Genomic DNA, 72,089 nt, shown 5'->3' on the forward strand with positions numbered 1-72,089 from the left:
TGGAAGGTTGAGACAACCGCTCGGAATTCGCCGAGCGCCGGTCGTCCCAAGATGACGTTGTAGGACGAGGGAGAATCAACCACCACGAAGTTTATTGTCCTGGTCCTCCTGAGCGGCTCCTCTCCCAGTGAGGTAGCCAGCCGGATCTGTCCGACCGGCTGAACTTCGTTGCCTGTAAACCCGTAGAGCGGGGTCGTCATGGGCAGCAGCTCGGCACGATCAATTTGTAACTGATCGAACGCCTTCTTGAATATGATGTTGACCGAGCTCTGATAATAAGCATTTTTATATATCATTTTGGTTCTTATACTTAATATTTTTATCATCTCGTATACTTAAATCTTGTTTTATATCATATTTTACGAGTTGATATTAATTTAGAGCCTTGTATATAATTTTTCCTATATTTTCTGATATTTTATCTAAGAATGTGCATCTTACTTGTAGGGAAGCAATTTGGAGCATCTAGGCCGTTGATCGAGATCAAGGCATCCAAGATTCATCCAACAAATGGTGCTCTAATTCAATTTGGATCAAAGGAAAAACAATCAAACCCACTCTTCAAGCCCAATTATAAAAGCCCAATTTGAACTCTATCTTTAATGAATCGGATCTAAGCTCTATTGGATACCATTTTCTTAATCCAACCCGGATCCGAACCCACTAAGAGAACCCTTCTCCTTACCTTCTCGCGATGAACAGTAGGGGAGATCCATTCGGCGTTTTCTGCGACTAGGGCATAGGCACCTCCTTCTCCTCTCTTCTTCCACTGGCCGGCGGCTCTCTTCTTATCCATCGCCGTCGGCCGGACTTCCTTCACCATCCTCTCCATCATCCCGCGGCCAACCCATTCCAACTTCTCCTGCTTAGATCCAAGCGGCGGCGATAGCAGTCTTCACCTCACCGGAGAGGGTTTCTCCGGTGAGATCCTTCACCTTCCGAGTTCTCTGTCTTTCTGGGGTTCGGACGGGCAGAGGAAGAAGAAGGCGACGCCATCCCTGCCTTTTTCCAGCAGCACTTCTTCATTGATTCTTCCGGATAGCACCTTTCACATTTCGAGCAGCACTTCATTCTTCAACAGATCTGGACAGTTTTGGATTGTTGCAGTTTCTTCACTGAATTCTTATTGACATGTTAATTTTGTGTGTTTGATTGTTTGATGCTTGTACTAAATTGATCTCCCATGTTTTAGTGCACGTACTCATGCTATTTTGATTCATGCTCGTAAGGTGTTCGACAAAATGTTTCTTCCAACAGTAGGTTTACATTTGTGCACTTTATTCCACTTAATGTTTGCTTATCTTGTCTTTTGCAATTGCTATAAGTTTTGTTCTTCGTTTGAATGCAATTAGGATTAGATTTCTTTAATGCTCTAGATTACGTTCTATGTTAATTTCTTTAGATGCTTACTTTGAGTTGTTTTTAATTTCTTTGCAATCATAGTTTAAGATAGATTAGGTTTTCTTACATGCACTGTCTTTCATTTATTAGGTTAGATTTCATTTAATGTTTCATTCTTTCATTCCTTAGTTTAATTCTATTATTAGTGAAATCGTAGCGTAGAGTGACAATGCGCTATGAAGACACTACTAATGGATAGATAGGATATCTTTTATTAATTAGGATTAGATTTCATACTTGTTTGTTTTTCATATCGTAGTTCAAAATTCAAAACCCAACCCCTCCATTTTCATGTTAAAAATTCAAAGCAATAATTGATCCTAATTTTATCATTTATCGCTACATTCTTTGGGGAGACGATCCGAGTCATTTCTATACTACTTTAGTGTAGAGGGGTTCGGTAAACATTAATTGTAATTTGACGTAAGCTCCCGTAGCACGACACTCGAGCTCACATCAAGCTCCCTGTGTCAACAAATATGCGGTGAATAGTATAATTTGCTATTACCGCTTTAATGAGCAGAGTGTCGTCGTGGGGCACTTCTACCCCTTCCAAGTCTCCGGGACCGAAAGTGATTTCCGGTCCACTTGCCCGCTCTTGGCTACAGCCGAGCCGAACGCCCGCCTTTCTGGCTCGGTTGGAGTCTCCTCCGGTCGGCCCTCCAGCAATAACGTTGATCTCGCCTCGGGAAGTATTGCTCCTGTTTTCCTCTTCCCGAGTGGACGGTCGCGACCGTTCTCTGGACGCTCGGCGATTCTCCTGTCTCGGAGAACGGTGGTGATCGGGTGTCTGTTGATGTCGCCTTTCGGTGCGGGTCCGGTCGGCTTCATGGGTCCTGTGTCTCCTGTCGATGGGAGGAGACCGTCATTCGGCTTTCCTGGGGAAGGGATTGGCCACGGAGGGAAGACTTCGACAATCCCTCGTGTTGTGCGTATCCGTCTGGTGGAAGGAGCAGAACATAGGGGTCCACCTCTTCTTTGGCTTGGGCCGAGCGGCAGCCACTTCTTGTACGTGCGATCTAGCGTGGGGGGATCGAATTGCTTCGGCTCTCGGTCCTTTGGGTGGCTGCTGAGCGGCGTGCTGTTTCCGCTCGGTATGCACAGGTGCACGCTCGGTTGGAGTTTCCTTTTTCCGAGCGGCTTGCGCTTCTTCCACATTTATGTACTCGTTTGCCCGATGCAGCATGTGATCATAATCTCGGGGTGGCTTTCGGATGAGCGACCGGAAGAAGTCCCCATCTACAAGGCCTTGTGTGAAGGCATTCATCATCGTCTCCGATGTGGCCGTTGGGATATCCATCGCCACTTGGTTGAATCGCTGGATGTAAGCTCGAAGCGATTCTCTCGGCTCTTGCTTGATGGCAAACAAGCTGACACTTGTCTTCTGATAACGCCGACTGCTGGCGAAGTGGTGGAGGAAGGCCGTTCGGAAATCCTTGAAGCTAGTGATGGATCCGTCCGGCAACCTCCGAAACCAACGTTGAGCCGATCCCGAGAGGGTAGTAAAGAAGACTCGGCACTTTACTCCATCTGTATACTGATGGAGCGTAGCCGTGTTATCAAACTTACCCAGATGATCATCCGGGTCCGTTGTTCCGTTGTACTCGCCGATCGTCGGAGGCACGTAGTGCTTGGGTAGAGGGTCTCGTAGAATAACCTCCGAGAATTGACGATTGATCCGCTCGGGAGATGAGTCCGCTCGGGGAGCTTTTCTGTCATCCCGCCTTGGCATTTCGTCTGAAGAAGAGCCTCTATCTCTTCGAGCTGGTGCGGCTTCAGGGGTGCGAAATAAGGCCCGATGGAATGCGACGGTGGCTTGAGGTGCTTCCGCTCGGCCACCAGACGCAGATGTTGCTTGTTGCTCCGGCCGTTCGGCTGATGCTTTTTGTTTTTGCTCCATAAGTTTGGTGGCCCTCATCTCGACTAGAGCATCGAGTTCTTCTGTTGAAAGCGTCACGGTGTGTTGTCGTCCGCCTCGTCCATTGTTCTGTTCGAATGCAGTGCGTTCCCACGCGCGCATTTGATCTGTTCGAACCAAGGGTCAACGAGCGGGATCGGCGCTCGCTGGTCCTCGAGGGCTCGGTGAACTGCAAGAAACCGAGGGGGTGTCCGGCGGCCCTCCGACGCTCAAGTCAGCGAGGAATAACAAGAAGGTGGTCTCAGATCAAGATGAGGACATGCGTACCTCCGGCGAAGAAATGGAGGCCTTATATGACCTCCAAGAAGCCTAGGCGCACAATCAAAGTAACCACCGCTTTGACCATGCCGGTATGGGTGCATCCGGAAGGGCCATGCCGAGATATGAATATGTCGTGAAGATGTCCATGAGGCCATGCTCGTATCAACCTTTCCATGATGTGACGGCAAGATCCTCCATCGTGCGATCTTGTATATGGCCTAATCATCGGACATGCTTTAGCTTATACCTCGCGTCCCGGCCTAGGCTCTCTCCCCTACCCTCGCCCTTATCTTGGCCGAACGGACGACCCCTTTCTTGGTCCACCGGGCAATCCGCTCGGCCCTTCGATCCTCCTGCCTTGGCGTCGGAAACCCAAACCCCTGGATGGGTTATGCCTAGCTCCGCTCGGACTTACTCAGCTGCTCGGCGTGGCCATTAATCGCTTAGTCAGCCCTTCATCGGTCTTCAAGCTAAGACCCTTCAGGAAATAGGTCCCCCATTCTTACCGCCGGATCATTATTATAAATAGAACCAGACCAACTTGGCCGATCAAACCCAGGTCTGGTTTAAATTATTAATTAATTTAAGCAGACCAAATTGATTCAATGATATCTAGATCTGGTTCAAATTATTTGTTGGTTTAACCAGTTCATTTATATTTGAATTAATTGGGGTGAGTTTGATTATAGAAGTTGGGCTGATCAAATATGACCGGATTAGTTCCGTTGTGTCAGATTTGATCAAAAAGATTAGATTTGTTCTAATGGGCCAGACTTAATCCAATGAGCAATTGGACGAATCAAATGAACCTGAGTTTAATCAATAAGTCTGAGATTGACTCAAATGAGCTTAAACAATAACAGAATATAGGTCCAATTAGATTAGTTCTAATGAGGACAATAGACTGAGTTTAACATCCGGACTCCTGATTGACCGGTCTAATGGGTTAGTCGACTTAAACTCCTGAAAATCGAGAAGATTTATTTTTCTTGATTTATAATGATGGTATGCCTGTATAAATTGAATTAAACTGGTTTTGTACTGGTTAGTCGGTTTTGTACTGACTTATTTAAATTCAATTTTTCAGATGGCACGGACAATTACCACATTGACTCGTCGCGAAGTGCGGCGAAACCAGCTCCGAGAGGAGATTCAGGAGATAGAGTATAAGTCTGCTTATGGAGTCGACGGACATGTTAGACGACTGGATAGACTATTTTGGAAACTTGAGCAAGAAGAGTTTTCAGTCCTGGATAGTTATAGGATTTGGGCATTGATGCATTCATTGCCAGAGTATCCTAGGATAATAGCAGACTATGTATGAGGGTGTCATGAAGGATAAGCACATATTCAGTACTATGTGAGGAACTACTTCACCATATGGGTGAAAAAGAGCCTGAAGAGGACCAGGAAATGCTCGAGGAAGATTCAGAAATGGATCTGATGGAGAATCCTGAAGCTGCCCCATCTGAAATTATCCCAAATAAGTCCAGGTTAATAGGGATAATGTTGGCTGCCATACTAGTGTTTATCCTAGTGGGAGCATTGCTGGCTTATCTAGTTTACTAGTGTTCTGTTTACTGTCATTATGTACGAACAGTATAAGCTCATCTAATTTTTGAGTCATGTAATAATTTCTGTCGTTATGTACGAACAGAATTAAATAATGAAAAGTTATGTTATATGTTAACAAACTTGGAAATGATTAGTTCATTTCATGACATGATTAGTTCATGTGAATATGATTTGTTCATATATCCATATGATTAGTTCATATGAAAAATGATTAGTTCATTTTCATAATGATTCGTTCATTAGATGGGATATGTATAATATGATTGATCAGTGTTGATTAGATTAGAACATACAAATGATGAGTGGAAATATTGTTATCACTTGATTTTGTAAACTAATTCTAATTTACACTGAATCAATAAATAATTACACATATATGAATTACACTGAAATAATAAATAATGTGTTTATTTATGTAAATCATGGCAACTAAAAACATCATAACTGAACTCAATAAGGGTGAGAAATTATATGGGGATAACTACAAAATATGACACCTCAAGATACAATACGTTCTTCAGGAACAAAAAGTTCTAGAGACTGTAAATCAATTCATGGAGGAACCGGTTGATGGTTCTATAGCACAACATAGGCGTGACCTTGATGCCTATAAGACATGGAAAAGGAAGGACTACATTGTTAAGAGAATATTGATTAGTTCAATGGTGGATGACCTGGTGTTTGAGTATGAGCCACTACCATCGGCTCATGCTGTCTGGGTAGCCCTTAGAGAGAAGTACAGTGGAGTCAGTCTGAGTAAGCTCCGTCAGCTAACTATCAAGTTTGATAGCTATAAAAAGCGCTCGAATGTTACCATGACCTAACATCTCAGGGAGATGGGTAACATGATTTGAGAGCTTAAGACTGCTGGTTATGCGTTGACCGATGAACAACAGGTTCAGGCAGTTATTCGTTCTCTTCCTCATTCTTGGGAAACGATGAAACAGAATCTGACCCATAGTGAGAGTATCAAGACTTTCACTGATGTCTCACGCCATGTGGAACTTGAGGCGGAGAGGATTGAATCCGCAAGGATTTCTGGTCATGCTTTTGTAGCTGAAGGTTCTGGTTCCAAGAATAAGAACAAATGGTTCGGGAAAGGAAAGGGAAAAGGAAAGGAGGCTAATGTTGTTGTTGCGAAAAACCAAATCAAGAAGAAAGGAAATAAAAATGGACAAAAACCTAGGAGCAAGTTGACTTGCTTCAACTGTGGCAAGAAGGGTCATTTTGCTTGGGAGTGTGCTGAGCCTAAAAAGGTAGATCCATTTTTGTCTTCTTTCCACGAGCAATATGTTGCAAGTGCAGTGTTGTTAGCTGATTCGTATCCTTTGTGGATTGTAGGTTCAGGAGCAACGAACCACGTAGCTCGTGATCGAGCTACATATGTGGAGTACCGTCGGGTACCAGCTAGCAACAAATGGATATATGTAGGAAATAATGCAAGAATTGAAGTCAAAGGAATTGGCACTTGCAAGCTCAACCTACGTGGTGGAGGCACCTTGTTTCTACATGATGTCCTGTATGCTTCTGAGATTCGACGGAATCTAGTTTCCATTATTTGTCTTCTTGATTTAGGTTACAATGTAAATTTTTATAGCCGTTGTGTGGAACTTCGAATTAACTCTGTATTAATTGGGCATAGTTTTGTAACAAATGGTTTTATGGTTCTTGATGTAGAACCAAAAAATAATGATGGTTATTTTTCAAACATTGCTCTTACTAGTAATGTTGATGTTAATGATGAAATTTGGCATGCTAGATTGGAACATATAGGACAAGAACGAATGAATAGATTAGCTAAGGAGGGCCTATTAGGCACTCATGCTAAGATTAACTTGTCTATATGTGAGCATTGTCTTGTAGGAAAGACGACTAGAAAATCATTTGGTAAGGCTATTAGGGCTAAATCACCATTGCAATTAATTCATTCGGATATTTGTGGTCCAATGAATATGAAGGCTAGAAATGAGAGCTCTTATTTCATTACATTTATCGATGACTTCACACGTTTTGGTCATGTGTATTTGATTTCTCACAAATCTGAAGCATTGGATTGCTTTATTCATTACTTGATGGAAGTTGAGAATCAATTGGAACGTAAGGTTAAAACCTTGTGCACTGACCGTGGAGGAGAATATTTGTCTGATCAGTTCAAGACAATATGTAATGAGAAAGGGATTATTAGACAGTTAACTATCCCTGGAACTCTACAGCAAAATGAGATTACTGAAAGAAGAAATATGACTCTTCTTGAAATAGTTAGGTCTATGATAGCGCAGACTAATTTGCCAATCTCCTATTGGGGAGATGCATTATTAGTTACGACCTATATACTTAACAAAGTGTCTTCAAAGTCAGTTCCATCTATCTCACTTGAACGTTGAACAGGCAGAAAGCCGGATATGAGTAATCTGAGACCTTGGGGGTTAGCTGTCTACGTTCATGATAAGACTCACGAATATAGAAAATTAGGACCAGAGGTAAGAAGTGTATCTTTATAAGGTATTCTGAGACTTCTAAGGGTTATGTTTTTATTGGTGAGCGACAAAATTAAACCATCTCTGAAATAGAGTCAAGAGATACTACTTTTCTATAAACTGAGTTCCCAACATGAGGTGAAGTTGATAAGACAATTCCTTTATATGAGATAGAGGAGGAGGATAGTGTTCCTTTATCAACAAATCAGGAGATGCCTGAAACTAGTCAACTGAGTGGGAGTAATTTACCACTGAATGAGTCAGTTTCTCAACAATCTAACCTTCAAAGAAGTAGTCGTCAGATTATTTCTCGGAGAAGGTTTGATATTGAGAATGAGACATTGATGGTTCTCCCAGTTGATGATGATGAACCTTGAATAGTTGAGGAAGCTTTGAGAAGCTCAGTTAGAAAAGAATAGAAAATTACAATGGATGAAGAAATGGAGTCAATGAGAAATAATCAAGTTTGGGATTTAGTCGATCTTCCTCCGGACCGAAGGGCTAAGGGCTATTGTGAATAAGTGGATTCTCAAAGTAAAGAGGAAAGCAGATGGATCGATTAATCGATACAAAACTCGATTAGTTGCAAAAGGATATACCCAAATGGAGGGTATTGACTTTGAAGAGACATTCTCCCCAATTGTGAAGTTTGTGTCAATACGTGTCATCCTAGCTATAGTAGCACAATATGACATGGAATTACATCAGATGGATGTAAAAACGACTTTCCTTAATGGTAATCTTGACGAAGAAATCTATATGGTACAACCAGAAGGTTATGTTGCTGAAGGCCAAGAGAAAAGAGTATGTAGACTTCGGAAGTCTATATATGGGCTAAAGCAAGCGTCAAGACAATGAAACATAAGATTTAATGAAATAATATTGTCTTATAGTTTCGAAATGGTCAATGAGGATCATTGTGTTTACCTAAGAAAGGAAAAAGGAAAGTTTGTCATTTTATCATTATATGTTGATGATATGCTAATAGCTGGAAGTGATATAAAGTGTGTGATAGAAGTCAAAAATTGGCTTTCATCACAATTTGACATAGATATGGGTGAAGCAGAGTACATCTTAGGAGTGAAGATCGTTAGAGACCGATCAAAGAGGCTTTTGGATTTGTCTCAAGAAGCTTATATCACTAAGATGCTGCAACACTTCAATATGTCAGATTGCAATGTTGAACAGACACCTATAGCGAAAGGTACTATCTTGAGAAAAAGTATGTATCCCAAGACTTCTGAGGAAATAGCCAAAATGAAGAAGAAACCATATGTCAGTACTATTGGTAGTTTGATGTACACTATGTTGTGTACTCGTCCTGATATAAACTATGATGTTGGCTTAGTTAGTCGTTTCCAGTTAAACCCAGGATCGAGACACTGGAAAGCGATGAAGAGGATAATTAAATACCTCAAAAGGATAACAGATTATGTATATGTTTTTCAAGGATCAAAGATGAGCCTGAGTGGCTACACAAATGCAGATTAGGCAGGAGACCTTGATGACAGAAAAACCACATCAGGCTATACCTTCTTGCTAAATGATGGCGTCATCTCATGGAATATTGATAATGAGTATTTTTGTGTATTATTTTGGCTCTTATACTTAGCATTTTATACCATTCGCATACTTTATATTGTGTTTATATCATGATTTACGAATAGGGATTCATTTTGGACTTAATTATAAATTTCCTGTAATTCATAGAATTTAATTTCATATTTTTATGTGATTTTGTAGGAAATTCAAAGAGCCATTGATTAGGGTCGAGTCGGATCGAATTTGACTTGATTTGGAGGTCAAATGAGGAAGATCAAACTGAATTAATGTGGACCATTGATCAAGATCCAGTGCGATCCTGCCCATCAGTCAGATCAAGTGATCCAACCTTTCATCATGATTTAAAGTGATCTGGACCGTTGATCGAGATCAAGACATCCAAGGGTTCATCTAAGAAGTAGAGCTCCAATTCAAATTTGATCCAAAAGCCTACTCTTCAAACCCAATCTTCGAACCCATTCTTCAAGCCCGATTATAAAAGCCCAATTTCATATTCTTATTAGATCCGGATCCGGAATTCACTCAAATCTTTCCTTACCAAACCCGAAACCCATTAAACCATTAAGAACCTTACCTCTTCACGGATGCACAGGGCCGCCTCCCACCTTCTGTGTTCGCGAATTGCAGGGCGCGGCTAGGGCATCGACTTCTCCACAGCACCTCCTTCTTCTCCGTTCTTCTCTCCGGCCGGCGGCCTCTCTTCCTCTCTTTCTCGCCGCCGGCCGGCCATCCACAGCCATACTTCTTCTCAGATTCCAGAGGCGAGCGGCAACAACAACTCGGCAAGGAACGGCGAGCTTCGGCAGCGATTCCGGCAATCCACCTCGCCGGAGGGGTTCTCCGGTGTGATCTCCACCGTCCAGCTTCTTCCTGGCAGCTCCACTGCTTGGGGTTCAGGCGGCAGAGCAAGGAGCAGCAGGCGGCGGTTCGTTCCAGTTCACAGCAGTCCACATTCATTTCCAGCCATCTTCCAGCGGAGGGGTTCTTCGGTGGAAGATCCGTTCACCATCTTCGTTGTCGCAGCTAGCAGCATTCCAGCAGATTGTGCGCTGTCCACCGGTTTTGGGGGTTCCGATCCGGGTCTTCGTGTGACGACCAAGATAGTTATTGGTAATCGGAAGGGGATATGTGAATTGTGGTTGGATTAGTTTAGAGTTTAATTCTGTTAATTTTGTTAATTTGCTTGTGTTGAAGTTCTATTGTTGAATGCTTGTATTGAATATGATTGTTCAAGTTTGAATTGCACTTACTACGTTTAATTAACTTAACGCATACAAAGTGTTCGATGAATTGCTTCAACCAAGTGTTAGGTTTATTTTGACGCATTTTAGTTCGGTTAATTTTTACTTTGTCTTGTTCTTCCAATTTAGTTAAGTTCTAGCTTTGATTTAATGCAATTAGGCTAGATTAGTTTAGACTTTCATTACATGCTTTAGGTTTCATTGCATTCTTAGTTTCGTTAATGCTTTACTTCATATTATGCCCATTGATAGATAATCTTGTATCGTAGTGTGACAATGCGATGTAGGAAAATCGTCAATGGTTAGATAGGGATTTCTTTACTTGCAATGTCATTTATTCATTAGGGTTAGTTTCATTACTTGTATTGTCGTTCATTATTTAGATTAGATTTCATTTGATGCTTTGCTATTTTTTTCCTTTATTTAATTGTGTTGATGGTGAAACCATAACGTAGAGTGACAATGCGTTGTGGATTAATTGTTAGCACCTAGTTAGATTTCATTGCAGCATTAGATTAATTTTCTATACTTGTTTTGCTTTTAATTTGTTAAATTTAGAATCAAAAACCCAAATCCCATTTTAATATTGAAAACCCCAAAAATAGAAATAACATACGATCCTAGATTACCATCCTATCGTTACTTTTGTTGGCAGACGACCCGAGTCATTCCTATGCTACATTAGTGTAGGAGGGGTTTGGTATTTCATCATTTGATGCCCAATTCGCGACAAAATTGGGCCACTATCAAATATCAAGAAGTAGGCTTATGTAGCCTTGTTGACATTGGAAGCTATGTGGCTTGCGCATCAGTTGTGCAACAATCTGTCTAGTTGAAAAAGGTTCCTAAAACATTTGAAAATTTATGAGGACAGTGGGAGTCCTGTTACAGTGTACTGTAACGGCCAAACTGAGGAACCCAAATATTACGGCAAAAGCAAGCATATAGATTAAGTATAATTTTGTAAGGGATATTGTGGACAAGAAAATGATGATTCTTGAGTACATCCCTACATGAAATATGCTTGTTGATCCTTTTACTAAGTCATTGACTAAAGAATCATTTCATGGGCATGTGAAGTCTTTGGGAATTCGAAGAATGTAACTAATTGTAAAGACATTTTGATAAATGAAAAATGTCATAATCTATTCAGTGTATATGTTTTTGTTTTGTTAAAATTAAATAAAAGTCTCGATAAGCATGTTGGCAGATTGAAATTGGTCCACTCACATGGACAATCATCTCTATTTGTTAAGTATGAATAGAGGTAAGACCGTTACTTATGGGACAACTTATGTAGCTGTGAATAGAGACATACCCATAAGTTAAGGTCGCATTGATATTTGTGTCAAGATAAGATCATTTGTGTAATGATTGGAGTAAATGCACCCACCATTTACTGAATCTGCTTGAGGCCAAATTAGAATTCATATGTTGAATTCAGGATTATACATTGGGAATGTCTAGATCGAAATCTGTACGATGTTAAATTTAGAAAAAACATGCGCTCTTTTTGGAAAAGAGAATAACATCGTAGCATGTGATTTATACCACATGTGCTATGACGACAAGAAGGGTAGTAGGAGAATGGATCCCTGCTTCTCTACTGTAACGACCACCCTTCTTAACTATACTATTACACTCTAAGGATGACCGTTACTTGACTACTAACTCTATTTAACCGGTATGATTAAAAATCACATGAAAACCCTACCGAAAAATTTCGACAGAATCTCCCTTGTACCAGTGACCATAAACCAAGATACAAGCATAGTATACATCAGCCACAGGCGGCTGGAACATTTATCAAACACCCACGCAGTTAAATAAGTATCAAACACACAAATATCTACTTACTAAACTGAACTCATCCTACATGCAATCTAAACAGAATAATCTCAAATGACATTAACTTAAAATACAACTCAAATGTTTACAATAACTAAAATGCGGAAACTAAAATTAAAACTTCTTTCCTAGTCCCAAGGCTTCCATAGTCCTGGCATCACACATCATTCGAACACCTCCTTGTCGCATTCCTTTCTATATCTTTTCCTTTCCTGTATCTGCAGTAAGAGGAAGTGCAATCTATAAGCAAAATTTGCTTAGTAAGCGTTATCTAACTCACAAAATCACGAATGTGCATGTATACGAAAAGAACTAGAAACCATATGCTCTAAAAAAAAATAAAGCATAAACATAACTGCTCATGTCAAACTAATAGCAAAGAAAAGCTAAGGAATCTACTCATGTAATTCTAATAGCTAATCATGCTACTCATCTAATAAGTAAACATGAAAACTACTCATCCACTAGATAAACATGGTAGAATAAAGAACTAAACTTGCTGATTCTAAAACAAAGTGACACTTGATTCATTTGTTCTAAAATTATTCTTTTATACTTTTATACTTATGTGAAACTTATTTTGTTTATTCAAAAACTTATACTTATAATATTTCAAAATAATAATCATCTTCTTCTTGGGCCCGACAATTGTACTTGCTATGCGCGCATCCCTAACTATACCCGAGATAGCTGGTCCCGAATCTAGTAGGGTTTACTAGGTTATCTAAATCTAGGGACCGACTATGGGAGCCCAACCCAAGGATTACTGAGAGTCCTGCATACTAGGTTATCTAAACCTAGGGACGACTATGGGAGCCCAACCCAAGGACAACTGAGAGTCGAGTACAGTGCCACTGATAAAAGTAAAATACTTATTATCTTTTAATACTTCTAATATATAATGCCTCGACATTTTCTTTAGCACCTTGTGTGTCAAAATCCCTAAAGTCTTGACTTCAGGATCTACTTAAAGCTTTGGCCTTCTTCTTTCTTTTCTTTATCTTTCTTATACTTGTTAATATCTTTCATAAAAGGATGTCTCATACAAGATTGGTCTCAAATACTTTAACAAACCAAAATTGAATACTTAAACAAACTAAAATTGAATGCTATAAAAACTGAAACTGCTGTGCTTGGGAAGCTCCAAAATTGTAGTTTAAACAGAAATAAATCTGCATACTATGCTAATCAAAATTCTGCATGTTAAGCTAACAGAACTCTGCATACTGTGCTAAACAAAACTGCACTATAAGTTTAACGAAACTGCACTTGAAACTCTAAGGAAATATGCACTATAAGTTCTAAAGAAATCTACACTGCAATGTATATTAAAAATCTGCGATGCATATTAAAAATCTGCACTAATACTTAATAAAATTTGCACTTCTATTAGCAATAGAGAACTACTCATCTAATAGTAAAAGAAAATCTGCTTGTGCCCAACTAATAACAAAATAAAAATCTACTAAAGTTTGTATCCTATGTAAGGCTTGAGCATCAAGTGTTGTCCCCAAATTTTGGATAAGTTTGGCAACGTTGAAAGATGTAGAGGAAATCAGATAATTGAAACTTCTAGTTATCAACCAAATCAGATAATTGAAACTTCTAGCTAATACATTTTCTCTACATTAGAACACACGGATATACAGATCTTGTGAGAATAGCAATTAGAATTGACATGAAATCGCAATGATGAAGCAAGCCAAAACAGTCAAGAACAAAGCAGAAGAAGATATGTTCATTACTCTATCTAGCAACAGGTTAGCGTCCTGCAGATGGAACTTTCAATGTGTCGATCTATAGCCCACAAACTATAATTCTATCATTATGCCTCATACATCTTCAAGCCGTATAAAAATTCACAGAACAAGAACTTCATGGTAGCAATCTCAAAACAATAACCTTTCTACACGATTCAAAAACAAGGAGAAGCAAAATCCGAAAACCAAAATACAATCCCCCTGTTCAGTGGCACGGTAGGAAACCAACAGAATACTCCTTATGCTTAACCCGTCCATATTCTTTCTTTGAAATCTCACGGCAGTAATCATCTAAAACACAAGATGGGTATAGAGCCACAACAAAAACCTTCACTGAATTACTAAAGCCACGGCACAACGGGAAACACACAACCTGCGGCCTATCCCAAAAACAGAACCATCTAAAGAGGTAGAGCCATCTAAAGAGAAAGGAATCCACACAAGAAGCCAACTTGAACCCGAACTACTCTATTGCAAACCATAAGAAACCAAAGCTTCACCGTTCAAATCGCAACAACACAGCCTTAGGTTTCATCCAAACTTCGGGAACAAGAAAAGGAACAAGAATTAAACTTCGAAGCTATCCTATCGCAGGTGAGTAAGCGACTTACATTGCGTTCTTAGACTCTCTACCGAAGGAGAAAAGGCTTCTAGGGTTCGGATAGCTCGAGTTTCCCGGCCTCTCCTTGCACCTATAGCTTCTTCTCGGTGAGAGGATCTCGAGAAGGCGAGGAGCTCTCAGATGAACCTTGGCCGGCCGCCGGAAAACTATGCCCTAGCCGCGACTTTGTCCTCCGCCCGAGAAGTCGTCGTCGTCGCCGCGTGAGAGAAGAAAGGGTGAGGAAGGAATTTAGGTTTTGTGATTAATCCCTAAGTTCTTCCTTTTAATACTCTAAGGTTTCTGCTAACTAGTACTACTTAAATATATTTCGATATAAGTTTAGTTAAGAAAAGTTCGGTTGGTCTGTTGGTGGGTTGCGTTCTGCTTAAGGCCCGGCTCGTGGGTTTGAATCCCGGCTGCAACCTATTTTCTTCTTATTATTTCTTACTATTAACTTCTATTACTTAAATAAAATTGTTCCTTTATTTGATCAAGTAACAACTGCTAACCCAGTTGGTTAGTTGGGTTTTGCTCGGGTCAAGGGTTGACAATTTTTGTCAAAACTTCTTTCTTTTGGTAAAAATACCAAACGACCTCCAAAAATTACATAAAAATACTCTAAAAATCTCTAGAATTTTTCTAAAACATTTCTAGATTTTAATAAGGTCTTTTAGGACTCCAAATCATGAAATTTAGGGTGTTACATCTACTATGTGAGACCCTTGAGAATATAAGTTAATCTCGATTTTACCCTAAGTGACTATTTAGTTGTCTACTTGAAGTTCTGATCAGTGTCTGTTACTTTAGCATATTTCCTATTGGCTATGGATGATTCGGTCTATGGAGCATAACTAGGAAAATGACTGATTAGAATGAATAGATTCTAGCTAAAAAGGAAGATTAAGATTCATTTACATCCGTGACATTTATTCACTGGTACCGGTTACATTTTTAGTTCAGTACATAAAATGTAATAGTGAATAATTTATTTGATTGGAGATGTTGAACATGCTCTTGACATATGGTCAATATGAGGGATTAGAGATGTTCATAATGATGTAAATAATTTAATCTGGGGTAAAAACAAGTCATTTATGTCTTTGATTCGTTCTATGGACATTTATGTCTCTGATTCGTTCTATGGAGCAGCTAAATAAGGTATGACAATCTTCTTAGCAATCGAGTGCTCACTGTGCTTATTGTCGCACGAACCATTTTCCCTAATGTATGAAATGAATGTTCTTATTTGGTCTTTGTGACTAAATTTTACTCTGGTCTTCGTGACTTGATCCTCATAAAGTCTTTGTGACTTATTTGAACTTTGTGACTAAATTTTACTCTTGTCTTCGTGACTTGATCCTCATAAAGTCTACGTGACTTATTTAGTCTTTGTGACTAATTTCGCTCTGGTCTTTGTGACATGATCACGTTGTAGTCTATGCGACTGACATGGTCTATGTGACCATATGGATTGACTTGGACGAGTGGGAGATGTTGGGCTTTACACTTGGGAGACGAAAGGGTTCGTCCCTTTTCGCTACTGCAAACGCATGTGTGCTGCAAACGCCAAGGAGATGAAGGGGCGTCATTTCCCCTTCGTCTTCCTCAACCTTCCTATAAAAGGAGCGTCCAAGTGGAGATCATCAGATAAAAGAGCGTAGCGGAGGTGAACAGAGAGCTTTGCGAGGTGATCAGCGAGCAGAGGAGAACATCTAGTGGTTAGGATTTGGCTCGTGAACTTTGAAGTGCTTTCCGATTGCCCCGTGATCGTGCTTCCGACAACGTCAGCCTCTTCATCGACCGACAATTCTTTTTCTTCGGGAGATTCATGTAAGTGATTATCGTTTTATTTATGTTTTATTTCATGTTTTCAAAACTATCAACAATGTCTAGTCCCTAGATTAAATAAATAAATAAAATATTAGTTTTTTCTCTCAAAGCGGTTGGTGGGCGAGGAGTTAGCAGGGATCCTCTGATTTTGTTTGATTCCGTTTGTCTCCATTTTAGATCAGAAATAGTGATTGAAAATAAATGAGGATCATTAAATCTCTCTAATTAGTACACTGTATCATGACTTGATCCATTAAAAGTAATTGTTGTTGTTGAAATTTTAAATTTTCTACAGTGATATTTGTTCTTTTGTTTTGTTTTAGATTCATTTATTCGAATCTCAGTTTTTGATTCGGAGGATATCGACAGAGCCGTGTTGATGATAGTCGGCATAGGAAAATTTTTTTAAAACTCTTCCTTCACACTAACTGAAATCTTAATCTAAGATTAATTTTCTTTTTTACTGTTTTGGTAGTGTAGTTTAAATTTTGAGTAAATAGAATATGATACTTTAGAGATTTTTTATTACTACGCAAGAAATGAAACTTTAGATGAAAAGGTGATTCATGATTTTAGGAATTTTAGTATTTAAGTTTGGAGTGCGAAAGATAATGATGCACAATTGAATAAGTGAATTGAATAAGGGATGATTATAGGAAGATATATTTTTAATCGGTTGATAATAAAATTTCCTATAAAAGTTTTAAAATATAAAATAAAAAAAACACTTATAAGATAATTATTTCATGATAATTTATTATTTTAAATTTTATATATTTTTCTATTTTATTAATTATATTATAATATTATTTATACTTAATCAACAAACTAGCTAGCTTTTTTTTACTATGGTGCATGGAAAGATATCAAAAAATTATCATCAAAATATCCGTAATTCGATCCTTAACTATGACTTATTTATATAAATTTTAGATTTCTAAATTATCTATTGATCCTATCTGAACGCTGAATCGATGGACGCTGGGTATGTGGCGCTCTCCGAACTGATGACGTGGATCTCCGACCGGTCGTAAGGGTCTCCGACGAACCTGCAAGGAAGTCGGCCCGGGAAAGGGTTCCCGGCGACGACCCTCCGACGCTCAAGTCAGGCAAGAGGAAAATGATAGTGGCTTCGAAGATGTGAGATCGCGTGATTGCGTACCTTTGGCGAAGTCTGGGGGCTCTTATATAGAGCTGTGGAAAGGCTTGTGCACACTTACCGAGGTGTACACGTGTCTTTTCCCATACCGTAGTATGGGCTTGCCAGAGAAGCATGCCTGACATCATACTGTTACAGTCCGAGCACCTTTCTGATGGTACAACAGAACCTCCTGCCGTAATATTTTGCGTATGGCGTGGTCGCCAAACATGCTTGTTGTCAGAATATGTTCCCCGATGTTTCCCTTGTCCTTTTGTCTCTTCTGTCCCTGCGCCGAGTGTCCGGCCGCTTGGCAGTCTCCAATTGTACGACCGGGCACAAGTCGACGGTCTTCCGACCGGGAGGATTCCCGTGTCCCCTTGCCCTTATCTTCTTTTCCCCACACCGAGTGCCCAACCGCTCGGCTAGACGACCTTGTTCACCATGAGCGTTGGAAACCCGAGACCGCGTCGGGTTCTTTGATTCCGCATAGACCTCGTTCAGCCGGTTGGTCCCCCCTCTCCGGTCGGCCGTTTGACCTTTGACCTCCACGTGGCGTTGACTCCCCTCAAAGGGGGTCCCGCGTCCGTACCGCCGGATCACTTGCCTCCCCTTCAAGTCTAGTCGAAGGAGGCGATTAGTCCGACTGACTGGACCATCAGTCACGCCGAGCGGCGTTTATATGCAACTACCCTCCGCTCGGCCCCCATGAGGGTAGCTATAACGTCAGTCAACGCCAACATTCCTCGGATCTTTTCGAAGTTTGAGCCAATCTCCATCATTAAGGCCGAGTACGCGTTCATTAAATGTGCTCCAGTAGATGCATGCCACGTGGCGATGCTGCCGTCATCGTACGGCGGCGGCGTGGTGTCCGACGAGATCGAGGCGGTTTGAAATGGATGGTGATGCGTGCTCCGGTTCTCACGACCTGCATCCGACGGTGGAGGCCGCTTGGGCTCAACCCTATAAAGTCTTCGCTTTCTCCTCCTTCTCGCCGCATTTGCGTCTTCGCGTGTCCAGAAGCTTCCTTTGGCGTTTCAGTGCTCCCGCGGCTTCGGTTCCCCTCTTTCCGGCGATTCCGTATTCCCCTTCGATCTCCATTCTTCTCTGTAAGATTCTTCTTCTTTTTTATCTTTGGTTCTTGTGTTTTCTTTGCGTTTCTTTCCCGAGTTTTGGTCCTCTGGGCGCTGTCTCGTTTGTCGTCCTCTTCTTTCTATCATCTGCCTTTCTTTGCCTTTTGTTGTTTCGTCCGTTCGGACAATGGCTAGTTCCTCTCAGCCTCAAGACTAAGCCCTTGGGCCATGGTATACTACCATGGAGTCGCGCTTCAATCGGCGCGACGCCGATATTCTGATGGACTCTTTTGAAATCCCTTCTGATTTTGAACTTATATTACCCTCCCCCTCCGCTCGGCCACACAAACCGCCGCGCGGAGCTTTCTATGTTTTCCGCGACCAGTTCATAGTCGGTCTACGCTTTCCGATCCATCCCTTCATCGTAGAAGTTTGTAATTTTTTCGGCATTCCGCTCGAAAGCCTAGTCCCCAACACCTTCAGCCTTTTATGCGGCGTCGTCGTCTTGTTCAAAATCCACAATATTCCCCTCCGACCGGAGGTCTTTTACTATTTCTATTACCCTAAACAGTCTGAGCTGGACACATACATGTTCCAGGCTCGACCCGGTTTAGTTTTCTTCAATAAACTGCCCTCTTCCAATAAACATTGGAAAGAGTTATATTTCTATCTTCGTCTCCCCGAGCGGGCCGCTTTCAGAACCCAGTGGCAGGTTGGACCGCCAATCTCCCCTGAGTTGAAGAGGTTCAAGACCCGACCGGAGTATCTTCACGCTGCCAACATGCTAGCCGGTCTGAAATTCGACATCAACAAATTCTTACCCGAAGGGGTCATGTACATTTTTGGCCTGAGTCCGATCAGGACCCCCCTTCCGAGCGGCTTCGGTAAGAATTTTACTTGTGCATTTGCTTTGATTACTAACTGATTTTCTCCTTTTTCCTTTGTAGCAGACATTGTGATGGAGTCCGTGATGGCCGAAATTTTGAAGAGGAAAGCGGCGGCGCTCGAGGCCGCAGCCGCCAAAGAGATGGAGCAACTGGGCATCACCCCGGTCGGCTCTAATGAAGGAGAGAGCGAGACGAATGCGGGTGAGTCGGTCGCTCAGGCTTCTCTCCTGGAACAGGCAGTTGGCATAACTTCCAGCCGAGGGCCTTCCGCCCGGGAGGAAGGCTCCGCTCAGGAGGAGCGCCCTCTTCGACAAAAGAGGCGCCGAGCGGAGACACCCCTTCGATCGGCGACTTCCGCAGTCCAGCCGCCCGAGTGGACCACCGCTGATTCCCGCGGCAAAGCCCCAGCGGTGGAGGCAATCTCGTCCGATCGGACCCCGTCCCAATTGGACGCGTCCGCGGACCCCCTCGAGGTCGTTCCAGTCAGTGTCCTTCCGCCTTCTCCCCGCCGAGTCCAGCGCTCGGCCATTTTGTCCCAGATGTCGGCACCGGCCTCCGATCCTTCTCCAGCTTCCGCCCAAACGACTCCTGGTCGGCACCGCACCATCAGGGTCTCCCTGCATTTACCCACCGAAGAGCTGATGCCCGAGTCCGATCGGCCCACCGCGCCCGAGCACATGATAACGATGAAGGGGTCCTTAGCCGAGATGTAGGCCGACGCTCGGGCGCGCGTCGCGATGATTCCGCTCAGCAAGCTGGCTAACAACCATATGCAACAGGCTACTGGGGTAAGCATGTTTTCTAAAGTCCTTTTTGCATTCATTCTGATTGGCTATTAACAACCTTGCTTATGTCAGAGATGGGTAGAGGAGATCGCTGTCTCCAATCGGCTCGCCATGGTGGACGAGGAGCTAAAAAGATTAAGGAGTTCGAGCGGCGCGCCTTCTCAGGGTCCTTCTTACGCCGAGCTGCAGAAAGAGCTCAAGAAGACCCAAAATCTGTTGGAGGCCGAACGGAAGAAGACGACCGACCAGGCTCACACTTTGGCCGAACTTGATCGCCAGAACAAATCACTGGATCGCAAAATAAGCCTAGCCACTGAGCGGAAGAAAATGACTATCTCCGATCTGGAGAAGAAGAATGTCGACGCTCGGGGCCTGAAGAAACGGGTTAAGGAGCTGATGGATCAGCTGGACGGCAAGAAGGCGAGCCGCTCGACCGAGGCAAATAAGCATAAGGATGAACTGAAAACTCTGCAGGAGTCCCTCGCAGCCTCCCAAGCGGCCTTCAAGGAATATCAAGAGGCTGAGCCTGGCCGAGTCGCAGCCCTGAGGCTGAATTACATCCGTTCGGACGAATTCTCGGAGAAAGTCTGCGAACGGATGTACGCTGCCTTCAAGCTTGCTATGACTACCACCACAACTTATTTGAAGTCCAAGGGTCATCTTGCCGACTCTGTCCTCATCCCGGCCCAAGACCAAGCGTCGCTCCTCGGCACCATCCCCCAGGACATTTATGATTTCCTTGAGTAGAAGTTTTTATGTAATTAGGCCGCTCGGCCAAAAACTATCCTCTTTTTGTAATTCGGCCGCTCGGCCTTAATTTCTCTAATGATATGCTATCCTTTCGTTTGCTTTTTCTTTCGCTAATCAATACGCGTGTTGTCCGCTCGGATCACCAACTACCGTTGTTCATGTTCCCGCACTTCTCCCTGTTATTCGCCTCTCATCGCACCTCTCTTGTATTCGAAAGGGATTTTTTACGAAGTATTTTGCATAGCTAGTCCGCTTGGCTGAACATATCTTGTTTCGCAAATGGGCTTTTCGCTAGATGTTCACGAAGTACTTTTGGTTACTTGGCCGATTGGCCAAACGACTCACAAGTCGACCTCTTTATTGTCTTGTTCTGGCCGGAGGGTTTATAGTCGCCGGCGCGACTCTCGATTTTTAACGTCGAAGCTCGACGGTCTTCCGGCCAGAGGGTTTATAGTCGCCGGCGAGACTCTCAATTTTTAACGTTGGAGCTCGACGGTCTTCCGACCGGAGGGTTTATAGTCGCCGGCGCGACTCTCGATTTTTAACGTCGGAGCTCGACGGTCTTTCGGTCGGAGGGTTTATAATCGCCGGCGCGACTCTCGATTTTTAACGTCGGAGCTTGACGGTCTTCCGACTGAAGGGTTTATAGTCGCCGTCGCGACTCTCAATTTTTAACATCGGAGCTCGACGGTCTTCCGACCGGAGGGTTTATAGTCGCCAGCGCGACTCTCGATTTTTAACGTCGGAGCTCGACGGTCTTCCGACCGGAGGGTTTATAGTCACCGGCGCGACTCTCGATTTTTAACGTCGGAGCTCGACGGTCTTCCGGCCGGAGGGTTTATAGTCGCCGGCGCGACTCTCGATTTTTAACGTCGGAGCTCGACGGTCTTCCGGCCGGAGGGTTTATAGTCGCCGGCGCGACTCTCGATTTTTAACGTCGGAGCTCGACGGTCTTCCGGCCGGAGGGTTTATAGTCGCCGGCGCGACTCTCGATTTTTAATGTCGGAGCTCGACGGTCTTCCGGCCGGAGGGTTTATAGTCGCCGGCGCGACTCTCGATTTTTAACGTCGGAGCTCGACGGTTTTCCGGCCGGAGGGTTTATAGTCGTCGACGCGACTCTCGATTTTTAACGTCGGGGCTCGACGGTCTTCCCGGAGGGTTTAGAATCGCCGACTCTCGATTTTTAACGTCGGAGCTCGACGGTCTTCCGGCCGGAGGGTTTATAGTCGCCGGCGCGACTCTCGATTTTTAACGTCGGAGCTCGACGGTCTTCCGACCGGAGAGTTTATAGTCGCCGGCGCGACTCTCGATTTTTAACGTCGGAGCTCGACGGTCTTCCGGCCGGAGGGTTAATAGTCGCCGCGCGACTCTCGATTTTTAACGTCGGAGCTCGACGGTCTTCCGATTCGGCTGACGATGCTCTATACTTGTGCTAATTTTCCGATTTTTTACTCCTGCATTTCAAATATACAGCCGAACGGAAAATACACAACATATATTACATTGGCGCACCTTTCACCTCGCCCGGAAAGGCTGGAGGTGGTTCCGCTCCATGGTCGATCCAGTTGTTGTCCGTCTTCATCCTCCAGATAATAGGCACCCGAGCGGAGCTTTTCGATGACTTTGAAGGGGCCCGATGAAATGGAATCGTGCTTGGCGGTGCTTCCGCTCGGCCCCCTGACGCTGACGTCGCTTGTTGCTCCATCCGCTCGGCTTGCGTCTTCTGTTTCTGTTGTTCCACAAGCTTAGCTGCTCTTGCCTCGATCAGAGCGTCGAGCTCCTCCGTGGAGAGCATCACCGTGTGCGGTCGTCCAGCTTCGTCCATTGCTTCTGTTCGGATGCAGGTGTGTTCCCACAGACGGCGCCAATTTGATCCTGTCCGAACGCTAAATCGATGGACGCTGGGCACGTGGTGCTCTCCGAACTGATGACGTGGTTCTCTGGCCGACCGTAAGGGTCTCCGGCGAACCTGCAAGGAAGTTGGGCCGGGAAGGGGTTCCCGGCGACGACCCTCCGACGCTCAAGTCAGGCAAGAGAAAAATAATAGTGGCTTCGAAGATGTGAGATCACGTGATTGCGTACCTTTGGCGAAGTCTGGGGGCTCTTATATAGAGCTGTGGAAAGGCTTGTGCACACTTACCAAGGTGTACACGTGTCTTTTCTCATACCGTAGTATGGGCTTGCCAGAGAAGCATGCCTGATACCATACTGCTACAGTCCGAGCACATTTCTGATGGGACGGCAGAACCTCCTGCCGTAATATTCTGCGTATGGCGTGGTCGCCAAACATGCCTGTTGTCAGAATATGTTTCCCGATGTTTCCCTTGTCCTTTTGTCTCTTCTGTCCTTGCGCCGAGTGTCCGACCGCTTGGCAGTCTCCAATCGTACGACTGGGCACAAGTCGACGGTCTTCTGACCATAAGGATTCCCGTGTCCCCTTGCCCTTATCTTCTTTTCCCCACGCCGAGTGCCCAGCCACTCGGCTAGACGACCTTGTTCATCATGAGCGTCGGAGACCCGAGACCGCGTCGGGTTCTTTGATTCCGCATAGACCTCGTTCGGTCCCCCCTCTTCGGTCGGCCGTTTGACCTTTGACCTCCACGTGACGTTGACTACCCTTAAAGGGGGTCTCGCGTCCGTACCGCCGGATCATCTATTATATATGCTTCCTAATTTAATCTGACGGTCGACTGAAAATTTTTATAAGACTATACGATTATTTAGGATTTAATATTATTAGTTTAATAATATTTTTATTATAAATCTTTATAGACGGTGTTTTCAATTTTTCAGAAAATTCAAAATTTGAATATCAAAATGACAATTCATATTATTTTAATTTTTTTTATTTTTTTTAAATGAAGATCTTCCATTGGATCTTAAAGCATCCACAATACTATTAATGCTTAAAGTGTTAATGTCAATATCTGCCAATGTCTAGGGCCGAAGTCAAAGGAGGGTGATGACGATGGTTCCTCCCCTCTAAAGTTTTAAATATAAAAAACATATAATATATAAGAATAGAAGGGGAAAGAGAGATGAATAAGGGGGTGCTTGATTCATATAAGGGAATGTGAATGAGATTGAGATTGATAGAAGTGGGGAATGGGAATAGGGGGTTTCCCATTACCCTCCTTTTGCTAGGGAATGGTTCATTTCCATGTTTGGAGTAATGAATCCGTGGGACCCACCACTAATCCTCCCAACCAAACATTCACTTTCAATCATTTTTCCATTCCCCACTCTTATTCCCTCCAACCAAGCACCCCCTAAGAGATAATGATATGATCATCTCCACTAACATAAATATATACATTTCATGTCAAAGACATGAAATTCTAGATTTTACGGCAATTTATCAAAGGGCGCACTTGAAAATCTGAATTTACCAAAAGGCGTACACTACTTTGGTATTTACCAAAGAGCGCACTTTTTTAAAAGCATTTCCTATTTTACCCTCCTGATAATTTGACTTTTTCTATTGTTTTCCTTTTCTTCATTATATTTCTCTCACTTCTCTCTCTCCTCTGTCGGCAGAATATAGGAATAACATTAGTCAATCTTTAATCATATTTTAATACATTTGAAGAAGCCAAAATAAATAATGGATACCATATTTGGACTCCTTGCAATTTTAGAAATCCACAGGAACTGAAATGGGTGCAATCGGAACTTTCTAGGTCGATTAGTGGGTTTCGGTCAAAACCCACTGATGGACCTAGAGAGCTCCGATTGCACTCATTTCAGTTTCTATGGATTTCTAAAATTACAAGGAGTTCAAATATGTTGTACATTATTTATTTTGGCTTTTTATAGATGTTAAGAATCAAAATCAAAGAATCGGCATAAAAGCCCACGTTGGGCCTGAATCATTCCATATCAGGCCCACGTTGGGCCTGATTTGAGTTCATATCAGGCCCAATGTGGGTTTTTTTGCCGATTTTTTGATTTTTCTTGTTAATATCTATAAAAAGCCAAAATAAATAATGGACACCATATTTGAACTCCTTGCAATTTTAGAAATCCATAGAAACTGAAATGGGTGCAATCGGAGCTCTCTAGGTCTATCAGTGGGTTTTGACCGAAACCCACTAATCGATCTAGAAAGCTCCGATTGCACCCATTTCAGTTTCTATAAATTTCTAAAATTACAAGGAGTGAAAATATGGTGTCAATTATTATTCTTGGCACTCCTAGTGGTGGACCAGAGGTTTTGAAAAACCCTAAATCTCTCTTTCTTTTTCTTTCCTTTTTTTTTTTGTTTAGGCATGATATGAAGAGATATCATGCCCACATTGGGCCTGATATCTCTTCATATCAGGCCCAATGTGGGCCTGATATCTCCCCATATCAGGCCCAATGTGGGTCTGATATGGGAGATATCGGGCCAAGTAACAAAAAAAATAAAAAAATAAAAAAAAAATAAAGAGAGATTTAGGATTTTCAAAACCTCTGGCCCTCCACTAGGAGTGCCAAAAATAATAATGGACACCATATTTTAACTCCTTGTAATTTTAGAAATTCATAGAAATTGAAATGGGTACAATCGGAGCTTTCTAGGTTGATCAGTGAGTTTCGGTCAAAACCCACTGATGGACCTAGAGAGCTCCGATTGTACCTATTTCAGTTTCTATGGATTTCTAAAATTACAAGGAGTTCAAATATAGTGTTCATTATTTATTTTAGCTTTTTTATAGATGTTAACAAGCAAAATCAAAGAATCGACATAAAAGCCCACGTTGGCCCTGATATCATTCCATATCAGGCCCATGTTGGGCCTGATTTGAGTCTATATCAGGCCCAATGTGGGCTTTTTTGTCGATTCTTTGATTTTTACTTGTTAACATATATAAAAAGCCAAAATAAATAATGGACACCATATTTGAACTCCTTGCAATTTTAGAAATCCATAGAAACTGAAATGGGTGCAATCGGAGCTCTTTAGGTCCATCAGTGGGTTTTGACCGAAACCTACTGATCGATCTAGAAAGCTCCGATTGCACCTATTTCAGTTTCTATGAATTTTTAAAATTACAAGGAGTGAAAATATGGTGTCCATTATTATTTTTGGCACTCCTAGTGGTAGACCAGAGGTTTTGAAAAACCCTAAATCTCTCTTTCTTTTTTTTTTTCCTTTTTTTTTTGTTTAGGCTTGATATGAAGAGATATTATGCCCACGTTGGGCCTGATATGAGATATATCAGGCCTATTAACAACAAAAAAATAAAAAAATAAAAAGAAATAAAGAGAGATTTAGGATTTTCAAAACATCTGGTCCACCACTAGGAGTGCCAAAAATAATAATGGACATCATATTTTCACTCCTTGTAATTTTAGAAATTCATAAAAACTGAAATGGGTGCAATCGGAGCTTTCTAGATCGATCAGTGAGTTTCGGTTAAAACTCACAGATGGACCTAGAGAGCTCCGATTGCACCCATTTCAGTTTCAATGGATTTTTAAAATTGCAAGAAGTTCAAATATGGTGTCCATTATTTATTTTGACTTTTTATATATGTTAACAAGCAAAAATCAAAGAATCGGCAAAAAAGCCTACATTGAGCCTGATATAGACTCAAATCAGGCCCAACGTGGGCTTTTATGTCGATTCTTTGATTTTGCTTGTTAACATCTATAAAAAAGCCAAAATAAATAATGGACACCATATTTGAATTCCTTGCAATTTTAGAAATCCTTAGAAACTGAAATGGGTGCAATCGTAGCTCTCTAGGTCCATGAGTGGGTTTTGACCGAAACCCACTGATCGACCTAGAAAGCTCCGATTGTACCCATTTCAGTTTCTATGAATTTATAAAATTACAAGGAGTTAAAATATTGTGTCCATTATTATTTTTGGCACTCCTAGTGGTGGACCAGAGGTTTTGAAAACCCTAAATCTCTCTTTATTTCTTTATTTTTTTATATTTTTATTTTTTGTTGTTACTTGGCCTGATATCTCCCATATCAAGCCCACATTGGGCCTGATATGGGGAGATATCAGGCCCACATTGGGCCTGATATGAAGAGATATCAGGCCCAACGTAGGCATGATATCTCTTCATATCATGCCTAAACAAAAAAAAAAGGAAAAAAAAGAAAGAGAGATTTAGGGTGCGTTTAGTTTGCACCGTTTTCATTTCCATTTTCTAGAAAACGCGCGTTTTCTAGAAAACAGAAAACGATTTTTTGTCATTCTCTGTTTTTCTAGAAAACGATAGCCAATTTTTTAGAAAATGCGAGCGGAAAACGCAAACCAAACACCATTTTCCAGAAAACGCGCGTTTTCCAGAAAATGAAAATGGAAAACGCGCGTACCAAACGCCCCCTTAGGGTTTTTCAAAACCTCTGGTCCACCACTAGGAGTGCCAAAAATAATAATTGACACCATATTTTCACTCCTTGCAATTTTAGAAATCCACAGGAACTGAAATGGGTGCAATCGGAGATTTCTAGGTCGATCAGTGGGTTTCGGTCAAAACCCACTGATGGACCTAGAGAGCTCCGATTGCACCCATTTCAGTTTCTATGGATTTCTAAAATTACAAGGAGTTCAAATATGATGTCCATTATTTATTTTGGCTTTTTATAGATGTTAACAAGTAAAATCAAAGAATCAGCAAAAAAGCCCACATTGGACCTGATATGGACTCAAATCAGGCCCAACGTGGGCCTGATATGGAATGATATCAGGCCCAACGTAGGCTTTTATGTCGATTCTTTGATTTTACTTGTTAATATCTATAAAAAGTCAAAATAAATAATGTACACCATATTTGAACTCCTTGTAATTTTAGAAATCCATAGAAACTGAAATGAGTGCAATCGGATCTCTCTAGGTCCATCAGTGGGTTTTGACCGAAATCCACTAATCGACCTAGAAAGCTCCGATTGCACCCATTTCAGTTCCTGTGGATTTCTAAAATTGCAAGGAGTCCAAATATGGTGTCCATTATTTATTTTGACTTCTTCAAATGTATTAAAATGTGATTAAAGATTGACTAATATTATTCCTATATTCTGCCGACAGAGGAGAGAGAGAAGTGAGTGAAATATAATGAAGAAAAGAAAAACAATAAAAAAAATCAAATTATCATGAGGGTTGATCCGGCAGTAAGAATGGGGGACCCCATTTAGCAGAGTCAACGCCACGTGGAGGTCGAAAGGTAAAAGGCCAACCAGAAGCTTGGCCGAGCTGATTATGATGGTGACGACCGGCTGAAGCTTCCGAGCGGAAGCGATACACCCCGGCGGGGAGTCGGGGTTCCGACGCTCATGATGAACAGTATAGTAGTGCCGAGCGGATGGCCCGCTCGGCCGAAGGAATAAAGTATCAACACTGCGAACAGTCCCGAGCACGCGACCAGGAAGCTCCCGAGCGGATCAGCACATCCGACCGGTCGGACGTGAGGAAACCGCCGACCGGTCGGACGCTCGGCATGGAGACAAGGACAGAAACATCCTCTGACAGCAGGTGATATGCAGGATCTTAGGGCATGGGCTCACTGTCCCATCAGAGACGTGCTCGGACTGTAGCAGTAAGGGGTCAGACAAGCTCATCTGACAAGCCCATACTAAGGTATGGCACAGAACACGTGTGCACCTCGGTATAAGTGCACATGCCTCTTCACAGCCCTATATAAGGGTCCTCACCCTTCGCCGGAGGTACGCTCTCTCGCATGTTGGAGCCTCATATCTGTTGTCTATTTGCCTGACTTGAGCGTCGGAGGGTCGTCGCCGGGGACCCCTCCCCGGCCCGACTTCTGTGCAGATTCGCCGGAGGCCGGTGCAGCTGGTCGGAGATAGAGGAGAGCGTCACGTGCCCAGCGTCCGTCGATTCAGCGACTCGGACAGGATCAAGGGTAAAATAGGAAATACTTTGAAAAAAATGTGCTCTTTGGTAAATATTAAAGTAGTGTACGTCTTTTGATAAATTCAGATTTTCAAGTACGACCTTTGATAAATTGTCGTAGATTGTATGTTTGATGTGGATATTATTTTTATTATATTATAATATTAATATGTTCAATTCTTGGAATACATTAATATTTATAAATTAAAATAATAATAATAATAATTATAATAATATAATATAATATAATATAATATAATATAATGCTTAATACAAGCCTTGCATGCACGTGCTAATGTAGCTTGCAGAACCGGGGCTCAGTGGGCTACGCTGCCCTACTTCTGGCCGTGGCAATTTCGTGAATATAATATACCCGCTCCAGTTCCAGACGATCCCCTGCACCCCATCGACTCTGGATGCCAGATCGATTCTAAATCAAACCGATGAGAGAAGCCAACGTGAACAGATCTGATTTCGATCAACCAAAATCCGAGTCTTCTTCCACAGCGAATCACCGCTGCTGAATGATGGTTTTTTTACTTTTTACTATAATATATTCACCAAATTGGCACCTCAAAATAAATAGCCCATCACTTCTGCTCTGCCAATGCTCTGTTCCCGCTCCTGCTCATTCAGCTGCCACTCCGTAAACAGAAAAGAAGAGCGTCTCCGGCGACCAGAAGCCTCATCCTCCAAAGAGGTAAACCTTTCTCCCTTCTCATTCTCCATGATTCCCCCCCTTTTATTTAGATATGTATGCATCTTGCTCATCCTAAATGCTGCGAAACAGAGTAAGTAAGAAAGATAAAACCAGCTGAAAATGTAAGAGCGACCGTAGGAACATGAGCAGCATTGCTAGTTCTTGACGATCGAAGAGAATGTAGAAGCATTAGTGAACTTAAAGCCACACTTAAAGGTTACTGACATAGCGTAAGTAGGCTACTGCTTCTTAAATGATTTTATTTAATGCCGTCAGAAAAAAAAAACTGAAGATTGTATCCATCACGTTGGCCGATCATTAACAAGCTCAGCATTTTCCTGTGATTCTAATTAATTTCATTAATACTGCACTGAATTACCAACTGCAATGTTTCTTCCTCTCATGATACTGTGGCTTGACAGTCACATGGCCTCGGTTGCTTGCCGCATCGTCTAGCTCTTGCTCACTCAATGAGAATAAGGTGATGCAGACCTCGGGCATCGCAACAAGTTATCTTTTTTCCTGATGGAAAGCTTGTTTTTTCTTACTGCTTCAATTGTCTGCAACGTACGGCCCATGCCTCGTCACGCTCAATCAAACTCGCGTTTTGGTTTTGTCACGATGCAGTGATCAAATCTTGAACGCTCGCCGCGGATCTTTCTACGGTCACGAATCTCCGTGCGATGGAGACGACGACGACGAAGACAACGCGCTGTCACGCCTCGTGCCCCGCTTGGCTTCGAGCGGCTCTTGAAGGTGAGCAATCACTGCTTTCCTCAGCCTTTTATCGCTGCCCATCTTTCAGACAAATTTTTGTGTTCTTGGCGCTTTCATATATTTTGGGAAGTGAATTATTGCCACATTTAACAGGAAGAATCTCCATGAACAGATTATATACAAATTATTGATACGTATTTCCAACTTTCTAAGATACGCTCTATGGTGGATGTCATCTCTTCATCTCTTTTGGATTCGAATTTGAAGTTGGATTAAATGTTTTCGTGAGACATTGCAATCAAAGGCAGAGAAGCAGAATAGCCTCTTGTCCATGCTTTCTACTGCATATGGCTAACTCATTATAGCTAGTCATTGCAATTGCTACCCGCAATTTCTGCCTACTTGTAGTCTAAAATTTCATAATGTTGCTTCGCACGTTTTAGTCAAGTGATCTACTGATCTATTTTTGTTTTCGTTGAAGCAAAAAATCCTTGGCCTAGATTCTTCTCATTTTCCTTTTTTTCCCCTTTCAAAACAAATAAAATGTATTAATGGAATTTATCTTCAGTGTTCAACCAAAAACTGACATGCTTTGGTGATTTAACTCATTTATTGACTCTTTTGGCATCGTTTTTACATGAATGAACGATCGAATTCTTCGATCGGATTTCATTTCGGTTTGAAAAAATTGGCTCCGTGCAGATATAGAGAACAGAGTGCAATCGCTGGCGGTGAAGTTACCGGACAACTCGGAGTCCGACTCGTTCGCAGAGCGGGCTGAGAACTACTACCAGAAGCGGCCTCAGCTGGTGGCTCTGCTCCACGACCTCCACCACCGCTACGTCTACCTCGCCGACCGCTACTCTCAGTCGCTCCGCCATCGGCACCGGCGTCGCGCTTCTTCCGTCTCCTCCGACATCGATGTCGACGTCGACCCCGACCTCCTGGACTCTGCCTCCGATGCCGAGAGCTCCCTCTCATTTCAACCACTACCCATTCAGCCGCTCCACGACCCGCCCCCCGCCCTCGGAATCGCCAATGTCGCTTCCGACCTCGACATGATTGTGGCGACGTTTGTGGTCGCCGCAGTGGAGCGGGACATGCTGGAGGCGGAGGGGGCGGAAGCCGAGCGGCGTCTGGCGGAGTCGTCGCGAAAGATCGAGCTGCAGGGGAGCTTGGTGGAGGTGCTGGAGGCGGAGCGGATGGTGCTGCTGGGCGAGAACGCGCGGCTGGGGTTCCTCGCCGCGGCCGCCGAGGAGAAGGCTCGGGTGATGGGAGCCGAGCTGGGGTACATGCGGCGTCAGGCGGCGGAGCTGGCCAGGGTGTTGGTGAAGCTGCGGGAGGATCACCGGGTGTGCCTCCTGGGGCGGAAGATCGAGGGACTTCAGGCACAGATTTACGGGCTGGAGCTTCGGAACCGGGAGTGCTTCGAGGCGATGGCGCGTCGGGAGAAGGAGAAGAGGGAGGCGCAGGCGGAGGCGACCCTTCTCCGGGCGGAGAATCGCCGGTTGAGGGAGGAGACGGAGGCGGCGCGAACTAGGCGTCGGTGGAGATGGTGGGACAGGCTACGGAAGCTCGAGTGGGCCCAGTCGTCGTGTGCGATGCACGTGAAGGAAGCAAAAGTGCCGGGAGGCTGCTTCTTGTAGCCCAACATTGGCCGCTCACCGGCTTATGCATTTTAATCCTAACTATTTTATTATTTTTAACTGGTTGAAAAGTTTAGTGACTAGATATGACTGTACATAGTTTTCTAATGAGATGGTAGTGCACTCTTATTATCATAAGTATGCTCGAAAGTTAATGTTTTAAGAATTATACTGGAAATTGAATCAGCAAAGTTTATCTTCTTTTTGAGAAAAAAGATAAAACCGTGGAGGACTGATTTAAGTCATGCATCGTTCATTTGAGCTGTAGGGTCTGTCCGGCGGGAGGTCAAGATGGTCAATATCCTGTAGGCGCCCGACAGGGCGAATCAGCGAATCACCTCCCCGATCGGCGGAAAGCCGACCCGACATCTCGATGGATCGGCTCAACTTAGGCCCGAGCTCCTGACGCTCGGTGAGTGACTAGCACGGCTTGACAGTAGGGGACGAAGGCTGAACGGTTTTCGTCTCGATCGAATGGGAATCATGGTCACTAAGGTTCTCCCGTTCGTACGAGCAGCGTCAGGGCCTTCGTATGATTGGCTGAGCAGATATCTCGCTCGCCCAATCGCGATGTTAGCCGAGCGGTTCTTCCGTCTAGCTTGGTATGAGACAAAAGGGGCAGGTAACTCTATCTTCCTCGAGACAAGTGTCGCCAATAGGCAGCATAGTAGGCGGCCGGATCAGACAGAGAATCGTACGACGGAAGTTTCCACTGTCATGTCAGGGATATGCTCGCGCTATTGAGGTATGGCGTCAGACACGCTTTTCTGACACACTCATTACAGGTATGCTTTGAGAAGTGTACATGTCTCGGTAAGCGTGCACGCGTCTTCAGGGAGCCCTATATAAGGACCCCCAGACTCCAACGGAGGTATGCGCTATTCACCACTATAGCTACAATTCTCGTTATTCTGCTCCGATTTCTCGCCGCCGGGAGCTGACTTGAGCGTCGGAGGGCCGTCACCGGGAACCCCTTCCCGGTTTGATTTTGTGCTTGCAGGCTCTCGACGGAGGTCTACGCCATCCTGGAGCTCACGCGAAGCTAGCAGGAAGCGCCACGTCCCCAGCAACCATCGTCTCAGCACCCGGACATGATCACTTTTAATTTCTAATCATAAACAAATTAGCTATGTGAATCTAATAGAGTATGTCTCTTTCTTGTCATCACTAGGTCTTAAGAACGCTGAGGGGCATGGAGTTGCCTTTTGGGCCACGAGAGCAGGTTAAGCCCATACTTTCCTAGAACAAATTCATAAGGTTTGTTGCCGTAGTTCCTTGGGCACCATCTTCTAAATATTTAAACCTGTTCTAATTTTCAACATGAAGAATCTCTTGAGAAGACGTGTAATTGTTGGAAAAGAAATAGCACGCTCTCATTTTTTTTGTTAATATTGTTGATATATCACATTACTACATAGAAAATGATAGAATAGGGTTTTGCAAATAGTTCATAATTTATATTAGCTTGTATGCTTGCAGAGAATGCTTCAAAAAAACCAACGTAAGACTAATAAATGCTTGAAAATAGAACTTTATGCGGGAAGAGTTACCCATATTCCTAAAAGATAAGATAAATATTGAATAAATTTAAATATTTTACAACCCTATTTAAATTAGTAAAGCTTAAATGAGTGAACTAATCTATTACCTTGTTGAACCCTAAATGCATAAATTTAAAGTTAGTAGTAACTAGTTGACGCTGAGCAAGTGTAAAGTTATAGAGAGATTAACAAGAAAATAAGAGAAAAGTAATAGAGATGTGATCCTGTCCGAACCAGGATCAATGGACGCTGAGGATGTGGCGCTCCCTGCTGGATTCTCGAGTGCTCCGGCGAACCTGCAACAAAACCGAGCCGGGGGGGGGGGGGGGGTCCCGGCGATGGCCCTCCGACGCTCAAGTTAGGCGAAGGAATAAGAAAGCGGCTTAAAAAATGTAGACTTGTGTGTACCTCCGGTTGAAGAAATGAAGGCCTTATATAGACCTCTCGAAGGAGCCTGGGCACACCAATCGAAGCGATCACCTGCTTTCGACCATGCCTAGGTGTGGGCCTGTCAGAAGGGCATCCATAAAACCATACTGCTACTGTATCAACCTGTCCGTGACGTGATGGTGGGGCCTTTAATAGTGTCATCTTGCGTACAGTCTAATCATCATGCCTTTGCTGACATATCATATCCCGAGCCGATCGAATAGGCCGCTCGGCTAACCACTGTTCCATCGCCACGATTCCAGCCGAGCGGACACCTCCGCTCGGCCATTCGGCTCCGGTTCTTTTGCTTTGGCGTCGGAAACCCAAACCTTTGGCTGGGTAATCTCTGGTTCCGCTCGGACGGGACCCCATCTGTGGGTCCCCCATTCTTACCGCCGGATCACTTGCCTCCCCTTCAAGTCTAGTCGAAGGAGGCAGTGAGTCCGACTGACTGGACTGTGTGTCCGAGCGGGAGGTCGTCGTCTTATTGCTGCTGCTGATATCCCTTGAGCCGTTCGGCCCTCATGCCAAATTTATCCGCTCGGCTCTTCGCTTTGTATGCCTTGGCGCCCAACGTCGATGTTTGCTTGTCGAAATCCTCTTGAAAATCGCGCAAGTCTTTTTCATTAAGCCGAAGCATGCGCCGATATTTATAGCCGGTCGGCGCGGCTCTCGATCTTTAACGACGGATCTCGTCAGCGCGGATATTTATAGCCGGTCGGCGCGGCTCTCGATCTTTAACGTTGGAGCTCGACGGCGCGGATATTTATAGCCGGTCGGCGCGGCTCTCGATCTTTAACGACGGAGCTCGTCGGTCTTCCGCTCGAGGATTTATAGACGCCGGCTCGATTTTTACGTCTAGATCCTCTTGATAATCGCGCAAGTCTTTTTCATTAAGCCGAAGCATGCGCCGATATTTATAGCCGGTCGGCGCGGCTCTCGATCTTTAACGACGGATCTCGTCAGCGCGGATATTTATAGCCGGTCGGCGCGGCTCTCGATCTTTAACGTTGGAGCTCGACGGCGCGGATATTTATAGCCGGTCGGCGCGGCTCTCGATCTTTAACGACGGAGCTCGTCGGTCTTCCGCTCGGGGATTTATAGACGCCGGCTCGTCTCTCGATTTTTAACGTCGGAGCTCGACGGCACGGATATTTATAGCCGGTCGGCGCGGCTCTCGATCTTTAACGACGGAGCTCGTCGGCGCGGATATTTATAGCCGGTCGGCGCGACTCTCGATCTTTAACGACGGAGCTCGTCGGTCTTCCGCTCGGGGATTTATAGACGCCGGCTCGTCTCTCGATTTTTAACGTCGGAGCTCGACGACGCGGATATTTATAGTCGGTCGTCGCGGCTCTCGATCTTTAACGACGGAGCTCGTCGGCGCGGATATTTATAGCCGGTCGGCTCTCGATCTTTAACGACGGAGCTCGTCGGTCTTCCGCCGGGATTTATAGACGCCTGCCTCGATTTTTAACGCCGAGCTCGTGGATATTTATAGCCGGTCGGCGCTCGATCTTTAACGACGGAGCTCGTGGATATTTATCGGCGGCTCTCGATCTTTAACGACGGAGCTCGTCGGTCTTCCGCCGGGATTTATAGACGCCTCGTCTCGATTTTAACGATGAGCTCGACGCGGATATTTATAGCCGGCGGCTCGATCTTTAACGACGGAGCTCGTCGGATATTTATAGCCGGTCGGCGTCTCGATCTTTAACGACGGAGCTCGTCGGTCTTCCGCTCGGGAGTAGGCGCGGCGCTCGATTTTTAACGCCGGAGCTCGGCGGGATTTATAGACGCCGGCTCGTTTCTCGATCTTTAACGTCGGAGCTCGACGGCGCGGATATTTATAGCCGGTCGGCGCGGCTCTCGATCTTTAACGTCGGAGCTCGACGGCGCGGATATTTATAGCCGGTCGGCGCGGCTCTCGATCTTTAACGACGGAGCTCGTCGGCGCGGTCCTTGACCATTTTGCTCGAATAATTTACCTCCGGCCGAACGGCTCGGGGCCTTCGTTTTCGAGCTAGGGGCTCGGCTAACATACTCCTCGATACTCGAGCGTTTGGCTCGGCTAATATACCTCCGTCCGAATGGTACGGGGCCTTCGATCCTCGAGCCTTTGGCTCGGATAATTTACCTCCGTCCGAATGGTACGGGGCCTTCGATCCTCGAGCCTTTGGCTCGGATAATTTACCTCCAGCCGAATGGTACGGGGCCTTCGATCCTCGAGCCTTTGGCTCGGATAATTTACCTCCGGGCGAACGGTCCGGGGCCTTCGATCCTCGAGCCTTTGGCTCGGATAATTTACCTCCGGGCGAACGGTCCGGGGCCTTCGATCCTCGAGCATTTGGCTCGGATAATTTACCTCCAGCTGAACGGCACGGGGCCTTCGATACTCGAGCGTTTGGCTCGGATAATATACCTCCGTCCGAATGGTACGGGGCCTTCGATACTTGAGCGTTTGGCTTGGATAATATACCTCCGTCCGAATGGTACGGGGCCTTCGATCCTCGAGCCTTTGGCTCGGATAATTTACCTCCGGCCGAACGGTCCGGGGCCTTCGATCCTCGAGCATTTGACTCGGATAATTTACCTCCAGCCGAACGGCACGGGGCCTTCGATGCTCGAGCGTTTGGCTCGGATAATATACTCCCGTCCGAGCGGCACGGGGTCTTCCCATCGAGCTCTTGGCTCGGTTTATACACTCCCGTCCGAGCGGCACGGGGTCTTCCCATCGAGTTCTTGGCTCGGTTTATACACTCCCGGCCGAGCGGCACGGGGTCTTCCCATCGAGCTCTTGGCTCGGTTTATACACTCCCGGCCGAGCCGCACGGGGTCTTCCCATCGAGCTCTTGGCTCGGTTTATACACTCCCGGCCGAGCGGCACGGGCTCCCGGCCGAGCGGCACGGGCTCCCGGCCGAGCGGCACGGGGTCTTCCCATCGAGCTCTCGGCTCGGTTTATACACTCCCGGCCGAGCGGCACGGGGTCTTCCCATCGAGCTCTTGGCTCGGTTTATATACTCCCGGCCGAGCGGCACGGGCTTCCCATCGAGCTCTTGGCTCGGTTTATACACTCCCGGCCGAGCGGCACGGGGTCTTCCCATCGAGCTCTTGGCTCGGTTTATATACTCCCGGTCGAGTGGCACGGGCTTCCCATCGAGCTCTTGGCTCGGTTTATACACTCCCGGCCGAGCGGCACGGGGTTCCCATCGAGCTCTTGGCTCGGTTTATATACTCCCGGCCGAGCGGCATGGGCTCCCAGCCGAGCGGCACGGGGTCTTCCCATCGAGCTCTTGGCTCGGTTTATATACTCCCGGCCGAGCGGCACGGGCTTCCCATCGAGCTCTTGGCTCGGTTTATACACTCCCGGCCGAGCGGCACGGGGTCTTCCCATCGAGCTCTTGGCTCGGTTTATATACTCCCGGCCGAGCGGCACGGGCTTCCCATCGAGCTCTTGGCTCGGTTTATACACTCCCGGCCGAGCGGCACGGGGTCTTCCCATCGAGCTCTTGGCTCGGTTTATATACTCCCGGCCGAGCGGCACGGGCTTCCCATCGAGCTCTTGGCTCGGTTTATACACTCCCGTCCGAGCGGCACGGGGTCTTCCCATCGAGCTCTTGGCTCGGTTAATACACTCCCTGCCGAGCGGCACGGGGTTCCCATCGAGCTCTTGGCTCGGTTTATACACTCCCGTCCGAGCGGCACGAGGTCTTCACATCGAGCTCTTGGCTCGGTTAATACACTCCCGGCCGAGCGGCACGGGGTTCCCATCGAGCTCTTGGCTCGGTTTATACACTCCCGTCCGAGCGGCACGGGGTTCCCATCGAGCTCTTGGCTCGGTTTATACACTCCCGGCCGAGCGGCATGGGGTTCCCATCGAGCTCTTGGCTCGATTTATACACTCCCGGCCGAGCGGAACGGGGTTCCCATCGAGCTCTTGGCTCGGTTTATACACTCCCGTCCGAGCGGCACAGGGTTCCCATCGAGCTCTTGTCTCGATTTATACACTCCCGGCCGAGCGGAACGGGGTTCCCATCGAGCTCTTGGCTCGGTTTATACACTCCCGTCCGAGCGGCACGGGGTTCCCATCGAGCTCTTGGCTCGGTTAATATACTCCCGGGCGAGCGGCACGGGCTTCCCATCGAGCTCTTGGCTCGGTTTATACACTCCCGGCTGAGCGGCACGGGCTTCTAGCTCGAGGAACTATAATAAATCTTACAACGGAAAGAGGATAACTGAAGAACTGACCTGTCGACCAGCGAGGGTTCTGACCCAATTTCTCGACTCCCAAATACCCGTGGAGTGATGAAGAATATATATACTTGTCGAAACTCATCATGGCTTCCTCGTCGGACCGATATCGGGGCAGGAGTTACTCCCACTTGAATGCTGGTCGGACCCTTATTTTGCCCCCATTTCTAATGCTTCTCCGGTCGTTCCTCCTGGGCCGCTCAGATATCCGCTCAGCTTGAGCCTTCTGTTTCCGTTGCTCCACGAGCTTAGCTGCTCTTGCCTCAATTAGAGCGTCGAGTTTCTCCTGGGAGAGCGTCACGGTGAGGTCGTCCAGCTTCGTCCATCTATTCCGCTCGGATACAGGCGCGCTCCCACAGATGGCGTCAATTTGATCCTGTCCGAACCAGGATCAATGGACGCTGGGGATGTGGCGCTCCCTGCTGGATTCTCGAGTGCTCCGGCGAACCTGCAACAAATCCGAGCCGGGGGAGGTGTCCCGGCGACGACCCTCCGACGCTCAAGTTAGGCGAAGGAATAAGAAAGCGGCTTAGAAAATGTAGACTTGTGTGTACCTCCGGTTGAAGAAATGGAGGCCTTATATAGACCTCTCGAAGGAGCATGGGCACACCAATCGAAGCGATCACCTGCTTTCGACCATGCCTAGGTGTGGGCCTGTCAGAAGGGCATCCATAAGACCATACTGCTACTGTATCAACCTGTCCGTGACGTGATGGTGGGGCCTTTAATAGTGTCATCTTGCGTACAGTCTAATCATCATGCCTTTGCTGACATATCATATCCCGAGCCGATCGAATAGGCCGCTCGGCTAACCACTGTTCCCTCGCCACGATTCCAGCCGAGCGGACACCTCCGCTCGGCCATTCGGCTCCGGTTCTTTTGCTTTGGCGTCGGAAACCCAAACCTTTGGCTGGGTAATCTTTGGTTCCGCTCGGACGGGACCCCATCTGTGGGTCCCCCATTCTTACCGCCGGATCAAGATGTAATCATAACGTGACTTAAACGAAACTAATTGATTCAATATCAAAATAACTTATCCTAAACATCATCTAAGCATAAGTTTATATAGCTCTCAACCCTAAAAAAAATCTAAATGAAAAAATAATCAACTAGATTTATTTTCTAAGATTTAAGATAAATTAACTAGCAAAACTTATTCTCTAAAATTTAGGATAAATTAACTAATACGACTTCTTTCCCTAAGATTTAGGATAAAATTAAATATTATTTTAAAAAATAAACTAAACTTAATTAACTGATAATTACTTAAAAAAAAAATCTAATTTGGATCCCCTCCTGCGTCAGTCGCTTGGAGTTGAAGAGAACTCGTTCTCAAGTTTAAGGTGAGTGTATTCGGCTTCAGAGCATAATGACTTAGGTGTTTTACATTAAAAATATCAAAAGTTTTTAAATGACTAGGAAGTTGTAACCTGTAGACATTGTAATTAATCTTTTCTAGTATCTCGCAATATCCAATCTTTTGATCTTTGAGCTTGTTGTATTCACCAACAGGGAAACGATCATGAGTTAATACAACCCAAACCATATCACCAACGTCAAAAAGAACCTGACGTCGATGACGATCTATCTTGATCTTGTGCTCGGCGTTGTCTGCTTGAATAACCTACTTAACCTGCTCATGAATGACCCGAAGATGCTCGGCCATCTCCTCAGCCTTAGGGCTAGCTTATCCTAGACGCAAAATAGGGACTAAATCTAGTATCCCGGATGGATTTCATTCATAAGAAACTTTGAAAGGATTTAAACCAGTGATCCTATTCTTTGATCTGCTGTATGCGAATTTTGCTTGAGGTAAAATAAGATCCTATTGCTTCGGTTTGGTTTCTGTGAGACATCTCAGAAGATTTCCTAAGTTTTGGTTCACTACCTCGATCTGACTATCCGTCTGAGGGTGATAGGCGCTGTTGACGTTTAGCTTTGCCCCTAACTTTCCCCATAAAGTCTTCCAAAATTGATTGACAAATTTAGTATTATGATATGAAGTTGTAGTTTGAAGAATACCGTGTAAATGCACAATCTCTTTGAAGAAGAGGGTGACAATCCAAACAACATCCATGATTTTTTTGTATGTCACAAAGTGAGTCATATTAGAGAATAGGCCCACCACCACTAGAATAGAATCAGCCGTCCGTTGGGTGCGGGGTAAACTCAATACAAAATCTAAAAAGCTTTGAGAATTGGTAAGGGAGTATACAAACCAACATTGGTGAGGGTTGATATACTCGTTTTTGTCGTGTTATGAAATCAAAAGAATTTAGTACCGAACCTCTTTTACGCTAATGTAACATAAAAATACCTCGTTGAATGTCTGACCTTCCTATACAAAAATCATTACGATAGAATAAATATTCTTCATGATTTATCTCATTAAAGAGAGTATGTGGTCAGTTTTTGACAGGCTGCTAAGGTGACATCATCACCTCAAACGCCCAAACTTTATAGTAACTCATTTATATGAAATTATAAATTTCTTTAATTGGCGGCACGTGAGATCTAATGACGATTAAACCATCACAGTGATAGTACTTTTCAACACCTCTCATAAATCTAATCTACAATGCATAGTGTAAAACTGAATTTTGTTGAAAGACAACCAATATGAGATTTTTAGGGAACTTAATTGAATTTAAAAATTATATAAAATTTAAATTCAATTTACAGTTGAGTTGACTTGAGTAGATAATCTCAGTCTACCAGCGGGACTGATTTTTAACCAAGTGTTAACCTCAGAGTGACTGAGTGGATAAAGCGTTCGAACAAAGAGACCGGTCGGACGAGACAGATAGGCCTAACAGGAGAGGCCGATTGGGTCCAGCAGACAGACCGGGCTGTTAGAGAGGTCGGTTGGGTCGAGCAGACCGATCGAGCTATCAGAGAGGTCGGCCGGGTCGAGCTATCAAAGAGGTTGGTCGGGTCAAGCAAACAGGTCGGGCTTACAAGGGTCGTCTGTTTCCAAGGATACAACGATCGACCGTGAATCCAACTAAGCACAGGTGGTCACGACAACAGGCCAGGCTTACAAGGGTAGCAGGAGGAAGAAAAATGGAGAGCCTTTGCTTGCTCTGTGTTCTCAGCCTATAATCGGAGCCTCCACCAGTCCAGCATTCGTGTGCACAGGTCGCGCTCGCACACGAGTCAACTTGATTCAATACAATCCGGGCCCTAAATTTGCACCCTTGTGCACCCACGCGTGAAAGATATCCTCTCCCCATGCATTTGTTTAGATCCTTAATGTGTATAAGTCAATATAAACCAACAAAAATATCTTAAAATTTCCAATGTGGGAATGTGAGAATAAAGTCTCATTCACAATAGAACATCTTTCCTCTTCCATTCACTTATTCAACAAATTTGACGTGCCAAAATTGCAAGTTAGCTTCTTTATTTCGATTTGATGTGATTAAATTCATCATGAAGTGTAGATCATGTGCAGATCGATTTCAGTATATAGGAATTCATCTTATCTAAATTCATGTGCAGAAATTAGTCATCTATATTAATTTAATAAATATAGGAATTCAATTTATCTAAACTTAGATACAAGATCAAATGTATATTAGAAAACATAAATATATTATAGTGTCCACAGAATTACCTGTACAAAGTTAAAGATGACAACACTTGCATGCAGATTGTACATGAAATTCAATTTATCTAAATTTAGAGACAAGATGGAAATAACAAATACATCAATATCTACAAAATTAAGTAAATAAAGTTTAAGATGATATATAACACATGGATGCATATTGTACATGAACTTGTATATGCGTAAATTAAGCTTACCGTGGGTAATTCTGTGACCACATGAATTCTTTCTCTAAGCTATAATTTCTGGAATTTGCTTGATTTATTTGGTTTGCCAATTCTGTTTCCTCGTTGCTTTCCGGAATACAAAGTCTGTTCTTTCTTGTTTCTATCTTTCTTTGGCCTTGCAATTTATACTCAACTTCCTTCATTGTAGGCCTTTGCACTCCTTTCAAACTCAGACACATTTCTATCAAATTACTTATTTCAAGAAGCTCTTGCTCTGTTGCTTCTTGCAAAATACAATCTTCTATGAGCTTAAAGAGTATCTTCTCTCTTGTTGTTTGAAGGAAATTAATTGCTAGATTTTGTTGTGACCCGGTTTTGGTTAAGTAGATAGGCTTCTTTCCCGTTAAAAGCTCAAGAAGAATAACTCCAAAGCTATAGACGTCACTCTTTTCTGTTAACCGACCAGTTTGATAATACTCCGGATCTAAGTAACCAAAAGTGCCATGTATAGCAGTAACTATGTGTGTTTGATCAAGAGGAATGAATCTTGATGCTCCAAAGTCTGATACCTTCGCTCTTAAAGTATCATCTAAAAGAATATTTGATGATTTGATGTCCCTATGAAAAATAGATATAGACGCAGCTGAGTGTAGATAGGCAAGCGCTCCAGCAGATTCTATTGCAATCCTGAGACGATCATCCCATGATAATTTTGTTTCACCTTGTAAAACATGAAGATGGTCTGAAAGAGTCCCATTAGAGATAAATTCATAAATTAACAAAGGAACTTCAGTTTCCAAGCAACATCCAAACAGTCTAACTACATTTCTATGATTGATTTGAGAAAGAATAGCAACCTCATTTATGAATTGGTCAACCTCACTCTTTTTAATCGTTTTTGATTTTTTAATGGCAACAACTCTTTGATCTAATAGAATTCCTTTGTAAACTATTCCATGTCCTCCCTTTCCAATTATTCGAGTTTCATCAAAATTATTTGTTGACTTTTCTATCTCTTCCAAAGAAAATATATTTGTTCTCTCCTCAACAAGTTCATTTGTCGAGATTAGTTGTTGAAGCAACAAACCATGATTCTTATGGAAGTTCCTTTGCCTTATTTTCTTTTGATTTCTTTCCTTCCATTTCCTACTTAGGATGACTAATGTAATGCATAAGAACAAAAGGCCTGCGCCAATGCTTGCACCAACGCTGATCCCTGCATTGTATACCATTATAAACTTTAAAAACTCTACGCCACCAATAAAAACTTATAGACTTTCTTATAATGAATAACCAACATGATTTTTAGACTCCCTTTCTTACCTAATAAAAGAATTTTCTTTTTGTTAGGGATGCATGCTCCATGTACAGGATCTTCTGATGTTCCTGGGGGACACGTGCAATTGAAACTTCCTTCTGTATTTACGCAAATTCCCTTACAAACAGTTGAAGAAGATTTGCATTCGTCGATATCTAGAATCCACAAACTTGTCATTCCTTCTGTATTTTTTACTTATTTCATTCTTATATATATAGAAAAGAGAAGATATATTTAATACCTCGACATCCATTATCAATATAGGGGTTTCCCTCGTAGCCGTCCATGCATTTGCATCGATAACCCTCGTGATTTTTCGGGACACTCATGTCCAAACAAGAGCTGTGTCGAGCTAAACACGCAAAGGTGCTCTTGTTCTTCATAGCATCGTCGCAAGTCTGATAACCAACTGTCCAATTATAGATGTCTTGCGTTTTCTGAGAAGTGATATATTTTTCAAATCCATAAACAGCTTGATCATAAGATGAGAACTCCAGTTGCCCATCCTCTAATGAAATTGCATTCACTTTGAGTTGGTCTTGATAAAGAAGAGTTGGAGGCTGAGTGGATTCGTTGCATTTTAGAGCAAACTCTTGGGATCGATAACAATTCTCCTTTAACCCAAATGGAAAAGGCACTGTGATATTTCCACATTTATCAGGACAATCTTTTGCAGGAATGCGTGTAAAATTTGTATCTGTATCTGTTAATACACAAACAATCATCACACATGTATATATATACATATGGTACACATTATTTACCATATTTTGTTGAATTCTATAAAACAAATTGACCCAAATCTAAAATATAAAATACTGAATCTGAAAATCTAAACTAAACTCCAAAAATCTAAATCTTTTTAGGTTAATTGGGTTCAATTTTTAAATCAGTTGGAGGTATAACAATTCTTTTTCCACCTCTATCATAGCTAAATATGAGTTTGAGTTTTTGAACTGAGAAGGGTTCGATACCACTATTTGACGCTACCACATGGTAAACAAATCAATAAAAAAAGATGGAGGTAAGAAAGTAATAATAATCTTCACCTAATTGGCAGCCATCTGGTAAATATGCATTTCCGTAATAACCCATAGAACATAGACAAATATATCCAATTGTATCATCAAAATGGATGGGATCTGGTGAAGGGATGTCATAGCAATCACTGTTAGAATTGCGGCAAGCATAAGTGGTCAAATATTTCCTGGCCTCTTTACATGAAGAACGATCGCTGATATGCCAAGAAAGAGAGGCCTCTGCTCTTGCTTTGTTTCCCCTTTTTATAAAACTTAGAAACTCTGTTTTGTTAGAGGGACAATTTCCATAGCATAAGATGCTTATGATGCTGGACCTATCACTGTCAATCGTATGATTATTCTCATTCTCATTTGTACGAGATAACTGAAGAATCAACGAAGTCTTGTTAAACTTGAAGGAGTCCAACAAAATCAGACAGGATCCATTTTGAATCATAATTCGATCATCATTTGTTGAAGAGATTGTTGAAGAGCACATTGACGGACAACTAGCAACGATGCTGTTGGTAATGAGATCAACTATACTGGCAGTAGCACTGCAACCTCCCACATACAAGTTGTTGCCCCCGCCTGCTCCCGAAACGCCCGATGAACCATCACGATATGATTGTGCAGAGATAGAGAATGGCAAATTCGTGAGATTGATCAACGTGGTGCTGATGGACTCTTTATCTGCTTCCAATATGACATACGGCGATTCAATTTGAATCAGTGCCATATTCATATCAAAACCCACTACTTGGATAGTGCCATCCATTAGAAAGAGTCTTGGAGGATTAAAATCATACGAACAAGTAAGATTAAATCCAGCAGCATAAAAACAACCATTGCCAATGCCGAAAGGGTACTCAATGCTTATATCACCGCATGCTTTTGGACAATTTGAAGGCAAAATAAAATTCTGACTTGTGTTTGCTGAACTTGCTGAGCCCTTCACTAGTGTCAATGTAATCAGTAGCAGCAATACCTCGATGAATTCCATTGTCCTACTAATCAAGTATCATTATCAGTTGTAATAAAAGTCATCAGAATTGAAAGATCGATTAAGTTATCCTGATATACACAGTAGTTTAATTGAAAATCAAATTCCAAGAGAAAACATGCAGTTCACTACAAATATTCATCAGTTCCAACTGAGTTTGCATAATTTTTCAAGATTGATCACAAGGTTACAATTTTGTTTGTTTTCCTTCTTCCCAACATGGAACAATCTAGTAATACAAACTAGAGAAAACTAATCTGATAGGAATCATTTTCCCAATAAATGATTATGTTAAAACTTGAAAAGTGTAATGAATGTCTTAGAAGTTAGAAAAACTAAATTGTTTCCAGAAAAAACTACTAATCTATGACTGATTCAACAGACTCGATCAGATCAAATTCAAATGATCACAATCGAATGATTTGATTAAGTAGGTCAGCGCAATTTAGGGAGTAAGATGAAATCGTCTTGATTGAACCAATGATTTGATCTACTCACTGGTACTAACAACTCAACCAATCCTCGTTGGTCATTTACCAATCCAAGGGGTCAGGCTCATGGAATAATCCAAGCAATTAGAGAGGGATTACCACTAATGAGAGTTCCCACATTAATTTCAGATGCCCAATTATTGATATTAAAAGACTTAAAGCTTCACTCATCTAAGTCACAAACAAACTTCTCCATTAATTTTCAATTATCTATAAGTTACTTGTCTGGAGTGTCATAAGCATCCTATACCCTTTTAACTTGATATCCTGCTCCATGCCGTAATCGACAAATATAATTGGGCAAAAATTAAAAGGCCGTCCTTTATTTTTGGAATTATTAAGATGGTGTTCTACTCAACTACCTTCCGCTATACTGTTCCCATTATTATCTCTCTCCTATAATTTCCATCTAAATCTTGAACCTAGGGCACGTTGTACCTATATTAAATTGAAACTCATTCATAGATCTACAATTAGTTACGAGGTGAAATCATAATGACCCGGTTTCATATTCAAAAAACGTTGTTTAAAGTTTTTCGAAGGCACCAAACAATTTTAGTATTAAATTTTTCTCCCATGTGATAGTAGTTACGAAATCGTAACTGTTATAACTATGTAGCAGCTACGATCTCAAGTTCAAGATTGAGGCAGGGGAATATAGGATAGAGATAATAATGAGAACAGTATAGTGGAGGATAGTTGTATCATTTTACAGGGGCATGAGATATCCTTTTGATAAAAAAAAAAGGACATCTTGGAAAAAAAAAAGGCTCTTTTGATCTATGCTCCGTATAATTTACATTTGAATTGTATTCAGGTTTTTCTAAAACAAATACAAATATCATATGAATGAAAATACTTTCATGATATATACAAAATCATCTTCATTTTACTGTAGTTTGTTTAACTCCTATCACATTTCATCTTAATTTTTGTATAAAAAATCTAAATTCTGAAAATTATTTTTATACTACTGTTTTACTAATTAAACACTATATATTTCTTTGTCCAGCTGATCATGATGATATTTAATAAAAATATATTAGTTGAGTAGAATAAGGAGAGGCGAAAAGGATGTACTTACCACTGCCAATATTTATGTACTCAGCCCTTGCTCCTACTAATCCCCAACCAAATGCAGAATGAACACTACAGGTGTGTGATTCTTCATATAGACGTAGAAGTTTGGCTTCCATACATTTCCAACTAGAACAATAAATTAGCAGTGGACTTTGACTTAAAGACTAACGTGATAAGTACGATCAGTATATTGTCCCCACCAAAGAAACAATTTATTGTATTTATGAATGTGATGGGAAATTTCAATCATGCATTCTGATTTTCCACAGAAGAAGAGAAATCGGATGTTCTTCTGAAAGGTTAGTTTTGTGGGGTTGACTGACTTCAGAACTAACAGTATACTTGGAACTTTAGCTTAGCTTTCAATTTTCGCACCTCTAAGTCACTAGATTTACCCGTCCTCACCGTTAAGATACGAAAAAATCACAAATCTTGGACGTCTTGTTAAAATTCAAAGTCAACTATAATTCTTATTATGTCTAATCTTTTCTAAATCTACTGTCTCTAAAGTGTACCCTTCACTTTTGGCTTAAGATCCAAATATTAATTAGTAATTAATACAAAATACTAATATAAAAATAGGTATTGACCCACTGTTGCAAAAGACCCAAAACCCATGATGAAACTCTTTTGCAACCACCAATTATTGACATAATGGTCGCCTAGAAGATGTAATTATAATGTAATGTGATTGAATATTGCCATCCCAAATGTATTAAATATATTTATAATATTTAAGTTGTATTAATTTTGTTTATAGAATTTGGCATTGACAACTTCGGTTATAAAATTTACATAGTAAATACTATTTTTAATTTAATATGTTAAAAAATATAAATTTCATTCATATTTATTAATAAGTTATAAAATAAAATTCATGATTTTTGAACTAGTTAAAATTTTCCTTTCAACTCCCTGGACGGTGCTGCCGCACCCTCGACGACAGCCACATGATCACCTCCGCCGTCTGCCTCCACGAGCTCATCGTCTATTGCCCCTTCTCCTCCTCGGCTCTCGGCTCCTGGCTCGACCTTCGCTGTGGCACCCTGCGCTCCCTCGAGCTCCCGGATGGACATCATATATCGCCTCTAAGACGATTCAGTCCCGCCTGATCCAGTAGCATATTTGGGAGACTCATTATGATCATTACGCTTTTTGAACTAGAAATGATAATTCTATGTCAAATATCCGTCCAAACATTGAAATAAAATGATGGTTGAAATAAACATCTCTATTCCATTCGATTCTTGCTAGCTGTAAGAGAACGAGATTGGACAAGAAGAAATGAATGAAATCATAAAATTATTGATTACTTTAGTGTGTCCATAAAAAGACTGGTTATGATAGGTCGGCCTGTAAAATAAAGGAGGAGTTATGACTGAGAAGGATGAGAGAAGTATATAGTCGGGCGAATGTATAATTAATAAGATAATGAATGATTAAGTAAAACACTTTTTTGCGGGCGCTCGGTAGGTACTTAGTCTTATAAGAAGTTCATAGTATATTATCGGTCGAGCGAAGGTCGAGCGGGCACCAATAAGTACCTACACGTGCTCAGTCAGGTAAAAACCGACCGAGCGTAAAGACATTTAGCCTTATGAAAATTCTTAGTATATTATTGGTCGAGTGAAGACCTAAAAGAGATAAAAGAGAATTACCAGAATTGATCGAATCAAATCACAAAATCAAATCAAATTAGTATTTGGATTATTCTAATAATTCTGTTATAATTCTCAGAATTGTTCTTAGAATAATTCTCATAATTATTCTTAGAATAATTCTGTTATTTATTAATTGGTCAATTGACTAAGTACTTTTTGAACATTATATATTGTATTATCCTTAGGGTAAATATCAATGAACAATAAATTTTATTGCTCTCATATTATTTCTTGCTCTCTCTCTATTCTTCTTCTTACATGGTATCAGACCCATCTCTTTTTATCTTCCCTCAATTTCTTGAGGTGGAGATCTAATAAACGACGAACTATTTTTAATTGTTTTTCCCTTAGGTCTCTTTTTCTTTCCTACGTATTTTAATTTTCTTGTTCTTCTTTGTTTTCTTCTGCCGCCAACCCCTTTGTTTCTCTTTCCTCTTCCTTAATCTTTGTGTTTCTCTTCCACAAAAAAAAGGTTTCCTTAACGATTCGGTCTCTGTGGTTTTTCTCCCACGGTCGTCGACCACAAGGTAGAAGCTCTTTCTTGTGATGTCGTCCAACAGTTGCCGCAGGACAAGTTATTTTTACTTTAGATGTCAAATACTCAACGACATCAAAGAGGACAAAAGTAAAGTTCAGACCGATGTCAGATTTGTCACATCGTTGGTCATACTGGAAATATATACCCTAAAAGACTTGATTGGTCTCGAGTAAAATGTAAAATTTTTCTCGGAATTGGACATTTTGATATTCAATGTCCTAACCCATTTGAGTCAAATTTCATTGGTGGTCCTACAGCCTCAAGATAACCATCTATTTCATAAGTATATCCTAAAGTCCTCTCATTTGTGCCTAAAACCCCAGAGTTTTCATCTACTGATTGATATATTGACACTGGAGCAACTCATCATGTCACATCAGATTTAATATCCTTACATACGTAATGTCATATTATGACTCAGATATGATTCAAGTAGGCGATGGTTTAGGTTTACAAATTGCTAATCTTGGAAACACATATGTTCATTTATCTATTCGAACTTTTCACATGCACAATATTTTTCATGTTCCATTCAGCTATCACTAAAAATATACTTTCTACACGTTAGTTTTGTCTTGATAACAATGTCATTTTTAAGTTTTATCATAATCATTATCTTATAAAGGATAGAGGAACAAATGCTATTGTGTTTTATGGGAGAATAAAAAATAACCTCTATTATCCTCAGAGTTCTTCAATCAAAGCTTTTGTTAGTGAACGCACAAATAAATCAACTTGACATGCTCGACTTGGTCATCCTTCCCTTCGTATTGTTTAGTCAATCATCAATGTATGATTTACCTACTTCCATTATCTCCTCTTCATCTCATTTATGTAGGGTCTGCATAGAATCTAAAAGTCATAAACTACCTTTCTCTTCATCTGATCATGTTTCTAATTTTTCATTTGAAATAATCCATTTTAATGTTTGGGCCCTACACCTATTTTGTCTAATTAAGGTTTCCAATATTATGTTACATTCATTGATCATTTTAGTAAATATACTTGGCTCTATCCTATGAGAAGGAAATCTGATTTATTTGATATATTATGTAATTTTCAAATCCATATTTTATGATATTTTAATCATAAAATACTCTCTTTTCATTCTGATTAGGGAGGCGAATATCAAACTCTCCATCGTCATCTTGTCTCTTGTGGAATTATTCATCGAGTTTCTTATCCTTATACTCCATAACAAAATGGCTCTGTTGAAAGAAAACATAGACATATAGTTGAAACTACCTTAGCTCTTCTTCATCATGCATCGATTTCACGTAAATTTTGGGATAAAGCTGTTAGCACTGCATTATATCTCATAAATTGACTTCCTACTTGATTGCTCAATCATAAGTGTCTTTTTGAAAAACTTTATAATCAAACCCCTGATTACACTTTCCTTCGAATTTTTGGTTGTGCATGTTATCTATGGTTACACCCCTATTCTAAACACAAACTTGACTCTGGTTCACTACAATGTGTTTTTCTTGGTATAGCAATTTGTACCATGGTTATCGTTGCTTGCATATACCAACAAGGTGAATTTATATTTCACGACATGTTACTTTTGATGAGTCTCTATTCCCTTTTTCGGTAGCTTCTTCGATCTCTCCTCCAGATACAAGTGGCACATTCTTGATACCACCTAATATTGTCAGAAGTGATGGCATCCTAGGTCCTGCTCTGGAACTCTCTAATAACTCCCCTATACCATCAGAATCACCTCAGGTTGTTGCTCCAATCTTGGAAGCCATGCCGGTCAAAGATAATATGCTCTCTAGTTTTGGATCCTCGGATAATGCAAGTTCGTCATCTACATCACCATGTCAGCCTACTTCCTTGTCGCCACCAACAAGTGATTCTGATGATAATGCTCCTCATCGCATGCTTCCCGTTAGTGACATTTATGAACGTTGCCCACCAAATACAACTCGATATGCCCTTCCACGAGTTCTAGTGGTCTCTTCAAAATCTATCGAACCAACTTGTTTTACACAAGCAAGCAAGGATCCAAACTGCATAGTGCAATGTCTACTGAATTTGATGCACTTCTTCGAAATGGAACATATAATCTAGTTCCGTGCACTCCCTCAATGAATGTTGTGGGCTCTAAATGGGTATTCCGTCTTAAGTATCGAGCTGATGGTTCTCTTGAACAACACAAAGCTCGACTTGTATCTAAAGGATTTAGTCAACAACCATGTATTGACTTTAATAACACTTTTAGCTTAGTCATCAAAATTACATCTGTCAGACTATTATTATCAATAGTTGTTAGTACTAATTGGCCTGTACGACAATTGGACATTTCAAATACGTTTCTCCATGGTCATCTTGAGGAAACTGTATTTATGGAGCAACCACTTGAGTTCATTCATCCACAATTTCCATCTCATGTTTGCCAACTTAAGAAATCCTTATATGGTCTTCGACAAGCTCCTTGTGCATGGTTTCATCGACTATCTAATTGCTTACAAGCTCAAGGATTTTCTGGATCAAAGATTGACTCATCTCTATTTCACAAATATAATGATGGATCTATGATATTTTTTCTTATTTATGTGGACGACATTCTGATAACCGACAATGATCACAAGGGTATCATAACTTTATGAAGTCTTCTTAATCAAGAATTTCATACTCGAGATTTGGGTATTGCTCATTTTTTTCTTGGTATTGAGCTTATTCCACATGAGGATGACTATCTTCTCTCTCAGAGTAAATATATTACTGGACTTCTTCAAAGAGCCAAAATGGATGGAGCACGTCCAATCTCTACACCAATTGCTATAAACAACTCTCCAACTTCATCCTCTCCTGCTCTATCTGATCCATAAATTTATCCAAGTATTGTTGGAGCCTTATAATATGTCACTATCACACACTTTGATATTACTTTTGCGGTAAATCGTGCTTGTCAATTCATGCAGGCTCCAACTGAACAAAATTGAGATAATGTAAAAAGAATATTTTGCTATCTCAAAGGTACTATTCTACATGGTCTTCTGTTATATCGACAATTGTCTCGAGATTTACATGCATATAGTGATACGGATTGGGTAAGTTCTCTTAAAGATAGACACTCTACTAGTGGATATGTAATATTTCTTGGACAAAATATTATCTCATAGTATCTCGTTCAAGCACTGAGGCAGAATATAAAGCTATAGCAAATACAACGTCAGAAATTATTTGGCTTCAATCACTTCTCTCAGAACTTCATCTTGCATCAAATATTGCACCAAAAATTTGGTGCGATAATATTGGAGCAACATATCTCATAGCAAATCCAATCTTTCATGCTCATACAAAACATGTGGAAATTGATTTTCATTTTGTTCATGAAGATCAAATCACTAATATCTTTACTAAGCCATTATCCAGACAACGTTTCAATAAGTTAGCAAGCAAACTCAACGCCAAAGATCTCCCGTTAAGTTTGTCGGGAGGGGGGAGGGTAAAAGAGATAAAAGAGAATTACTAGAATTGACTGGATCAAATCACTAATTCAAATCAAATTAGTATTTGAATTATTCTAATAATTCTGTTATAATTATTAGAATAATTCTCATAATTATTCTTAAAATAATTCTGTTATTTATTGATTGGTCAATTGACCAAGTACTTTTTGAACATTATATATTGTATTATCCTTAGGGAAAATATCAATGAATAATATATTTTATTATTCTAATATTATTTCTTGCTCTCTCCCTATTCTTCTTCTTACAAGGCCGAGTGAGCACCGATGTGCCTTCGCACGCTCGGTCAGGCAAAGCCCGACCGAGAGTAGTGGCACTTGGTCTTATAAGAAGCTCTCAATATATTACCGGCCGATCGAAAGTTGAGCGGGCACCAATGAGTACCTGCACGCGCTCGGTCAGGCAAAGCCTGACCGAGCGTAAAGCCATTTAGCCTTATGAAAATTCTTAGTATATTACCGGCCGAGTAAAGGCCGAGTGAGCACCGATGTGCATTCGCATGCTCGGTCAGGCAAAACCCGATCGAGCATAAAGACATTTAGCCCTATAAGAAGCTCTCAATATATTACCGGCCAAGTGAAGCCTGAGTGAGCACCGATGTGCCTTTGCATGCTCGGTCAGGCAAAGCCTGACCTAGTGTAGAGGTACTTGGCCTTATAAGAAGCTCTCAATATATTATCAGCCGAGCGAATGTTGAGCGGGAACCAATGAGTGTCTGCATGCGCTCGGTCAGGTAAAGCCCGCCCGAGTGTAAATGCATTTAGCCTTATGAAAATTCTTAGTATATTACCGATCGAGTAAAGGCCGAGTGAGCACCGATGTGCCTTTGTACACTCGGTCAGGGAAGGCCTGACCGAGTGTCAAGGTATTTAGCCCTATAAGAAGCTCTCAATATATTACCGGTCAAGTGAAGGCCGAGTGAGCACTGATGTGCCTTTGCACGCTTAGTTAGGCAAAGCCTGACCGAGCATAAAAGCACTTGGCCTTATAAGAAGCTCTCAATATATTACCGATTGAGTGAAGGTCGTACGGGCACCAATGAGTGCCTGCATGCGCTCGGTTAGGCAAAGCCCGACTGAGTGTAAAGGCATTTAGCCTTATAGATGTTGGTTGCTACTCGAAAAACCTAATGGTTCTACTGTACAAAAATTTTGTACAAAGGTCTGAACCTTTTCCTAGCTACCATGTGTTCTTTTAAATTAAACTTGGATCGCCTGCGGAACTTAACACGTTTGATCCAAAGTTTAATCTATTTGTTCTTTTAGGTTTAGACTCGGATCTCCTGCGGACTTAACACGTTCGATCCAAATCACCTAGGTTATTAATTTCATTAAATATTAGTTTCCAAAATTGACTCCAAGTACTGACGTGGCGAGGCACATGACCTTCTTGGATATGGGAACAACCACCACCGACTAGACAAAGCCTTTTAAAGAAAGTTAATATTTAATTTCCTTAAATAACTTTAGGTCAACCGAAAAGAACAATCAAATCACAAGGAAAAGAAAAAACAAAAGAACACAACATCGAAAATAAATTCGAAATACTAGAATCGTATGCCTCTTGTATTTGGTATTATTTCCAAAAATAACTAGTATGATGCGGAAAGGAAAAATACTAGTTATACCTTTTAGAAAAACCTCTTGATCTTCTACCGTATTCCTCTTCTAACCTCGGACGTTGTGTGGGCAACGATCTTCCGAGATGAGAAACCACCAAAGCACCTTCCTCTTCCTTCCTTCAAGTTTCGGCCAAGCAAAAACTTCCAAAGGATGAAGAACTTTTTCCACCAACCAAGCTCCAAGGAATGCAAGAAACAAGACTCCTTTCTCTCCTTTTCTCCAAGCTAGATCCGGCCACTTCTATGCCTCCAAGAGATGATGAAGTCTCGGCCACAAGAACGAGAAGAGAGAAGGAGAAGGGGAACCTCTAGGGGTCGGCCACACCAAGGAAGAAAAGAGAGGAAGAAAAAGAATAGAGTCGTTCACCATGAAGCCTCCTCTACCCCCTCTTTTATAATTCTTGGTCTTGGCAAATAATGAAATTTAAATAAAAACTTCATTAATTATTTTGCCATGAAAAGGAAAATTTATTTAATTAAAAATAATTTTCCCTTCTCCAATTTATTTGGCCGGCCACCTCTTTCCCCAAAACAAGGAGAGTTTTAATTAAAACAAAAATTAAAACTTCCTAATTTGTTTCTAGAAATTTATAAAAATTTCTCCAATAATTTTAATCCCTTCATGATTGGTTAATAAAAAGAAATTTTATAAATTAAAATCTTTCTTTTAAACATGTGGATAATTTCCAAAAAGGAAAGTTATCTCTAAAAATTAAAATCTCCTTTCAATTTACAAATAAGGAAAGATATTAAATCTTTTCTTAATCTTTTGTAGAAACTAATAAAAGAGAATTTTTAATTTTTAAACTTTCTTTTAAATCATGAACATAATTAAAAGGAAAGTTTTTACCAAAATTAAAATCAACCTTTTAATATACAAATAAGGAAAGAGATTTTAACTCTTCTCTTAATCTTTTGTAGAATCTTATAAAAGGAAAGATTTAAATTTTAAAACTCTCTTTTAAATCATGTTATCCACATAAGAAAAATTTTAAAAATAAAAATCCTTTTATTTTAATTTGGGCCGGCCACACCAAGCTTGAACCCAAGCTAGGGCCGACCACCTAGAAGCACCCATGAACCAAACTTTGGCCGGTCCTAGCTTGGTCTCCAAGCTAGCTTGGCCTCCAAGCTAGCTTGGCCGGCCCCTATGGGATGGGTAAGAAGGTGGGTATAGGTGGGTATAGTACTCTATAATTAAGAGGCTACGATAGGGACCGAGAGGAGGAATTGGTTTTGGTCTCCCGATAAAATTAAGCATCCCGTGTTCGCCCCGAACACACAACTTAATTTTATCAATAATAATTCATTCCATTAAAGAACTATTATTGAACTACCGCACCAATCCCAAATTACATTTTGGACTCCTTCTTATTATGAGTGTGTTAGTCTTCCTGTGTTTAAGATAACAAATGTCCACTAATTAAGTAAGTTACTGACAACTCACTTAATTAATATCTAGCTCCAAGAGTAGTACCACTCAACTTCATCGTCATGTCGGACTAAGTCCACCTGCAGGGTTTAACATGACAATCCTTATGAGCTCCTCTCGGGGACATTCTCAACCTAGATCACTAGGACACAGTTTCCTTCTATAATCAACAACACACACTATAAGTGATATCATTTCCCAACTTATCGGGCTTATTGATTTATCAAACTAAATCTCACCCATTGATAAATTAAAGAAATAAATATAAAATATATGTGCTTGTTATTATATTAGGATTAAGAGCACACACTTCCATAATAACTGAGATCTTTGTTCCTTCATAAAGTCAGTATAAAAGGAACGACCTCAAATGGTCCTACTCAATACACTCTAAGTGTACTAGTGTAATTATATAGTTAAGATAAACTAATACCTAATTACACTACGACCTTCCAATGGTTTGTTCCTTTCCATCTTGGTCGTGAGCTACTGTTTATAATTTATAAGGAACCGATAACATGATCTTCTGTGTGTGACACCTCACACCATGTTATCTACAATATAAATTAATTGAGCAACTACATTTATCGTAAATGTAGACATTTGACCAATGTGATTTTTATTTCTAGATAAATGTTTATATCAAAAGCTAGGCTTTTAGTATACATCCTAACAATAGAAGCTTGTAGTATATTACCGGTCGAGCGAAGGTCGAGCGAGCACCAAGGTGACCGCATAAGCTCGGTTAGACAAAGCCCGATTGAGTGTAAAGACATTTAACCTTATAAGAAGCTCTCAATATATTATCGATTGAGTGAAGGTCGAGCGGGTACCAATGTGTGCCTACACGTGCTCGATCAGGCAAATCCTGACCGAACGTAGAGACACTTAACCTTATGTATAGTTTTTAATATATCACTGGTCGAGTAAAGACCGAGTGAGTACTAAGGTGCTTATGGGCGCTCGACCGAGCATAAGGGTAATTGCGAGCACCCATGTGCTTATATATGCTTGGCCGAGCAAAGCCCGACCGAGCATAAAGGCGCTTAACCTTATGTATAGTTTTTAATATATTACCGGCCGATTGAAGGTCGAGTGAGCACTCATGTTCTTATATAAGCTCGGCCAAGCAAAGCCCAATTGACCCCAAAGGTACTTAGCTTTATAGAAGCCTTTAGTATATTCCTGACCGAGTTAAGATTGAGTGAGCATCAACATACTTATATACGCTCAACCAAGGAAAGCCCGGCCAAGCTCAGAGATGCTTAGCTTTATACAACTTTCAGTATATTATCGGCCAAGTGAGGGTCAAGCGAGCACCAATGTGTTTATATATGCCTGGCCGAGTGAAGGCCGGGCAAGCGATAAGGTGCTTATATGTGCTCGACCGGGCAGAGCCCGATCAAGCGTAAAGTCACTCAGCCTTATAGTACATTCTTGGATGGAACATGCTCAATAGAAGGTATTCCTAATATATATATATATATATACGATCATCTTGAACGATCAGTCGAAACATATTCAACAGAAGATATTCTTAACAACATACGCGACCAGTATAAATGACCGACTGAAATACACTTAACAGATGGTATTCTTATTATATATACGACCGAGTTAAAGGACAGGATGGAAATATGACAACCTGGAAAATTTAGCAAGAAATATCTGTTGGTGCAATATTCCCCAGGTCAAGGTTGACCGTGTTGACTGAGCTTGATTTGAGTCAAGCTCGAGTCTTAATGTTGTGGTTTCGATGTTTGACAATACATGTAGTTAATACATGAAGATTGCAGGTGCAATTATTTATGTGTGAAGGAGAGTCAAGTAGGTCAAGATTGACTGGATACTTGACTGAAAATCCTAGTGAGTGAAGCTAGGTGAAAGGCCTGGTGAGTGAAGCCAGGCAGATGGAAAGACTTAGTGAGTGAAGTTAGGCAGAATGAAATCCTGGGGAGTGAAGCCAGGTGAAAGTCCTGGTGAGTGAAGCCAGCCAGATGGAAAGACCTAGTGAGTGAAGCTAGGCAGAAGGAAATCCTGGTAAGTGAAGCCAGGTGAAAGACCTAGTGAGTGAAGCTAGGCAGAAGGAAGCCCTGGTGAGTGAAGCCAGGCATGAGGAAATCCAGATGGATCAAGGCTGATCGGACATCTGGTGGTGGAAAGACCAAGTAGGTCAAAGGGATTGACCGGATACTTGACACGAGGAGAAAAGTCCAAGTGGGTCAAAGGGATTGACCGGACACTTGGTGAGGGTGTCCTAGCAGGTCAAGGGTGACCGGATGCTAGGCATAATGGACCAACATGTCAGGATTGACCGGATGTTGGTTTGGGGGATTTTGGACTTGGTTTTGGAGTAAAACCGTGAGTTGGATTGATCAGTCGATGGATTGGCTCATGCCCAATCGATCGGTCGATCAATTGGGTGAGTCCCCACGACAAGGCTCCTCCCAATTGATCAGTGGATCGATTGGGAGAAGTGTGCGATCGCACAGAACAACTCTAGATCGATCGGCCGATCGATCCAGAACCCCCAATCGATCTGTGGATCGATTGGGAGGTGCGATTTTGCGCGATAAGCCCTGGATCGATCAGCCGATCGATCCAAGCAATTTCCGAGAGCACAGAGGCGCTCTAGATCGATCGGTTGATCGATCCAAAGCCTCCCTAATCGATTGGGTTCAATCCGATCGATTGGGATCCGACTGTTGGCGTCGTATTTAGCCGCTGGCGAGCTGTTCTCTCGGTAGCACTTACACTGTTTCATCTCAGATCTTCACAGGGCTTCCAAAGCTTCTCCACAAAGTTCTCACCACCAGATCTTGAGGGTTCTTGGAGGTTTGTCCAAGTCAAGAGGCGGATCTACAGCAGAAGAAGAAATTTATGGTTAGGGTTTTCTTGTGCAAACTTGTAAGCTTTTGCTTGTATTTTGTTCCCTTTCCCTTTCTTCTCGTAGTGTGAATTTGTTGGGCTTCTCCGCCTTTGGTAGTTACCATAAACGAGTGTTTTTCATAGTGGAGGGTGCGTGAGTGTGTGGATCCTTGGATTAGTCACCTCTTCTTGAGGTGGATACCAAGTAAATCCTTAGTGTTAGCGTTATGTTTGTTTTCTCTATATTTTCCGCTGCATATCTTTGAAGAAACAAGCAACGAAGAGCACGACGAGCGCACCGAGCTATTCACCCCCCTCTAGCTACACATTCGGTCCCAACAAGTGGTATCAGAGCAAGGTTGTTCTTCACCGGAATCATCACCGGAAAGGGAAAAGAGCTAGAGGGTGAAGAAGTTGGAGCAAAATTCTTCAATTCAAAGATTTTAAGAAGCTCAACTTCAAATGGAATTCCAAGACGGGCTTGGATTCGATACAAGGGTGCCTCCATCATTTATTTCAACAAATTTCGATCTTTGAAAATCAAAGATCGAGAATTTCTTGATGATGGAGATAGAGCAATGGTTTGCTCTAATGGAAGAATTTGAAGCTCCAACAAACTCCAAGGGCAAAATTCTAAAGAAAAGCAAATGGAGTCAAGAGCAAGTTCAAAGGAGCAAGACAAATGATAAAGTGACCAAGCTTTGGTCAATTTATTGCCAAGCAATGTTTTGGCTCAAGTTGGAGAATTCAAGGATGCCAAGGAGCTTTGGAGCAAGTTGGCAACGATTCATGAGATCCCCTCCACTGTACAAGATCAAGATAAATCCAAAGAGGGTGACTCATGGGAGCAAGACTAAGAGGAGGAGAATTCCGAAGGTGAGAGATGCTCATCTTCTGAAGAAGAAGTCCAAGAAGCTTCATCTTCAAAGGAATGCAACGAAAAGGGCAAAGAGGGTGCATACTCTTTGTTTCTTGTAGAAGATGAGGATGAAGAAGCCTCCACCTCTAGGATTGAGGGGGAGCAACTTTCAGTGACACCGGAGCAAGAAGAAGCCTCCACATCCGGGTCAAGAGAAGAAGAGGATAAAGAAGCTTCCACCTCCACAAGTCAAGCTAAATCAAATGGAGGATCAAGTGTCATCCCTACACATGAAGGTATAAATATTCAAATTAACAATAAAAATCATATTATATGTTTTGAGTGTAGGGAACATGGGCATTATAAGAGCAAGTGTCCTAAATTGGCCAAGAATAAGGGCCAAGTGACACTAAAGGGCAAGGAGAAGCCCAAAGAGACCGCTCCCGGAACAAAGAGGAACAAGGAGCGCATTGTGTGCTTCTTGTGCAACCAAAAGGGACATTATCGGAGTCAATGCCCCAAGGGGAAGAAAGCGGTTAAGGCTAAAGGAGGAAACATGGATCAAGGGGGATCCTCCAAGGTAAAACGAAAGGTATCATTTATTGAGCCTACTCCCTTGAATAATGGTAAAAAGCATGCTAGTTCTAATTTTTATCATTTTAATGCTATTTACCAAAAGAATAGAAAGCATGAGAGTTTTAAAGAAAAACATGTGGCTCTATATGCTAAAACAACCACACCTAGGTTTAGGAAGGTAGATAAAAATCTAGACAAGGAAACTAAGAATTTTAGTTATAAGTCTAGAAATAAAAATGCTCATGAATTCATTGAAAAACCAAAAACTAAGGATTTAATGATAGAAAATCAAGTCTTGAGGTCAAGGCTTGATAAAATGGAAAAGACCCTAAAAAGGATAGAAAATATCCTAAAAGGGCAAAATAAGCAAAACCTAGGTCTAGGAGTACAACAAGGGTCATCCAAGGGGAAAAGAGGTTTGGGATACAAACCTAAAACCAAAAAGGATGTGCCTTCTTACCATAGAGTTCCATATAGTTATGGAACCGACCCTAGGTCAAGTGGTCAAGACAAAAATACAAGGGAAGTTATCCCTAGGAGTATTTTTGCAACAAACGTGACTAAGACTTCTAAGAAGTCCAAGAAAGTCACAAAGAAGGTCACAAGGGAAGAAATCCCTAGAGTTGACCTAGAAAAGGTGACCAAGGCTTCTAAGAAGCCAAACAAAGTCACTAGGAAGGTATCTAGGGAGGTTATCCCTAGCGAGTACCTAGAGCATCCAAGGAGCACTAATAGGTTTTGGGTTCCTAGGAGCATTTTCTCTACCCCATAGATGGGTTAGAGAGTGTCAACTCAAATTGAAAGGGAAGTTAACCTAATCATAATGAAGTTGACACTCAAGAAGCATTTTCAAGGTTATTATTAACTTTTGAAAATGAAAAGGATCATCATTTTCTCTTAATTGGAGTAATATGTGCTATGAGTTGAGAAGTTTTGATGTATTTTCAATGACACAACAAAATATGAGTAAAAGAAATGTCAATTTGGGATTTTGGCATTTTCTTAGAAAGTTAAGGGCAATTTAGGCCTTATTTTTAAATGTTTACTCTTGGTAAGAGTAAAATGTGTCACAATTTGATAAATTGGATGATATTCTAAGTGACACAAATTGGAAAAATCATAAGAACTACCTAGTTGGGATTTTGGTATGTTCTTAGGAAATTAAGGGCAAAACCTAAGCCTTATTTCATTTACTCCTTAAAAGAGTAAATTGTGCCAAAAATTGAGGAATATGCTTAATTTAAATTGGCACAAATTAGGAAAAGCAAAAGAAATGTCAACATTGGATCATTGGCATTTTCTTGGGACATTTTGGGCAAATGTAGGGTTTAAATTTTAAGCTAGCTAAGATTTAAGGATACTTAGATGGTTAATCTAGGTATTTTATTAATGCTAAAATGTGTCATGCTTTGTTTGCCCATCATATGCCATGACATCATATTTATTTTTGCATTCATATTTTATTATGAAAATCACAAAAATTGTCACGCCCCAGAGGAGTCCCTATCCGAGAAAATTTCGGCAGCATCTCCCCTGTACGGCGGACAATCAAAATTTTCTACAAGCACTAAATACTCAGCCACAGGCGGCTGGAATAATAACAGTAAATAAAATCAATCACCACGTAGTTTATATATGTATTCAGCCTCTGGCTGTCACAACCACGCAGTTAATAAAATAAACAACATAGTAATACTCTGACTCGAAATCAACCCTACTCAACTACACTCGTAAAGCCCAAATCCGATTTTTCTTACCTCTTCTGCCGTCCAGGCAGGCATGTAGTAGAGTAAATCCAAATCATACGAAAAGTCCATCCAACGGAAAGATTCCATACAATATCCATATGTAAGTCCAAAACAAAACTAAAATAAAGTCTGATAGCGAAAAGCTAAAATGAAACAACTAAAAAAAAAAAACCAGCAGCGGAGTAGCACTACGTGCAGTGGGGACTAGCGACTGGAACTCCCTCCTGACAGCATCGACCTGAAAATAACAACAATGGAGGCGGGGTGAGTCCAACACTCAGCAGGTACAATTGATATGCAAAGTAAAGAAACAACACCTAGCACTAATCATGCGTACAGTCTCCTGATAAGAAAGATAAGAATGCATCTGAAATAAACAGGAGAATACTGTATTAACCAGGTCCTGAGTATAAGGTCAAACAGTCCGAGGGATAAGGAAATCCTGTATGCATGTCAAACATAGGTATCCAAACAATATGCAGCATATAAATGCAGCAAACACAAACACAAGCAATAAATGCATCATGCATATGATGCCAATGATGCGTCCTGGTCACCCCTGACGCCAGTCGATCATCTCATACAAAAGTGAGGCCGAGTGGGTAGGGCTGTGACAACCGTGCACTCTGTCGTCACTACTCCTGATGAGTGACCGAGTGGACGGGATGCTGTCGGAGTACACCTATCCTCCTACCCCAAATCATAGATGGGGGAGCGCAATGCTCTCAACTCCCGGTACTCAAAGACGGGGAGGAATCCCTGCCGGATAACACGTTGTGTCACACTACCCATGAGCGGACCAACGGTGCCTAACAGAGTCCCTGCTGCAACACACTCATCCTGAATCGACCACTAACCCATGAGTGGTGGTATGTGCAGATCCATGTAACTGGCGATGTGCTCAACAATAATGGAGCGGACTATCGCACAGCATGCAATCATGCAAATGATGCATGGCAATAACCATATAAATATCCTGACCTAATCCATATATATAGAAAAGTGCACCCTAGGTCAACGAATCATATCGAATCAAAGGTACACAGAAGGTATAAAACCTAGGTCCTGAACATGGTCAAGCATGGCATATCACTACCCCTATAAGCATGTATAAACAGGTAAAATATACCTGAGATGCAAAACCAATCAATCAATCAAGCATGTAAGATTTGGATAGTGATTAACCGAAACAGATAAGAAACACAATTAATGCAACATGTTAATTTAATTACTAAGCATATCAAATGACATAAGTCAAAAGTACCCGCCTCCAATAGAAAAAGTCCAATCAGTCCAAATCCGACGCCGAGATACTCGTCTCGTGTCTAGGTCCTGTGATAAATCCTACAATTTAGCTAAGTATAAACAAATAGCTAAATAAATTCCTAATCACAAGACCATCATCCTGCATACAAGAATTAATCTACACATGATCATCTATCTAAAAATAATCGAATCAAAACAATGATCTATAGCATGTATCAAATGCTCCACACCTTACCTTACTTCTCAGCCGTTCTTGCTGCCAGTAAACCTGACCGAAGCGAGGTAAATGGTGTTGCCCTCTAAATCAAATACCCTACATCAATAATCCACACTTAACTAACTTAAAATTTTATCACTGCACAGATGCTCACCTTAAAGTATAGCAGTCAATCGGCAACTCACCATCGTAACTCAGATATCAAGATCTCACTTCTCTCCCCCCTCAACCGATACACAGTCCATACTGCACTGCTGAACCAAGAAACAACCCACAGCAACCACTTCTCTTCAGGATTCCAGTATACTGTTCTGATCAAAGGAAATGGCAAAAGTGGAGACCCCGGATCAGATTTGGGATTCAACCATATTATTCCAATAACAAGTTAAATTCAAGAAAATAAATGTACTCATCTTACCTCAATTCGCAACAAGGACGTTGCTGTCGGAGGAAAGTAGCCGCTGGAAGGTGGCTGTCGGACCCAAGAACAACCCATAGCCAACCCTAATTCCTAAACCCACTGAACAGCACAACGTGGAAGCAACCTCCACTCGGAAAAGGAGAAGAAGAGTCGGCGCTAATGCTGAGGAGTCTAGAGCACGGCCAAGTGGAGGAGGTCGGCGCTGGGGTCGAAGACGGCGGTGTCGGCAGGCACAATGGTGGTGGCAGCCGGCGCTAGAGCAAAAAGGAAGGCCGGCGGCAACTCGTCGGACCAGAGGAAGGGAGGAGAAGTCGCTGGTCGGCCGGGCTGGCTAGGGCACAGAGGAAAGGTGGCGCCGTGAGGAGATCGGAGAGGCTAGGGCTCGGATAGCGGCTCTCGCCTGCCGGCGTCGGCTGTAGCGATCAAGAGACGCAAGAGGAAGGAGGCGTCGGCAGAGGAGAAGAAGAACTGCCGCAGGCAGTTAGAGCTTCGGCGTGAGAGAAGAAGAAAGGTGCGGGTGAGGTCACGGGGAGAAGAAAGAAATAAGAATAAGAAAAAGAAAATATAAAAAGAAAAGGAAATATAAATATTTCCTCACTTAAATGGAGTAACCCAAACAGGCTTTCCTGGGGCCCAATTTTATCCCCGTAAACTCGTCCATACAAGTTCCGAAAAATTCCCGAAAAATTTCCAAAAATTCTGGAAAATTCCCTTATTAATATTAGCCTATTTTCCGGTATTTTACATTCTCCCCCACTAATAAAAATTTGGTCCCCAAATTTTGTTATCTACCATTAGCAAACACTAACAACAGGTACAGCGTATGAATGCTGAATGGTAAATTAAATCACATATCTCAAGGGAAATGATGGGGGTATCGAGCTCGGATAGTATCCTTGAGCTTCCAAGTAGCCTCCTCATCCGAATGATGCTGCCATCCAACTTTAACCAGTTGGATAGTCTTGTTCCGCAACTGACGCTCTTTCCGGTCTAAAATCCATACCGGAACCTCCTCATAGGTGACGTCAGGCTGAAGGAAACTGAGATTATCTATCAACACATGTATCAGATCGGGTACGTATCTCCTCAGCGTAAATACGTGGAATACGGCGTGAACGCCTGCCAAGGACGGCAATAGTGCCAACCGATAAACTACTGCTCCAATCCTTTCCGAGATCTGGAAAGGTCCCATGTATCGCGAAGCTAGCTTACCTCTGAGGTCAATCTCTTCACCCCTTTCGTGGGTGAACCTCGCAGAAACACCTGGTCGCAAATGGAGAACTCTAAGGGTCTCCGACTCCGGTCAGCATAACTCTTCTGGCAGTCTTATGCCTCTGACATCCTCTGCTGATAACATGGACCACTTTGCCTCACGTTGAGCTCCATGAGGTCTCAACACTGGGTCTCTCGGATTATCGTCCTGATCGACGACTGAGCAACTATGGTAACAAGAATACCCTGCTCTGTCTGTCCCTGTTCCTCCATGTCTAACTCAGAGAAATCCTGAATCAAATCTGTGTCCACAACTCGGTGACAAGCTAAAGTCCCTCTGGACCTCTAGCTAAGTGCATCGGTAACCACATTAGCTTTTCCCAGGTGATAGCTAATGGTACAATCATAATACTTCAGGAACTCCATCTATCTCCTCGGTCGAAGATTAAGTTCCTTCTGAGTGAACAGATATTTGAGACTCCGATGGGCAGTGAGAATCTCAATGTAATATCATACAGGTACTGCCGCCACATCTTCAGGGCAAAAAACTCCAGATCATGAACTGAGTATTTTCTTCTCAGGCTCCCTCAACTATCGAGAAGCATATAAGAATACTCTACCGTGCTGCACCAGAACAACACTCATACCCTGTAGAGACGCGTCGGTATAGAGGACAAATTCGTCCTCTTCCGAAGGTAAAAACCAAAAATCAAAGCAGACACTAATCTCCGCTTCAGCTCCTAGAAGCTGGTCTTGCAATCCTCAGTCCAAATAAACTTCACGCCTTTCATGGTCACGCGTGAACGTAGCATAGCTATGCGGAAGCAACCCTCGACGAAAGGTCTGTAATATCCTGCGAGTCACAAAAGACTGCGGATCTCCTACCCTGATTTCGGCTACTCCCAACGGTAACAACCTCTATCTCCTGTGGAACCACGGTACACTCCTACTGATGACCGTGTGTCCCAAACATCATAACAAAAGACAATCCAAACCAGCACTACTGATAATCACATATAGATGTTCTTGTCGAATCATCTCTAGATCTATGCAAAAATGATGTGCGCGACTCACCGCGGATCCGAAATAGATCACAACATCGTCCAAAAAGACAATGGAAACCTATCCAAACATCCTGGAAATACCAAAATCACCAAATCCCTAAAAACATTTAAGGCACTGTAAGCCTATATGGCAAAAACCAAGACACATAATGTCCGTATCACAGACATTCCTATCCATAAGATCTCCGATAATAAATCGAAAAATCTGATCATCAATAACATAAATCACCAAAGAATAAATCCTCCAGGGTGAGAGCAACGCTCCATCACAGGAACACCACATATGTGGGAGCAACGCTCTACCACAAGAAATCCTCAATATGTGGGAGCAACACTCCACCACAAATAATCTGAAATATGTATCTGCAATAAATATATGAGCAATGCTCCGCTACCAGTAATCCGTAATATGTGGGAGCAACGCTTCACCACAAAATAATACATAAGTACCCCAAGGCACCTAACTATCCAGCTAGAGATTGTACAAGATCTCTCTACCACAAATCACTGTGGTTAGCCTAGGCTATAACTACCTAGTAACTAATCAAATCCATCATCAACTCTATCAGCATCCTAGTGGGTCATCCACTGATAGGAAAATTAGTTGATGGGTTAATCCAACAAACGACATAATGCAGTCACTCCACATTCTGCATTCAGTATAAGTAAAATCATCATACTGCTACCAATGTATACACCTAGCACACATGCTCACACAACATATGTATGATCAACAGAATCCTCCAATTATTATACACCAAACATACTCACAACTCAGGTATATTCAGTATGATACATTCAACAATACATACCGAACACGTGTGCAAAAATCAACATAGGTAAAATCAACAATACACCTCAAACAGCACTCACATAACATATTGTATAACCGACATATGCTTCCAATAAAACATACTAAACCCAGGTGCACTCACAAATCAAACCTGATCAAAAAGATACCTCAGATACCACACCAAACACATATGTACATATCACAACTCAGATTAAATCGACAAAATGCCTCCATCAAAACACCACCGATGTACTTATACTACATCTCGGATTTAATCAACAAGATATCTTCAATAATACATCCAGATACATACACCGAACTACATAGCTATGATCCACAAGGAAACTTCAAACCATATCGAACATGGATACATATACTACTTGCAAATGGGCGTCTACCACATGACTCCTACAACACATAACAATCATAATATACATGTAACATAGACATGCAAAATCAGTACACTAGCTCAATCAAAGAGACCAACCTTATGCTACCAACACTCATGGGTTACTAGTATATCTAAACAAAATTCATGCATATGTATCAAGCATGAATACATCAATCAAAAGCAACCCAAAATAAAGCAGCCTAATCATCCAGTAACAACCCTGCTCTAGGTTCAAAGGAACTGGTATCGGACAAGAAAAATATACACACCGTGGTATAGCATTGCCAGTCAATGTCATACACTACCAAGACTATATCTAATGGGGAAAATTTTATCATCATAAATCCAAATGTACTCTCCCAGTATACACTAGTAACTATTGTATCCCATAAGTGTTAAGCAATTAGCTCTACACTTCCTTACATCAGCGGGGTCACATATCCCAAAGCACCCTCTAAGTTATCCCACCAGGTATATACAATACCCGGTCAAAATCTTCATGGAATAGGATACATCGATCATTTATAACCTATCCAAGCCGATAATGATATATAGCTAAATCAGTCATTTTCACGTCAGTACAAAACATGTACTCAAATGTGCTCTAGATACATAACTAAGCACAAATAACCTAAAGGTTCGAACCTCTAAAAATAGAATATGGCAATCCTCTACTGATCACCCAACAAAACTAAATCATTCATCTACTAACTAATCAAGAATACCTTAATCCTCCACAAGCAACTAAAGTATATCCAACCACATAATATCATATGTATAAATGTGTACGACCCAAAAGAAAAAAGTCAATATTTAGGAACATCAAGACACTCTCATTTTCATCCTCAAAAATATCAGCCCACATAATATCAAATAAATCAGTCTCTACTCCCCATGAGGGCAAAGCATTCAAAACATCAAATCATTATTTATCCACGAAGTCCAATATCAGAGGAAGCAATTATCATTTTTTTTATATCATCCTGTTAACTATCCATAACCAACCAGGTTTATTAAAATCTCATAGGCACATTCAACCGTAAAACTCTCCAGCACCCAATTTATAATCTGCTCACCAACCATAATCATCAAACCTGTGAATATCATAAATGACACTCACTATGTCACCATCAATGACAACCCAAATATAAATCATCAAAATAGTTATCCACTAATAGATCATCAAAACAAATATCTAATAATGGATCATCAAACAACCACATAACATTTACTCTCATAAATCATTAGAAATCAACACATCACAATATCTGATCTCCCAATATCCCTCAACCTCAAATCATTCTCAACAATGATCAGACATGATAACTCTCCAATGCCCAATTTTCATCGTATCGGATACCCTATTATCCAAAAGATACGAGTATAAAAAAAAACTCTACTGGCTAAGTCCACAGGAATATATAGGTATCATCCATTACCCAGCTAACAATAGCAGAGGCTGATATGTGCCTCCATCTCCTAGTAGTAGTAACAGAAGCTAAAACTACTGATGGTATGACATGAAAAATCACCAGAGACTATAATCCTTGATCTCTATTAGATCAATCATGCTCAATGGCTATCCCATCACATATAATATGTGTTACAACAACCAGACAAGTACTAAAGATAAAGTGCTAATACATGTCATAATTATCAAATTAACATCATACCTGTATGCCGTCTGGAGATGTTCCGTCGCTGTCCAGTCCCCAATTTGACCTCAAAATTCCGAACAAGCATATCGCCGAAAATCCAAATAAATCCGAAACGGAAATCCGAAACATAACCATATCGAAAATCCGATAATGCCCAGTTTGACTTGCAAACCTGGCTAACCCAAATATCCAGAATACCAACAACAGGTATCCGATAAATCTCTAGAATACCAAAAGCAGGTATCATAACCCGCTCTGATACCAAATAAATTGGTATCAGATAAATCCCGAAAATCCATAATACAAAAATCCAACAAGTATCGCCAAACTTGGCGCTCTGATACCAAGTAAATAAATTGGTATCAGGTTATCCCAAACATCCAAAATACGAAGACAAAAGATCGTATAACTGTGCTCTGATACCACTATATTGTCACGCCCCAGAGGAGTCCCTATCCGAAAAAATTTCGGCAGCATCTCCCCTGTACGGCGGACAATCAAAATTTTCTACAAGCACTAAATACTCAGCCACAGGCGGCTGGAATAATAACAGTAAATAAAATCAATCACCACGCAGTTTATATATGTATTCAGCCTCTGGCTGTCACAACCACGCAGTTAATAAAATAAACAACATAGTAATACTCTGACTCGAAATCAACCCTACTCAACTACACTCGTAAAGCCCAAATCCGATTTTTCTTACCTCTTCTGTCGTCCAGGCAGGCATGTAGTAGAGTAAATCCAAATCATACGAAAAGTCCATCCAACGGAAAGATTCCATACAATATCCATATGTAAGCCCAAAACAAAACTAAAATAAGGTCTGATAGCGAAAAGCTAAAATGAAACAACTCAAAAAAAAAACCAGCAGCGGAGTAGCACTACGTGCAGTGGGGACTAGCTACTGGAACTCCCTCCTGACAGCATCGACCTGAAAATAACAACAATGGAGGCGGGGTGAGTCCAACACTCAGCAGGTACAATTGATATGCAAAGTAAAGAAACAACACCTAGCACTAATCATGCGTACAGTCTCCTGATAAGAAAGATAAGAATGCATCTGAAATAAACAGGAGAATACTGTACTAACCAGGTCCTGTATAAGGTCAAGCAGTCGAGGGATAAGGAAATCCTGTATGCATGTCAAACATAGGTATCCAAACAATATGCGACATATAAATACTGAAACACAAACACAAGCAATAAATGCATCATGCATATGATGCCAATGATGCGTCTGGTCACCCGACGCCATCGATCATCTCATACAAAAGTGAGGCCGAGTGGGTAGGGTGAACCCTGCACTCTGTCGTCACTACTCCCGATGAGTGACCGAGTGGACGGGATCTTGTCGAGTACACCTATCCTCCTACCCCAAATCATAGATGGGGGCGCAATGCTCTCAACTCCCAGTACAAGACGGGAGGAATCCCTGCAGGATAACACGTTGTGTCACACTACCCATGAGCGGACCAGCGGTGCCTAACAGCAGAACACACTCATCCCGAATCGACCACTAACCCATGAGTGGTGGTATGTGCAGATCCATGTAACTGGCGATGTGCTCAACAATAATGGAGCGGACTATCGCACAGCATGCAATCATGCAAATGATGCATGGCAATAACCATATAAATATCCTGACCTAATCCATATATATAGAAAAGTGCACCCTAGGTCAACGAATCATATCGAATCAAAGGTACACAGAAGGTATAAAACCTAGGTCCTGAACATGGTCAAGCATGGCATATCACTACCCCTATAAGCATGTATAAACAGGTAAAATATACCTGAGATGCAAAACCAATCAATCAATCAAGCATGTAAGATTTGGATAGTGATTAACCGAAACAGATAAGAAACACAATTAATGCAACATGTTAATTTAATTACTAAGCATATCAAATGACATAAGTCAAAAGTACCCGCCTCCAATAGAAAAAGTCCAATCAGTCCAAATCTAGCTAAATAAATTCCTAATCACAAGACCATCATCCTGCATACAAGAATTAATCTACACATGATCATCTATCTAAAAATAATCGAATCAAAACAATGATCTATAGCATGTATCAAATGCTCCACACCTTACCTTACTTCTCAGCCGTTCTTGCTGCCAGTAAACCTGACCGAAGCGAGGTAAATGGTGTTGCCCTCTAAATCAAATACCCTACATCAATAATCCACACTTAACTAACTTAAAATTTTATCACTGCACAGATGCTCACCTTAAAGTATAGCAGTCAATCGGCAACTCACCATCGTAACTCAGAGATCAAGATCTCACTTCTCACCCTCCTCAACTGATACACAGTCCATACTGCGACTGCTGAACCAAGAAACAACCCACAGCAACCACTTCTCTTCAGGATTCCAGTATACTGTTCTGATCAAAGGAAATGGCAAAAGTGGAGACCCCGGATCAGATTTGGGATTCAACCATATTATTCCAATAACAAGTTAAATTCAAGAAAATAAATGTACTCATCTTACCTCAATTCGCAACAAGGACGTTGCTGTCGGAGGAAAGTAGCCGCTGGAAGGTGGCTGTCGGACCCAAGAACAACCCATAGCCAACCCTAATTCCTAAACCCACTGAACAGCACAACGTGGAAGCAACCTCCACTCGGAAAAGGAGAAGAAGAGTCGGCGCTAATGCTGAGGAGTCTAGAGCACGGCCAAGTGGAGGAGGTCGGCGCTGGGGTCGAAGACGGCGGTGTCGGCAGGCACAATGGTGGTGGCAGCCGGCGCTAGAGCAAAAAGGAAGGCCGGCGGCAACTCGTCGGACCAGAGGAAGGGAGGAGAAGTCGCTGGTCGGCCGGGCTGGCTAGGGCACAGAGGAAAGGTGGCGCCGTGAGGAGATCGGAGAGGCTAGGGCTCGGATAGCGGCTCTCGCCTGCCGGCGTCGGCTGTAGCGATCAGGAGACGCGAGAGGAAGGAGGCGTCGACAGAGGAGAAGAAGAACTGCCGCAGGCAGTTAGAGCTTCGGCGTGAGAGAAGAAGAAAGGTGCGGGTGAGGTCACGGGGAGAAGAAAGAAATAAGAATAAGAAAAAGAAAATATAAAAAGAAAAGGAAATATAAATATTTCCTCACTTAAATGGAGTAACCCAAACAGGCTTTCCTGGGGCCCAATTTTATCCCCGTAAACTCGTCCATACAAGTTCCGAAAAATTCCCGAAAAATTTTCAAAAATTCTGGAAAATTCCCTTAATATTAGCCTATTTTCCGGTATTTTACAAAAATACCATGCCATGTCATACATACATCATGTAGTTATAGGATATTTTCTTTTGAAAATTATTTCTTTTTGATGTATGTCATAACTCATCATGCATTAGTTTATTT

The 72,089-nt window shown here is 42.0% G+C and overlaps 2 protein-coding genes and 1 long non-coding RNA gene across 9 annotated transcripts; 2 read left to right on the top strand and 1 right to left on the bottom strand.

The window, feature by feature from the left end:
* The first annotated feature begins 694 nt into the window (after nucleotides 1-694).
* Nucleotides 695-10,458, top strand: LOC121979283. The gene is made up of 2 exons (XR_006111361.1): nucleotides 695-1,256; nucleotides 9,376-10,458. It is a non-coding gene; the product is annotated as an uncharacterized LOC121979283 (long non-coding RNA).
* A 19,061-nt stretch (nucleotides 10,459-29,519) lies between these two features.
* Nucleotides 29,520-32,221, top strand: LOC121979284 (kinase-interacting family protein-like). Of its 6 annotated transcripts, none has more exons than XM_042531254.1 (5): nucleotides 29,544-29,657; nucleotides 29,748-29,887; nucleotides 30,080-30,166; nucleotides 30,285-30,413; nucleotides 31,077-32,221. In XM_042531254.1, the coding sequence occupies exons 4-5, from the start codon at nucleotides 30,341-30,343 to the stop codon at nucleotides 32,018-32,020; spliced, it is 1,017 nt and encodes a 338-aa protein (XP_042387188.1). In that variant the 5' UTR covers nucleotides 29,544-29,657; nucleotides 29,748-29,887; nucleotides 30,080-30,166; nucleotides 30,285-30,340; the 3' UTR covers nucleotides 32,021-32,221. The 6 variants fall into 6 exon arrangements, with proteins under 6 accessions (XP_042387190.1, XP_042387188.1, XP_042387184.1 ...); XM_042531250.1 differs by having other exon boundaries at nucleotides 30,080-30,138; XM_042531252.1 differs by having other exon boundaries at nucleotides 30,080-30,413.
* Nucleotides 32,222-41,918: 9,697 nt separating this feature from the next.
* On the bottom strand, nucleotides 41,919-46,994 carry LOC121979285 (wall-associated receptor kinase-like 6). Of its 2 annotated transcripts, none has more exons than XM_042531257.1 (5): nucleotides 46,935-46,994; nucleotides 44,387-45,363; nucleotides 43,579-44,040; nucleotides 43,343-43,492; nucleotides 41,919-43,235 (listed from the first exon to the last, which is right to left on the bottom strand). In XM_042531257.1, the coding sequence occupies exons 2-5, from the start codon at nucleotides 45,357-45,359 to the stop codon at nucleotides 42,046-42,048; spliced, it is 2,775 nt and encodes a 924-aa protein (XP_042387191.1). In that variant the 5' UTR covers nucleotides 45,360-45,363; nucleotides 46,935-46,994; the 3' UTR covers nucleotides 41,919-42,045. The 2 variants fall into 2 exon arrangements, with proteins under 2 accessions (XP_042387191.1, XP_042387192.1); XM_042531258.1 differs by having other exon boundaries at nucleotides 44,387-45,366.
* Nucleotides 46,995-72,089: the final 25,095 nt, after the last annotated feature.

Source organism: Zingiber officinale, chromosome 5A (genome assembly GCF_018446385.1).
Source record: "Zingiber officinale cultivar Zhangliang chromosome 5A, Zo_v1.1, whole genome shotgun sequence".
Classification (NCBI taxonomy): Eukaryota; Viridiplantae; Streptophyta; class Magnoliopsida; order Zingiberales; family Zingiberaceae; genus Zingiber; species Zingiber officinale.

What these genes read in the sequence shown, in the direction of transcription:
- LOC121979284 (XM_042531256.1), top strand. Translation starts at nt 30,341, where the DNA reads ATGGAGACGACGACGACGAAGACAACGCGCTGTCACGCCTCGTGCCCC. An exon ending in GCTTCGAGCGGCTCTTGAAG is followed by an intron (nt 30,414 to 31,076) that starts GTGAGCAATCAC and finishes GGCTCCGTGCAG; the next exon opens with ATATAGAGAACAGAGTGCAA.
- LOC121979285 (XM_042531257.1), bottom strand. Translation starts at nt 45,359, where the DNA reads ATGGAATTCATCGAGGTATTGCTGCTACTGATTACATTGACACTAGTG. An exon ending in TATTGATAATGGATGTCGAG is followed by an intron (nt 43,493 to 43,578) that starts GTATTAAATATA and finishes TGTGGATTCTAG; the next exon opens with ATATCGACGAATGCAAATCT. An exon ending in AAAGAAAATTCTTTTATTAG is followed by an intron (nt 43,236 to 43,342) that starts GTAAGAAAGGGA and finishes TATACAATGCAG; the next exon opens with GGATCAGCGTTGGTGCAAGC.